General features: G+C 42.6%; 2 protein-coding genes across 4 annotated transcripts; one reads left to right on the top strand and one right to left on the bottom strand.

The window, feature by feature from the left end:
- Window positions 1-10,393: 10,393 nt before the first annotated feature.
- Window positions 10,394-23,268, bottom strand: micos13 (mitochondrial contact site and cristae organizing system subunit 13). The gene is made up of 4 exons (XM_048560119.1): window positions 23,197-23,268; window positions 20,541-20,697; window positions 15,870-15,921; window positions 10,394-10,594 (listed from the first exon to the last, which is right to left on the bottom strand). Exons 1-4 carry the CDS (start codon window positions 23,223-23,225, stop codon window positions 10,488-10,490), a joined length of 345 nt encoding a protein of 114 aa, XP_048416076.1. The 5' UTR covers window positions 23,226-23,268; the 3' UTR covers window positions 10,394-10,487.
- Window positions 23,269-25,439: 2,171 nt separating this feature from the next.
- On the top strand, window positions 25,440-42,274 carry hsd11b1la (hydroxysteroid (11-beta) dehydrogenase 1-like a). 3 transcript variants are annotated; one of them, XM_048560015.1, is made up of 8 exons: window positions 25,440-25,589; window positions 26,008-26,063; window positions 30,346-30,474; window positions 32,419-32,530; window positions 33,128-33,219; window positions 35,902-35,995; window positions 40,425-40,590; window positions 41,397-42,274. In XM_048560015.1, the coding sequence occupies exons 1-8, from the start codon at window positions 25,502-25,504 to the stop codon at window positions 41,596-41,598; spliced, it is 939 nt and encodes a 312-aa protein (XP_048415972.1). In that variant the 5' UTR covers window positions 25,440-25,501; the 3' UTR covers window positions 41,599-42,274. The 3 variants fall into 3 exon arrangements, with proteins under 3 accessions (XP_048415972.1, XP_059494482.1, XP_048415974.1); XM_059638499.1 differs by lacking the exon at window positions 26,008-26,063 and having other exon boundaries at window positions 30,344-30,474; XM_048560017.1 differs by lacking the exons at window positions 25,440-25,589; window positions 26,008-26,063 and adding an exon at window positions 26,566-26,633.
- The last annotated feature ends 24,643 nt before the right edge of the window (window positions 42,275-66,917 follow it).

Genomic DNA, 66,917 nt, shown 5'->3' with positions numbered 1-66,917 from the left:
AACCTAAGAACTATATCTAACTCCTTGTAAAAACATTGTGTTTTGGCCTTAACTACTTTGTGGCAGAGAATTCTGTAGGCTCACTGGTCTCTGGGCGAAGAAATTTCTCCTCATCTCAGTCCTAAGTGGCCTACGCCCATAACCTTATACTGTGATCTGTCACCAGGAGTGTCATTCCTTCATTTATCTTATCTATTGTTCAAATTTCATAGGTTTGTATGGGATTACACCTCTTACCCCACCCCACCACCCCCCCATGTTTCCTGAACACTAGTGAATAAAGTCCTAACTGATCCAGTTTCTCTTCACACATCTGTCCTGCCATCCCAATTTGGATAATAATCTGCTTTTCTGTTTTTGCTACCAGTTTGGATAACCTTGTGTTTCTCCACAGAATTCATCTACCATGTATTTGCCCACCCACTGAACTTGTGCCAATCACACTAAAGCATCTCTGCATCCTCCTTTTCAATTCACCCTCCCATCCAGTATTATGTCACTTGCACAGTTGGTGATATCACTATCACATCGCTCATCTAAATCGTTAATACATATTGTGAATCGCTGCTGTCCAACCATTGATCTCCCCAGTATCTCACTAGCCACTGACTGCCTATTGTTTATTCTGGCAATTGGTTCTGCTTTAAGACTAGAATGAAGACCTTTTTCACTCAAAGGATGGTGAATCTGGAATTCTCTTCTGTGGAGACTCAGTCATGGAATATACTAAAGATTGAGATCTACAAAGTTCCACATATTAGCATGAAGTTCTACAGGGATAGTATTGAAAAATGGGGTTGAAGTAGAAAGACATGATCTCATTGAATAGCAGAACAGGCATGAAGGGCCTCCTACTGTTCTATTTTTAGTGGTCGCGTGTACTTCCTGGCTGAAACTAGCACTGAAATGTTTTTTTTATTGTGCAAGATTCTTTTGAAAAGTACAATTACTAGTGATTTAGCATTATTTTAAAGGAACTTCACTTGACAATAATCTGCTTGAAGGAAAGCTGTGAATGGATAAAGAAAAGTTGGTTAGAAATGTTGAGACCAAGACATAACTTGATACTTCTGAAGGAGCTAGCTCACCCTTGAGTTCTAAGCCTTTCCCTGTCTCCAATCTCTGTAGCTAAGCTCGTCTAGTCCTTGAACCTACAGTGATCTCTGTTTCTGATCAAAGTGTGTCTGTTATTTCCTTCACCCCCATCATTAGACCCTAAACACTGCAGGTCTTTCTACCTTTTATAAGACCATGATGCATAAGAAAGGTCGGCTGCTCTGATTCCTCAACTCCACTTCCCTGCCTTTTTTCCACATCCCTTAATACTGATTAAAGATTTGTCCATCCCTGCTTTGAATGTGCTTAATGATCCAGCCTTATCGGCCATCGGTGGTTAAAGAATTCCACAAATTCACAACCTTCTGAGAGAAGAAATTCTTCTTTATCTCTGTCTTGTATGTGTGGCGCCTTAGCCTCAGTCTATGTCCTCTGGGATTATAGGATCTGCCACAGGGAGAACCAACCTGTCTGCATTTACCTTGTCAAGTCCTCTAAGCCTCTTGTGTGTTTCAAAAAGGTTGTCACCCATTCTTCTATATTCCAGTGAGTACAGGCCCCATGTCCTCCACCACTTTTCATAAGACAGTCTCTCGGTTCTGGTATCAGCCTAGTGAGCCTTCTTCAGACTGCCTCTAATGTCCTAATTATTTCCTTATAAAAGGGGCGCAAAACGATTCACAACATTCCAGCTATGGTCTGACTAATGCCTTGTATAATTTTAGCAAAATTCCCTGCTTTTGTTTTCCATTCCCTTTGAAATAACAGCCACGTTCCACTTGCCTTCCCTATTACCTGCTGAGTTTGGGTCCCAGCTTTTTATGTTTCATGGGCCAGGTTTCCTCAATCTCTCTGTTCTGTAGCTACTAGTTCTTTTTCAAAACTTACTTCTTTGACCAGTAACACAGTTTCTATCATGATATCTCATCCTTCAGCTTGATAACAGTTTGTCGTTTTAAAGCTTTTGATGAACCTTGGACATTTTACACTGTTGAGTTTGCGACATGAATGCAGTTTGTTTGTTGGTAGCTAATACTGGAACATACTGTGCTTTCCACTGAATAGCAATCCTGCATGTCACGGTGCTGGAGGGAAGATCCTCATGGGTTCCCACTCCTTGCGTTCTGCTGCTATCAACACTGCACCCTCCCCTCCCAAAACACTCCCAAGTAAAATTAGGAGGAGACAAGGTTTTGATCCCATCTCACAATACCCAGTCAAAGCTTTAAAAGATCAAAACTTCTCACTTCTTCAATTCCTGGTGGAAAGTGGTCGCCTGAGATACCGGAGAACTTCAGAAACTATACTAGAACTGAAAGAAGACAATTAATTATTTCAGAAAGTGTTTTTTTTTACAAATAGAAACAATTCCTGATTGAAAATATGTAAAACTTGTTTCTAAATTCACCCAAGTGCTGTCAAACTTTCCCTGCACCACCTCTTTCACAGATGTTCAACAACAATGACATATAAAGTGCCTTAACGTGATAAGCCAACCCAAAACGCTTCAACATGTCATAATACAGAATATGACATTGAGTGCCTACTCACATCATACGGTCAGAGTCATACAGCACAGAAACAGACCCTTCAGTCCAACCAGTCCATGCCGACCATAATCCCAAACTAAACTAATCCCATCTGTTTGCATTTGACCCATATCCCTCCAAACATTTCTTATTTGTGTACTTATCAAAATGTCTTTCAAATGTAGTATCTGCATCCGCATCCATTATTTCCTCTGGAAGTTCATTCCACACACGAACCATTCCCTATGTTAAAAAATTGCCCCTCATGTCTTTCTCCTTTCACCTTAAAAATATGCCTCCTAGTCTTGAAATCCCCCACCCTAGGGAAAGGATGATTGCTATTCACCTTATCCATACACCTCATGATTTTATAAACCTTTAAGGTCACCGCACAACCTCGTAAGCTCTAGAGGAAAAAATCCCAGCTTATCCAGCCTGTTTTTATAACTCAAACCCTCCATTCCCGGCAACATCCTTGTAAATATCTTCTGAACCCTCTCCAGTTTAATAATACCCTTCCTATAGTACAGAGACCAGAACTGGACACAATGCACTAGCAGAGGTCTCACCAATGCACTGTACAACCTCAATGTAATGTCCCAACTCCTATACGCGAAGAACCCAGCAATGAAGAGAAGCATGCTAAATGCCTTCTTAATTAACCACCATATCTATATGTGATGCTAACTTCAAAGAATTATATGCCTGAACCCTTGTTCTCTCTGTTCTACAACACTGTCTGAGGCCCTATTTTAAATTCTGTAAGTCTTGTTTTGCCAAAATGCAATACCTCACATTTATCCAAATTAAATTCCATTTGCCACTCTTCAGCCCATCGACATAAAAATTAATCTAAAAATTCTGTAGCCCTCTTTTCTCTCTCTCTGCCATTTCGTTTTTATCAACTGTGTTGCATTTCAATGTATTGGAAAGATTTATAGCATTAAAGCTGCTATATGAATGTAAGTTTAATTGTTGATCAATGCCCTTGAGCATCAGGAGAAAATCAAGATTCTAGAAATCTGAATTAAGAACAGAAAATGCTGTGTTATCAGTGGTGCTGGGAATGAGATGGGTCAAGTATGCAAAAATACATGCAGAAGAATAATCACTGCTTCCTAACAGTGGAGAAATGCTAGGAACTAGCACAAAGTAGCACCTCTAAATTGGAATGAAGCTATTTTTGACTAGAGTAAGAAAGGATTAATCCAGGGTAAAGGAGAATCAAATTTTGATAGGAAAAGCTAATAGAATATTGGGTGATTTTGAAAGAAAAGGCATTCCTGATACACTCCAAGTGACACCTCAACAGTACAACATTTCATCAGTGGAACAACAGAACCTTCTGCCCATGTGGAACTTGAAATGATGACCTTCAGGCTCAAAGGTGGGAGCATTAGGCCATTCAGCCATATCTGACACATTCACTGAATTAAAGACTACTTTTGGAAAAATAATTTTCACACAAATCTCCCAGTTGTTTAGAGGGTCCTGAATCAATAAAATGGATTTTTCTCTCACAATCTTAACCAAAATCACAAATCCATAGATGTGTCTGTAACATCAAAGCAACCACCAAGGAAGTTCAATAAAACCTGCCTCTATTTATGTGAGATGGACATACTGAACTCAGTGATTACACCACGTTTATGACCAGCTAAAAATGCTCAATTTACCATCAGCTATTTCAGTCAAGGCTTCAAAAATATTGAGTCATGGTGATGATTTGCTACTTTAAATATTGATAATAAAATCACAGTCCACTCTCCAATTAATTCAATCTTTGCATTACTGCAATAGTAAACAGTACCTTGTGATCCACAAAACTATTACTGTCCTTTTTTAAAAAAACTTGAATGCGATGTAGGCAATGCCGGCTGAGACTGCATCTATTGCCTGTCCCAAGATAACCTTGAGATGGTGATGCTGTTGTGCTTTATTAAGATCATAAGACCATACAAATAGGAGTGGGAGTAGGCCATTCAACCCCTCAAGCCTGCTCCACTGTTCAGTAGAACCATGGTTGATCCAACATTCCTTACATCCACTTTCCTGCCCTTTCCCCATAACCTTTGCTTCCCTGACTGATCAAGAATCCATTTATCTCAGCATTAAATACACACAAGGACTCTGCTCCCACAGCCATCTGTGGCGAGGAGTTCCAAACACCCACAACTCTTGGAATAAAGACCAATGTTCGACTTGCCATCCCAATTATGTGCTGAATTTGGGTGCTAGGTTTCTGTGATTCATGGATTCATCCCAAATCCCTCTGTTCTGTACCAATAATTACTAGCACTTTAAAACCTACTTCTGACCAATCAAGTGGTCACCTATCATACTATCTATCTCCTTCTTTGGCTTAGTAACAATTTGCCTGTAAGTTCCTATGAAGGTCCTTGGACATTTTATTATACTGAGGATAATATATGAATGCAGGTTGTTAGTTGGTAACTAATACCAGAACATTGTGCAACATCTTGAACTGCTGCAGTCCATCTGATGTAGGTAGACTGTCAGTGCTGTTAGGGAAGGGATTGCCACAATTTTGACCCAGTGGCTGTGAAGAAACAACAATATATTTCCAAGTTAGGAGGGTGAGGACTTGGAAGGGATTGTGGTGTTCAGTGCTTGCTTTAATTTGCCCTTATACTTGCACATCTCTGAGGTCTATGCATGGCAAGGAAGGTATGTGTTGACATTCCACCTGGTACAAGCAGGACTTCCTAGCGATCACACAGCTTAGAGGGAGCATTACTGGTGTTCCTGGGTACCTGTTACTCCAAGTCAGTGTGCGAGCCCTGTTTGCAGCATTGACTTCCAATATCAAACTGAAGAGGTCCAAAGCAGAATAAAACCAAATTACCAAGAATGCCGCCAGCTACTCTTTGTCCTTCTCTGTGTTTGAAGTAATGCATTTAGAAGGTTCAGTCGAAGAATCTTTGGTGAATTTCTGCAGTGCATCTTGTGAATAGTACACACTGCTGCTACCGTGTTAGTGTTGGTGTTGGAGAATGCTTGTGGATATGCTGCCAATCAAGTGGCTGTCTTGTCCTGGATGGTGTAAAGCTTCTTGAGTGTTGCTGGCACTGCACCCATCCAGGTGAGTGGGCAGTATTCTATCATAATGCCTTGTACAGCATTGTCAGGCTTTGGGAGTCAGGAGGTGAGTTATTTTCTAGCATATTGCTAACCTCTGATCTGCTCTTGCAGCCACTGCATTTATATGGAAGATCCAGTTCAGTTTCTGGCCCATAGTAACCTCCATAGACTCAGAGAGTCATAGAGCATGGAAACAGACCCTTCAGTCCAACCAGTCCATGCCGAACATAATTGCAAATGAGATCAGTTGCACTTGCCTGCTCCTGCCCCATATCCCTCCAAATCTTTCATATTCCTGTATCTGTCCAAATGTCGTTTAAACCTCTTCTACCAATTCATCAGGAAATTCTTTCCACATGCGAACCACCTTCTGTGTAAAAAAATGGCCTCATGTCTTTTATAAATCTGCCTCTTGTCACCTTAAAGATATGTTCCCCATCCTCAGGAAAAGACGACTACCACAAAATCTATACCTCTCATTATTTTATAAACTTCTTTCAGGTCACCTCTCAACGTCCTATGCTCCAGTGAAAGAAGTCCCAACCTATCCAGCCTTTCCTTAAAATTCAAACCTTCCACATCCAGCAGCATCCTGGTAAATCTCTTCTGAACCTCTCCAACTTTAAAAAGCCCAACTCCCTCTTTAGTTACTCTCTTTCTTGATAATATCCTCCAAAATAACGGGGCAACCAGAACTGGACAATGTTCCAGGAGAGGCCTCATCATTGTCCTGTACAACCTCAACATAATGTCCCAACTCCTACACTCAAAGAACTGAGCAACGAAGCTAAGTGTGCCAAATACCTTTTTAACCACCCTGTCTATATGTGATGCAAACTTTAAAGAATGATGTACCTGCACCCATAGGTCCCTCCGTTCTACACTATCCAAGGCGCTACCATTAATTGTTGCAGCAAAATGCAATCCCTTACATTTATCCAGATTGAACTCCATCGGCCATTTTTCAGCCCATTGATGCATTTGATCAAGATCCCTTTGTAATCTTAGAAAACCTTCTTCACTGTCTATGATACCACCAATTTTGGTGTTGTCCACAAACTTACTAGCCCTGCTTTCTGTATTTTCACCCAAATCATCCATATAAATGACAAACAAAAGAGGACCCAGAACCGATCTCTGTGGAACACTGCTAGTCATAAGTCTCCAGTCCAAAAAGCAACCCTCTACCGTCTCCTGCTGTTAAGCCAAATTTTTTTTATCCAATTGGCAAGCTTACCCCAAATCTTGTGACCTAACTTCACTAATTAGTCTACCATACAGAACCGTGTCAGAGGCTTTACTGAAATCCAAATAAACAATGTCTACTGCTTTGCCAAAATCAAACTTTTTGGTAACGTCCTCAAAAAAGGTCAATCAAGTTTGTGAGACATCATTTTCCTTGCACAAAACCATGCTGACTATCCCTAATCAATTTCTGCCTCTCTAAATGTCCATAAATTCTACCTTTTATAATCACCTCCAACAATTTACCCACAACAAATGTCAGTCTCAACAGGCCTATAGTTCCCTGGTCTCTCCTTACAACCTTTCTTAAACAAAGGTACATTAGCCGCCCTCCAGTCATCAGGCACCTCATCTATAGTTACAGATGACACAAATATTTTTGCTTGGGGGTCACATGATTTTGTTCCTTACTTCCCACAACATTCTGGGATACATTAGATCAGGTCCCAGAAATGTATTCACCTCTTTATCCTTTAAGACCTCCAGAAACTCCTCTTCGAAAATGTGAACTATTTTTGAAACATCAAAGTTTATTACTCTGCATTCTTAAGAGTCCATTACTTTCTCCACAGGTAAAAACTGATGCAAAATATTCATTTGGTATCCCTCCCAGCTCCTAGAGTTCAACAGAAAGATGGCCTCCTTGATCTTTAAAAAGGCCCAACCCTCTCTCTAGTTGCTCTCTTGCTCTCTGTGTTTGTAAAATTTCTTTGGATTATGCTTAACTTTACCTGCCAATGTTATCTCATATCCCCTCTTTACCTTCCTGATATCTATCTTAAAAATGCCCCTACACTCTTTATATTGACTAAGAGATTCGATTGAACCAAAATATCTAAAAAAAATTATTTTATTCTAGACCGAAACCTCAATATTTTTATTCATTCACTGTTCCTTAATCTTACCAGTCTTACCTTTCACTCTAGGGGGATTCAGTGATGGTAATGACATTGAACATAAAAGATTGGATGGTTAAATTCATTCCTGTATGAGATTGTCATGACCGAGCTCAAACATTACTTGCCACACATCGTCCCATACCTGGATATTACTTGCCACTTATCATCCCATTCCTGGATATTGTCCAGGTCTTGATCAATTTGGCCCTGGACTGCTTCAGTATTTGAGAGGTGAACGGTGCTGAACGTGGTGCAATCATCAGTGAATATCCCTACATCTGACCTTACAGAAGTGGGAAGATCATTAATGAAGTAGCTGCGGATGGTTGGCCCTACGATATAGCACGGAGGAACTTCTGGAAAGATGCCCTGGAGATGAAATGACTGACCTCGATCAACTATGAGCAATTTCCTGTGCCAGTTATGACCCCAACCAGCAAAGAGTTATTCCCCGATTCCCACTGACTCCGGTTTTGCTGAGGCAGTTTGATTTCACAGTAGGTCAAATGCAGCCTTGACGTTAAGAACAGTCATTCACATTTCACTTCTGAAATTCATCTATCTTGTCGATGTTTAAATTAAAGGTGTAAGAAAAATCAATTTAATGAATAAGCAGCAAGGTGGATTGGTGAGGATATTGCAGTGAATATTTCTCATGCATTTTAGCGAAACATTTCACAAGGTCCCAAATGGCAGACTGCTGAGAAAAATTAAAGCCCTTGGGATACAGGGGAATGTGGTGAGTTTGATCCAAAATTGATTTAGAGACAGGCCTACGGGACAGGAAAAGGCTCTTCAGCCCATCAAGTCGAAAACAAGCACCTAACTTTTCTAATTCTATTTTTAGCATTTGGCCCATAGCCTTGTATCTCATGGCTTTGTAACTGCACATCTAAATACTTCTTAGATACTGTGGATTTCTGCCTCTACCACCTTTGCCGGTAAATTTCCAGATTTCCATCACCCTCTGAATGAAAACATTTTTTCCTCAAAATCCCCTTCTAAATCTTTTGCCTCTACCTTAAAGCTATGTCCCCAGTCAAAAGATCCTCCTTATGTATACTTTGGAATTTTATACATACCCATCATGTCCCTGCTCCACCCTCATCCATCCCCTCTGCTCCAGCAAAATCCGGTCTATCCGATCTTGCTTTGTAACTAAAACTGTCCAATCTCGGCAACAAGAACAAACGATAATGGTCAACAGATATTTTCCAGTGGTGTTTACTAGGCAGTATTGGATTCTCGCTGCTTGTGGCATATTTTAATGATTTCAACTTAAATGTGAGAGGCAATGATAACGAAATTTGCAAACAACTGAAAAATATTAATGGTTTGGTCAAGAGGGTGAAAAAGTGGCAAATGGAATCAAGCCCTAGAAGCGCAAGGTTATGCATTCAGGGATGGCAAACAAAACAAGGGAACAAACAGCGAGGCATTGAGAGGGGCAGAGGCAATAAGCGATTTTGGAGCACGTATTCACAGGTCCGCAACTGTGGCAGGACACTGAAATAAGGTGGTACATACATATGAACTGTTTTCCATCACTGGCGGAGGTATTGAATACAAAAAGCAAGGATGTAATGCGGGAACTATACAACGATTAGGCCACAGCTGGAGTTTCATTGAAAGTTCTGGTCACCACATTATAGAAAAAAATGCCATTGCTTCAGAGCATGCAGACAAGATTAAAAGAATCCTGCCAGGATTTGAAAATTGCAGGTTTGCAAAAAGATTTGGATAGGTTAGGGTTGTTTTCCTTTGAGCTGAGTGAGTGAAATAATGCAGGACTTGGACGGAGTGGACAGGAAAGACCTTTTTCTCACAGCGTAGCAGTCAATTACTAGGGACACACAGTGTTAAGATGCATTAGAGGAGACGGAAGGGAAATCATTTTCACCAAAGGGCAGTGGGAGTCTGGAATTCACTGCCCAGTTTGGTGGTGGAGATGGAAACCCTCAACTCATTTAAAAGGTAACTGGATCCACACGTGAAATCCTAGAACCTGCAAGGCTACAGACCAGATACCAGTACATAGGATCAGAATGGGCAGCTAGTTCATTCAGCTGGGCAGACGGGATAGGTTGAATAACCTTTCTATGCTGTGGACACAATAGCTGAGTGGGTAAATGGTATGCTTGTAATAAAATACATTTCAGAAGTACTAGTAAGTACATTCAAACTGAGAAAAACCACCACTGTAGGAACTTTAATCATTTACACTTAATTGAAAAGGTCTTGTGTTTGGTAAAACGTGACTTCTTCCCAATAACCCTCCGTTCTATCTGGGAAAGATCCTGGGTCACTTATTCAAACTCCAGCTATGTATCTCACCCTCTCCAGCAGTACAGTTAGGAGCTTTGTCTTTAATATTTTACAGTGAAGAATAAAGTGGTATTAGTGATCCTACCTAGACAGACCAGGGTCTTTTGCTTTTTCTCCAAATTAGCAATCTGAAAGTAGACTGCAGAAATCACACAGACAAGAAAATACACATTAAATAGCTTTCATTAGCTTCTGAGAGTATTAAATAGTGACTCCCTTCCCTAACAGCATGACATGTAAATTCAAATACATTTTATTACCATCATGTAATTATTTACATTTTGTTACAGTTTGTCGTCATGAACAAAAACTATTGTAATGATGGAGATGTTTACTCTGTTTTGTTGGTGAGACTTTTGATGTACTGCCAGCCTTTCTGAGTGTATTCGTTACATTTTGTAGGTGCAGCAGACAAGAAGCCTGCAGTAGCTTCAACACCTGCGAAACAATTTAAACAAAAGCTGGTTAATCTGGAGATTCTGCTCGGTACAGTACCTTCCTACAGGTACAGGCACAGGCAAACTTACTAGAGGTATTCTGCATGGTACAAGTTTTTGCCAGCTGACTGTAACATGGCCACAACTATTCCATTACTTAACCCAGTTGCCCAGTCTACATGGAGTAGCAGAGCTCAATGTTGGGAAGTCCCAGTATCTCTAGCCAAAACATCAACCAATCACTGACACTGACAAATGAGCTGTGCATTTCTAGCATCTTTCTGCTGTTATTTGTTATTGTCTTTATAAATTATCCAAAGAGCTCATCCAATCTTCAGAACACTCCTCTCCACTTCTGAGACATTTTTCCACCCAATGGCTAAACAGTCCAATGTGGCAAGACACAAATCATTCTGAATTCTATCTAAAAGTCAGAGACTTATTCTCCAGTCACACCTAGTCATAGAGCACAAGCAATCAATCTATATCACGTACCTGTTCTTACTCTTCATCTGGAGTTGACTACTCCAACCATGTAAAGCTGGCATTTCCCTAGCATTTGTTATACAATTCATTTTTCATGACATTACGTTTGTTGTTCATTAGAACATGAGGTAGACTTGAATAGGGAATACTTTATTGTAGGACTCTCTGCTCGACAGTCAGTCTAAGACTGAGTCCATAGCTCCTGTGCCAGGTCACCTGACCCAGTCTCTTAAAAGAGGCAGTACACACCCAACTACAGGCATAACACCATGCATCTTTTATTTCAACATTCCCCTTAGCTATATATCCAATCATTACTATTATACAGGCATTGTAACTTATATGTACATTGCCAGGAATATTTAGAAAAACAAATGGACAAGGAAAACCACACTTATGTAGTCTACACTGACATAATCAGTCTCTCAGTAGGTCAGTGATTCCTAGAAGACCATCCTCTTGTCTCAGGAACATTTTCTAGTTTAGTCCCCTAGACTTTCAGAAGCTCCTGTTGTTTCACAGATACCTCCCTCTCTGACTGGCTGTTGTTGCCTTCTTTGATGCTGCCATTATCTCTCCCTGGGTGTTGTGGCCAACCACGGCTCAGAGACACATGATTGCATCGGCACTACTTGTCCCATATGGATTAGCTTGGTGTTCTGAAGTAATTCCCGCTGTTGGTAAGGTGAAGTGACCAGCTGATCCGCACTCTCCTCCAGGCCAATGCATCCCTAGGCTGCATTGTAAATGATAACAGTCCTGTTTGAATTACTACCACCACAGCGATCTATTTTTCTCACACTATAATTCTGGGCCAACACAGTCTCGCCTCTTTGGAATTGTCTCAACCTTGAGGTTCCCACTCTTCTAACCATCTGTCCTTCTTGATTTCACTGTACCACCTCTCAGGTCTTTTCTGGCCCCTGTAAATCAAACATAGAACATAGAACATTACAGCACAGTACAGGCCCTTCAGCCCTCGATGTTGTGCCGACCTGTCATACCGATCTCAAGTCCATCTAACCTACACTATTCCATGTACGTCCACATGCTTGTCCAATGATGACTTAAATGTACCTAAACTTGGTGAATCTACTACTGTTGCAGGCAAAGCATTCCATTCCCTTACTACTCTGAGTAAAGAAACTACCTCTGACATCTGTCCTATATCTTTCACCCCTCGTGCTCGCCGTCACCATCCTAGGAAAAAGGCTCTCCCTATCCACCCTATCTAACCCTCTGATTATTTTATATGTTTCAATTAAGTCACCTCTCAACCTTCTTCTCTCTAAGGAAAACAGCCTCAAGTCCCTCAGCCTTTCCTCGTAAGACCTTCCCTCCATACCAGGCAACATCCTAGTAAATCTCCTCTGCACCCTTTCCAAAGCTTCCACATCCTCCTTATAATGCGGTGACCAGAACTGTACATAATACTCCAAGTGCAGCCGCACCAGAGTTTTGTACAGCTTCACCATAACCTCTTGGTTCCGGAACTCGATCCCTCTATTAATAAAAGCTAAAACACTGTATGCCTTCTTAATAGCCCCGTCAACCTGGGTGGCAACTTTCAAGGATCTGTGTACATGGACACCGAGATCTCTCTGCTCATCTACACTGCTAAGAATCTTACCATTAGCCCTGCACTTTGCCTTCTGGTTACTCCTACCAAAGTGCATCACCTCACACTTGTCTGCATTAAACTCCATTTGCCGCCTCTCAGCCCAGCTCTGCAGCTTATCTATGTCTCTCTGCAACCTACAGCATCCTTCGTCACTATCCACAACTCCACCGACCTTAGTGTCGTCTGCAAATTTACTAACCCATCCTTCTACACCCTCATCCAGGTCATTTATAAAAATGACAAACAGCAGTGGACCCAACACCGACCCTTGTGGTACACCGCTAGTAACTGGTCTCCAGGATGAACATTTCCCATCAACTACCACCCTCTGTCTTCTTTCAGCAAGCCAATTTCCGACCCAAACTGCTATATGTCCCACAATCCCATTCCTCCGCATTTTGTACAATAGCCTATTGTGGGGAACCTTATCGAACGTCTTGCTGAAATCCATATACACCACATCAACCGGTTTACTCTCATCTACCTGTTTGGTCACCTTCTCAAAGAACTCAATAAGGTTTGTGAGGCACGACCTTCCCTTCACAAAACCGCGCTGACTATCCCTAATCAATTTATTCTTTTCTAGATGATTATAAATCCTATCCCTTATAACCTTTTCCAACACTTTACCAACAACTGAGGTAAGGCTCACTGGTCTATAATTACCAGGGTTGTCTCTACTCCCCTTCTTGAACAAGGGAACCACATTTGCTATTCTCCAGTCATCTGGCACTATTCCTGTGGACAATGACGAGTTAAAGATCAATGCCAAAGGCTCAGCAATCTCCTCCCTGGCTTCCCAGAGGGTCTGAGGATAAATCCCATCCGGCTCAGGGGACTCATCTATCTTCACCCTCTGTAGGATTTCTAATAGCTCTTCCTTGTGAACCTCAATCCCTCCTAGTCTAGTAGCCTGTATCTCAGTATTCTCCTCAACAACATTGTCGTTTTCTATGGTTCTGAGCTGGCAGTTAAGGACACTGGTAAGCATTGTGTCATTGCATATGGCATGTTCCTGTACATGCTGAGTAACTTGTTGAGTCGCCATCCTAGCGAATCTTCCCCTTGTGAGACCTTTATGGCCTGCTTCCAGGTTTGTGAAAATCTCTTTGCCTGGCTGACGATCACAGGGTGACATGGAGCCAATCTCATGTCTGACTGTGATTTTCCAGGCGCACTTGTTCCAGCACTTTTCTTCTTGGGAAAGAACGCTCATTCTCCACATTAAACATCTACCTGATACAAACAACTTTCACCTCCTGGACAGGTAGCGGTGTAATTCTGGATGGTTTTTATGACAAACCCTTCCCCTCAGGACCAAGACAACCACTAGGCTCAAGACTGAGTCATTACAGGTAGTGGTCCACACTTGCCACTCTGACACTGGTACCTGGTTATTCCTGGGAAAATGTACATAATTTTCAGGTTCCAGTCAGAAACAACCTTATTTCCCGGTAAAGGTAGCACTGGCAAAGCATCTGCCTTGTCAGAGCTTCTCCAACTGTATGTATCTGATTTCCTACGAGTAGACTGACAGAGCCAGTGCCCATCTCTGCGGGCATGCTGCTGCCAGCAATGGTTAGCAGTCTGTGGTCTGTCAGTAGCATAAAGTACCATTCTCCCCTAGATTCGATCGCAGCCCGAGTGCCCTCACAACCACTTCTCTTGACGTTAGCTCTACAATCGTGCGCAGTTTCAAAGTCTAGGCAACATCCTTCCTCTCAACAAAAAAAAGAAAAACTGGTTTGAGGGCTGCATCCCAACCTCATCACTGGTTATTACGTTTGTGGTTCACCAGAACCATAAGTAGAACATGAGATGTACGAAGGGTAAACCTGAACAGGGAATTTTTTTTGTACGACTCTCAACTCCATAATCAGTCTTAGACTGCTGTCCCTCACACTCACACACACATGGAACAGTCAAATTCTGCTCTAAACAGCGGCCTCGTCTCTGCATCAGTAGTCACTGTTGCTTTGTCAATGCTACCACTACTGGGAAATAAAGTTGTTTCTTTAACACTCAGTTTGTGTAGTCCTGTTTCATTGATTTAACTTCCCTGCCTTGCCATTCCCCCAATTTAGCCACTTATGCATCTACCATTTTCAGGATCACGCTGCTGGCAAACGTGCCTTCCTCAGTCTAGGTTCCTAGCACTCTCTGTGGGGCCCCGCTATCCAACCTCTTTATAAAGCTCAGTATCAAATTACTGACTGATGTACTCCCATGTAACACCATGGGGATGCTCTTCTGTTTAAGATGCAAGTTGTGGCAAATAGCACAGATGCATGTAAGTAGGTGCAAGGTAAACACATGGGAACAAGCATTCAAGAAAAATGCTGACAGAATGAGATGAAGTAGAGCTGAAGGAGGCTCTTTTGGTGTGAACTCAACTCTAAATGATTCCTAACTTCACTGGACATGATCTAGAAATTGGCTGCCTTGACTTCTGATGACTTTTTGACGATACAGAAAATCTGAAAATGTGCAAAAATATATTCAAGTCTTGTTGCATTGTCCAAAATTATCCTAATATCACAGTGTTAATTGCAAGTTTAAAAGTGAATGTTCCTTTGTGATTTAAGTCAGTGCAACAAAATGTCAAATAGCAGACCGCGAAGCTCTGGCTCCAATGCACAACATTTAAAATTCTTGTCTTTAGCCCTAGTTATTAGAATGTACAGGAGAACAATTACCATCCTTCATAAAATTACTGTGTTTATAACTAAAGAGGAATATAAAGAATTGCTGCTACTGTTGAAGATCCAGTAATTCCTGCAAAAAAGCTGAAGGATCTGGGGTCCCAGTGCCGCTTCACAACCTAGTCACCTTCAATCATTGCAAATCCAGGCTCACACCAGTTTAGCGTCTGTTTGAAGTGACTTTTCAAAGGCGGGCATGAAGCTAGGCAACATTTTATTGAAGTTTATCTTTGGACATTTCACTTATTCATCTTATTTACCAGATCATAGGGCTATTCTCTCATTAAAGAGAGATGACTGGTGGAGGTTTAAATGGGTAGGCACTATACCTCAGGACAGGGAGAGAGGCTGAGAAGGGGTGATCGTTACAGAAACCTCAGCCACTGTAGGAACTGAATCCACAGTGGCATCACTCTGCATTGCAAATCTGCCATCCAGCTGATTTAGCTAACCGATCTATTATTTACCTGTATTCCAGTACTCATTAACGGGGACGTTCAGCTTGGGAGCCTCTGGTAGCTGTGAAGAGAATATAAATAGTCAGACATTATAGGTCAGGCTACAGCTGTTCCATTCATACACACATTCAACAATTCATGGATCACTGCTCAACATATATGCATAGGCATCATCGCCTTGGTTCAAATTACATAGAAAACATACAGTCTCACATTTACACAGGACACACATATACAACCATTCTTATCTTGAACACTTGAAAATATCTATGTTTGAGGGCATCAATGGCATAGTGGAATGCAAGAGGACTAATAACTCAAGCTAACATTCTGGGCAAACTGAGATAACAAGGTGTGGAGCTGGATGACACAGCAGGACAAGCAGCATCAGAGGAGCAGGAAGGCTGATGTTTTGGGCCTTGACACAGCTTCAGAAACATTCTGGGGACATGGGTTCAAATCCAACCACAGCAAGGAAATTTAGTTCAAAGAATTTAAATTCAATTAATAAATCTGGAATTAAAGCTATGCTGCTCCACATCAACAGTCATAAAATCCTCACCTATCCACTTATGCTTTTGGAAATAGCCCAGTAAGCCACTCAGTTCAAGGGCAATTAGGGATGATCGACTAATACTGGTCTCATCAGTGAGGAACACATCCCATCACAGTATTAAACAAAAAACTGTTATCAAGAAGGTATTAACAACTAGTTGGCTTGTTAAGTAATTTCAGATAGAAACACTACACTAATTAGACTGGAATTTAAGGATGACAGGTTTCCTTTCCTTTTATAGAACCCCAACACAACTTTGGCTTTGGACTGAGGAGATTTGATCAGAAAAGTTGTTTTCTTAAAAAAAGTTATTATAGTGGTTAAGAAATACTGGGCACAGGAACATTGGACTAGTGTGGACAAATACAGACAGACTTTGACCATTGCCCTCTTGTTCCTTTGATGAAGGTAACAGATTCATGCACACTGGAAAGTCTCAAATTCAGTCACAATTCAATTCAAAGAATTATTTATCACAGTCAGGAAAGCAGTCAAATACTCCAACCAAATCTCCTCAATCTAAAGGCATGGTTAACTTGAGGACTTCAATTTACAAAAGGAAGCGTAACCTGTTGTCTTATCCAGTTTGTCCACCACGTCACTCCAGTCACACTTTAACAGGGCAGAGACTGAACTGCTGTTTGAAATGCCAATAAAACATACAAGCAGGAGCCCATTCCGGCAATCGAGCCTGGTCCACTATTCAACAAGATTCATGACTGGTCTGATAATCTTCAACTCCGCTCTCCTGCCTTTTCTACATAACCATCAATTCCCTTAATGATCAAGAATCTATCTTTCTCAGCCTAGAACATACTCAATGACCCAGAACTCTGCAGTAAAGAATTCTGCAGGTTCTCTACCCTCAGTAGTAATCCCACCTCATCATGGTCCTAAACGGTCAACCCGAGATTATTCTCTCTGGTGCAAGAGTCTCCCACAAAAGGATACAACCTTTCCACGCCTACCACATCAAATCCCCACGAATCTTGTATGTTTCAATAAGGTCACTTCCGACTCTGACCTCCAATAAATACAGGCCTGACCAACTCAAACTTTCCTCATAAGACAGCCTCTCCATACTGAACCCTCTTTGCACTGTGTACAAAGCCAGTACATCCTTACTTAGACTGGAGACTAAAACGGTTCACAGCATTCTAGGTAAGGGGATGACTAATGTCTCATATAGTTTTAGCAAGACTTCCCTATTATTATACTCCATTCCTTCTAAAATTAAGGGCCAACATTCGAATTTGCTTTCCTATTACCAATGAACTTGTATATGCTAGCTTTTTATCATTCATGTACATGAATCCATAAGGCTGTGTTGCAGCTTTCTCCACTTGATTGAATTTTAAAAATAACATTTTATAATCAATATTTTCATCTATTCATCCTGCTGAAAAGTGCATAACCTCACACTTTCCCTGAATCATATTCCATATGCCAAGCTCTTGCCCACTCACTTAACCTGTCCATATGCCTCAGTCATTCTTAAAACATGCTCTTCCATCTATTTTTATGTCATCTGCAAACTTGGCTATAGTACTTTCACTTCCACCTTCCGGTCATCAATATATGTTGTAAATAACTGTGATCCTCAGCACTGATCCACATTGTGGAAGTGCTAATGTTGGACTAGTGTGGACAAAGTCAGAAATCACCCAATATCAGTTGAAAGTTTACCTGACAAAGCAGTAGCACCATGAAAGCTTGTGATTTCAAATAAGCCTGCTGGACTGTAACCTGGTGTCATGTGACTTCTGCCAGATCCACTAATTACAGGCTGCCATTTTCAGTAGAATTACACTTATCCCCAATTATGTCTTCTATTAGTTAGCCAATCCTCTGTTCAATATACTATCCCCAAGATCATAAGCTTTTATCTTATTAAAGTTATTGAATGAGTTTTGAAAAACCAAACATATTACACCTAAAGATTTGCCTTTATCAATCCTGCTTGTTACCTTCTCAAGGAATGCTAGTTTTTTTTATATTCACTCATGGCATGTGCAAGTCACTGGCTGATGCAGCAGTTACTGGCCATCCCGAACTGCCCTCGCAGGTGGTAGTGAGCTGCCTTTATGAACCACTGCAATCGATATAGTGTAGGTACACCCATAATGGCATTAGGAAGGGAGTTTCCAGATTTTGACCCAGTGACACTGAAAGTCTGGCTGTATGTTTCTAAGACAGAATGGGGAGTTGTTTAGAAAAGAACTTGCTGGTAGTGTTCCCGTCTGTTTGCTGCCTTTGTATTTGTAGATGTAGTGGTCACGGGTTTGGAAGGTACAGTCGAAGGCGCCTTGGTGAATTTCTACAGAGCATCTTATAAAATGGTACACATTGCTGCTACTAAGTGTCAGTAGTGGAAGGAGTCAATGTTTGACAGTGTGGTGCCAATCACATGGGCTACTTTATCCTGATGGTGTGAAGCCTCTCAAGTATTGCTGGACCTGTCACTCATCCAGGAAATTTTGAGGAATTTAATCACACTCCTGATTTCTGCCTTGTAAATGGAGGAGACTGCAGCATCAGGAGGAGAGTTATTTGCTGCATCAGGAGGAGAGTTATTTGCTATAGCCTCTGACCTACTCTTGTAACCTCTGTATTTATGTAGCTTGTCTTATTCAGTTTCTGGTCAATGGTAACCCCACAATATTGATAGTAAAGTTTCAGCGATGGCAATGTCACTGATCAGATTGTTTGTCACTGGAGATGATCATTGCCTGGCACTTGTGTGGCATGTAAATCACTTCACACTTATCAGTCCAAAGCTGGATATTGTCTAGGTCTTGCTACATTTACATATGGACTGCTTCAGTATCTCAGTCATCATGAATGTGCTGGGCACTGTCCAGTCATTAACCAATATTTCCATTTTTGACCTTCTGATGAGGAATAGAAGATGAAACAGCTGAATATAGCTGGAATTAGGACACTACCCTGAGAAATTCCTGCAGATGTCCTGGAGTGAAGGTTATTGACGTCCAACAACCACAAACATCTTCTTTTGCGCTCAGTATGATTCTTATAAGCGGAAACTCTAGTCCCAATTTCCAGTGATGCCAGTTCTGCTTGAAGTTCTTGCTCCCAATCAGTCAAGGGCAGGCTTATTATTATACTCCATTCCTTCTAAAATTAAGGGCCAACATTCGAATTTGCTTTCCTATTACCAATGAACTTGTATATGCTAGCTTTTTATCATTCATGTACATGAATCCATAAGGCTGTGTTGCAGCTTTCTCCACTTGATTGAATTTTAAAAATAACATTTTATAATCAATATTTTCATCTATTCATCCTGCTGAAAAGTGCATAACCTCACACTTTCCCTGAATCATATTCCATATGCCAAGCTCTTGCCCACTCACTTAACCTGTCCATATGCCTCAGTCAAGCCTCGATGTCAAGGGCAGGCACAGTTACCTCACCTTTGTCCACCTTTGAAGTAAGGCTGTAATGAAGCCAGGAGCTCAGTGGCCCTGGCTGAACCTAAACTCTGCATCAGTGAGCAGGTTATTGCTAAGCAAGCACTGTTTCACAGCACTGTTGATGACATCTTCCATCACAATACTGATAACTGAAAGTAGACTGCATGGGCAGTAATTGATTAGGTAGGCTTGTCCTGTTTTATGTACTGCACATAACTGGGCAATTTTCTCCATGATAGGGTTGCTCCAGGTCTGCTCTCCAACAGTTGGCATTGAACCAGAGCTGATCCCCCTGGCTTGATGTTAATGGTGATAAATTTGAGCAGAAAGATTTCCCCTTTGTGAAGTCAAGCTGACTCGGCTTAATTATATAATGTATTTTTAAATGTTTTGCTATTACATCCTTTAGAATGGATTAACATTTTCCAACTAGCCATTTTCTAACAAGCCAGCTAGTTGCATCAGTCTCTTCTTGGGTGCAATTTTTCTCATATTCTTTCACTCACGCACACACACATATCCAACTACAGAGTCCCTGTACAATACTTTTGAACTCACGCCAGAAGTAAAGCTTCTTGGGCAACGGAACGGACGGCTTCTGGTAACAATGGCAACCCAGTTCAATCAAAACAGGAGCAGGAGAGAGGAGACAAAGAATAAACAAATATTTTCTCAGATTATATACTGTACCTCCACACCAAAATACTTGGCCCAGTGATCCATAGCAACCGGGAGCTCATCTGCCGTAGTCTTCAGTATCTCCAAACTGCGCTCCCCATTTCCAAATAAGTCCTGGTCATAAATAATGTACACAGTGCCTCCAATTATCCCAAACTTTGTGAAGAACCTTGAAACAAAACCATTAGGAAAAACAAAATAGGAACATGAATTCAACCTCACTAAAAAATGAGGACAATAATCAGTCTGGGCTCAAATAGATAAACAGTATGATTCCTCTGCTTTTAGATTTCAGACAACTGTTCTGCCTCAAACAACAACAAAACAATGAGTTTAACATCATTTGAGGTAACTTTCTTCTCCCAAACAGCATGTCTTTAAAGTAGATTGATCAGTCACTTAGCTTAAAATAGGTGACTGCATGTTGTCATTTCTTCTGGATAGCCATAAGACATGTGTGCAGAGGTCAGCTATTCGGTCCATCATGTCTGCTCCACCATTCAACGACATCATGGCTGATCTGAAAATCCTTAAGTCCACTTTCCTGCAATTTTTCCGTAATCCTTGATTTCTTTACTGATTAAAAATCTCTCACAACCTTGAAAAGACTTAATAATCCAGCCCTCTATGGTAAAGAATTCCACAGAAATTTCTCATCTGATTCAAACGTGCAAACCCTTATACTACAAATATGCCTCTGGTCCTATACTGTCCCCGTGAGAAGAAACCCACATTTCTGCATCAACCCTGTTCAGTCCAGAGAGAATCATGTCTGTTTCAATAAAATGACTTCTAATTCTTCTGTAATCAAGTGACCACAGACCCAATCTACTCAACCTCTTCTCAGAAGACAGTCCCTCCATGCCTGTTATCAGTGTCATGAACCTTATCTGGACTGCCTCCCAAGACAATATATCTTTCCTGAAATGAGGCCCAAAATTGTAATAGTATTCTAGCTATGGTCTGACTGTGTCTTATATAGTAAAATACTCCAATCAGAATGTCCCATTTGCCTTTCCTGTTACCTACTGATCTTGGATGCTCTTTGTGATTCAAAGACAAGAACTTGTAAATCTCTATTCTGTACCTTCCTGCAGTCTTTAAATAATATTTAACTCCTCTAACTTTCCTAACAAAGTACACCACTATCACAGGGTGTGATCCTGAAAATCCCGACTCTCAATGTTTTACAAACACAAACAAAAACAGAATTGCTCGAAAAGCTCATGAGATCTGGCAGCATCTGTGGAGGGAAATCAGAGCTAATGTTATGGGTCTGGTGACCCTTCTTCATGATTGGTCTTTAGCCCCACGAGTTTGTGATGACACTGTCACTTTATAAAGGTTATTTTGTCTTGGGTTTTTTTTGAAGAGGGGTTGTAAAGACATAGTTCCTGAAGTGGCGACAGGAGATGGCCTAAGTCAATTGTTTAAGAGGCCTTTAGATTTGTTTAAAAACAGTTGTAACAATGGAAGGGGAGTGGCCAGTTCTCACAAATCAGGCTCTACAGTAGTTTAGCTGTAGCTGTCAGAAGCTGCTCAAGTCCCAGAAGAGTTGGAGCTTCAGTAAATGATTCCTAACTGCGACTTTCTCTGAAACCTCTCAATGTTATTTTGTCCTGCGAGAAAGATTGTTTCTGAATTTACCTTTTTGCCAAGGGATATGTCTTTGGAATATTACTACATGGAACACTTAATTAGTGATATGTACCGTATCTGTTATTTGGTTAAGTTTTCCAATACTTAAGTTATTCCATATTCCTCTTTCTTTTGTTTGTATATTAACTGTAGTGTTTAAATAAATTGTATTTTGCTTAACATTGAGTAATTTTATCAGTTGTGTCACATCTGCAACACGCAGTTCACATCTACCTTTAAAATAAGGAAAAGTTAAGGTCTAGGCTACCTTCTTCAAATATTTTGAGGCGGTCTCCTTTTTATTCATTTACAAGATGAGGGTGTCACTGGCTAGGCCAGCATTTATTACCTATCCCTAACTGCTCTCTGGGCAGTTAAAAGTCACCCACATTGCTGTGGGTGTGGAGTTGCACTGTAGGCCAGGCAGGTAAGGACATTAGTGAACAAGATGGGTTGTTCCTGACAATTGACAATGCATTCACAGTCATCATTAGATTCTTAATTCCAGATACTGTATTGAACTCAAATTCCACTATCTGCCATGGCAGGAATTTGAGCCTAGGTCCCCATAACACTATCTGGGTCTCTGGATTAATAGTCCAGCAAGAATACCACCATTGTCTGCCCAGGTCTGGTCCACAACAAGCTTCCTGAGTACTTTTTCCTCTATTGCTAGTTAATAAATTTATTTCAGCTTCTCCAATTGCCCCTTGAATATCTTGGGATTTAAGAAAGCTTTTAGTGCCTGTGGCGATTTTGGTAAATTTGATGGAACGTTAAGTAAAAGTAGCAATTCTTATCATTCAAGAGCAGTTTTCAGTGTAACTGAGAGTACTGGGTCCATTAGCAGAGATATAAAACATCTGAAATAACAGAGTCCCCTCCCCCACTCCGGGTCGTTTACTCTGTCCTCACCCGCTGCCGCGCCCCCTCCTACCATAACACCTCTCCCCAGTCCCATACTTATTCCAAATTTACCCTCACCCCCGTCCCAAACTTGTTCCACAGTAACAACCCCATCGTCCCGAACCTGACAGCTTTGACAACCCCGGACGCCATGAGCGGTCTGTGCTCCTCCTGTGACCTTTCACCTTCCCGCCCCCGCTACGTCACTCCAGCTGCCGCAGCCACTCGGTTTTTAAAATTATTCCCGAACATCCCCTCCACTTCCCACTTTTTCCCCTCCCTCTCCGCCACTCTTCGGGCCCTCGATGCCCGTACTCCCGGTCCCTTCTCCGTAACCTTCCCTCTCACCCGTCAATCGGGCGGTGGGGGAGGTGTTTTTGACCTTCAGCCCGTTACTGGGCGCAGCCATCTTTGATACTGGCGGCTCCTCTCTGCCAGTCGCTTTGTGGACTAGGTTGGAGGTGCTATAGCAATGCAGGACTCCCATCCTCATCCTTCACCTAATTTATTTATTAATCTCCTGCACAGTTCAACCCAAGTTCCTCCCACACCACCTGCCAGGACCCAATATGAGAATTTTGCGAACGATGCACACTTTGTCAACTGTCTTAAAGCACAGGGGCATTTGGTGCCCAGACCACAGGCGAATTTAATTGACCCCAGAGAAATGGGAAGAGCTGTATTTTGTGGAGAGAACCAGGAGGGACAATATAAAATTACAGGATAAGCTAGGGGTACAAAAACAGAAAGGTGTGAGAAAAAATAATGTTCACAGGATAATTTCAGTGAGTGTGGCAAAGTGATACCCAGATCTTTTCTCACTTTAATCCTAATTTTAGGCTTCAAAGCTGTCGTGATCTCCAATTTAACACGAGAGCTGGGTAGGGGTGATTATTGGTGGATGGGTCGAGAGACCTATGAGAGTCTGAAACTAGAGGGCATAGGTTCAAGGAGAGGAGACAGTTTTAAAGGGGATCTAAGGGGCAACATTTTCACGCAGAGGGTGGTGTATGTATGCAATAAGCTTCCAAAGGAAGTGCTAGAGGCTGGTATGATTACAACATCTAAAAAGATGGGCATATGAATAGGAAAGGTTTAGAGGAATATGGGCCAAATGCTGGCAAATGGGACTTCATTTAGGATATCTGGTCGCAAGGATGAGTTGGATCAAAGGGTCTGTTGCCGTGCTGTACATTTCCATGATTCTATGAGGTGGGATGGGGTTCAGACCTCAAAGCAATTTTCCCTCTAAGCTGCATGCCAAATGTTGTGTGGACGCATTAGCCTCTGGCTCTGGAAGCCACTGACACTCAGGGACGTCAAAGGTCCTGCCACAGAACAGCAAGAAATATTAGATTTGTAGCCTGAGGGGGAGGGGCAGAGCAACACGCTGGCCACTGCTGCTTCTGATCCTGCGACTCCAAATGTTGAGGACGCTTCTTGTAATGACCATCCCCGTCGTGGGCATCAGGTATACTCTACTGCAGTTACTACAATTAGTCATAACTCCTTTCATTTTACCATTACAGCATTTCAGAGATCTGCGGGCATGCTGTCATCCTACTAGATGAGGGAGATCAGGTCATGTATCTGTGCCATGAGGGACATCAGGAGATCATGAGAATATAGGAGGTATGGTTAGGAAGTTTTCAAATGACACCAAAATTGCTGACATAGTGGACTGTGAAGAAGATTATCTAAGAGTACAAAGGGATCTTGATCAGATGGGCCAATGGCCTGAGAAATAGCAGATGGAGTTTAATTGAGATAAATGCGAAGTGTTGCGTTTTAGTAAGGAAACCAGGGCAGGACTTACGTAGTTAATGGTAGAACCCTGGAGAGTTGTTGAACATACTGATCTAGGGTTGCAGGTTCATAGCTCATTGTAAATGACATCACGAGTAAACAAGGTTCGTAAAGGCTTTTGACACGCTTTCCTTAATTGGGCAGAGCATTGAGTATAGGAGTTCGGACCTCATTTTGCAGTTGTACCAGACATTCGTGAGACTACTTTTGGAAGTGGTCTCACCAATGATTGACTAATGCTATTATTGCTGAACTGTTAATCCAGAGACCCAGGTAATGTTCTGGGAATCTGGGTACAGACTCTGTCAGAGCAAATAGTGGAAGTTGAATTTAGTAAAGTTTAGAATTAGAAGCCAGAAGTTAAGGGGTGGTTATAAAATATTGCAGTGACTACAAACCCTGATCCAGTGTCCCTTCATCAACATTCGACCACTTTGTTTCATGGAATAAATAACTTTAATCTTGCAATGCTGCAATTCAATCTAAAGTGAGCAGTAAAACTTTACGCACTTCTCAGAGATAGCCAATAAATACTAGTATTGCCAACAGCACTCACGATAACTAACGTGTCAATAAAACCTCTCATTCACCATGCTTTGCCGTTGGAATTTGGATACTCAGAAATGGCAGGCTTTAAAAGCTTTTTCATTCTCATTTTAACGGTTTCTGCAGGGCTTTTGGCAATATTGTGGAGAGACAATTTTGATTTTGGTAAGGAATTTTAAGGTTTTTGATGCAATTTATTCTGCAATCTTTAGGGTAAATTTGAGCTTTCCCAACTTTAATTGATCCAACATTGCTGAATATGCTGCAGCTGCCTATCTCCTAATCTCTGCAATTCCCTCCCTACACCTCTCCTCCTCTTACTGTGCTTTCCACTTTAGGACTCTTCTTAAAATGTAGCCCCTTGATTGAGCTTTTGGTCATCTGACTTAACATATTCTTGTATTCTCAGTATCAAATCTTATTTCATTACACTCCTGTGAAGCACCCTCAAAGTTTTTATTACCTTAAAAGTGCTGTGTACAAGTTGTTGTTGCTTTATTAGCTGTTTCTGTGTCATGTATTTGAGTGTGAATCATGTATTTGAGTGTGTGTTAAATTCACCTTTTTATTGTATTCCATGAAGAACACAAAAAATACACCCAGCAGGTGCTTTTAAAATCCAGACTCTTGACTAAGAAGGTGAGTGACACAGAGTTTGAGTTAGAGGGGCACAAAGTCCAGAATTTGGTGTGTGTGAGAGAGTGAAATAGAGAGAGAGAGAGACAGTCTTTAAGTGAGATGAGAGAAAGACAGCATCTCTGAGAAAAGAAAGCCTGAATGTATGAGTATGAGAAAGAGAGGCACAGCCTGTAAGCGGGATAGAGACAGTGTGTATGAGAGAGAGAGAGAAGGAGGGAGAGAGCGAAGGGCATGTTGTGTAAGGTTGCAGTTCTCTGAAAGTGTTAGTACTGAGGTGAGACCTAAACACACCCCTCAAGTGAGAGAGTAGATGGGTCTGAGAGAGTGAGGCAGAGAGTGTTTGTCAGTGAGAGAAGAGGTGGAGTGTTATGTGAAGAAGTGAAAGAGAAGGGGCCTGTGTGTGAAAATAACAGGGGAGGTGTGTGAATGAGGCACTGCGAAAACAGGGAGTGTGTGAGAAGGGGAGGGAGAGACTAAATGAGAACCTGGGACTGGGGATGAGCAGTGAACTCAACACGTCCTCTGAAACCTAACTATGCACTAAGCTGCATGAGGAGGAAAATCCAGTCAGTAAGGCCTTTTTCTCTCTCACTTTTGCATGAGTTTTGCCCAGGTCAGTTTGGAGGGTACAACACCAGATGTAATTGCACACTGATGTTTGTTAAAGCTAACACCTAAACTTAGCTCCTCTCATCTTCCCTTTCCCTGGTGATGAGGGGTTGCACTCAAGTTTATTTCTCACTGACACTTAAACAAAACAGCAACAAAAAGTTTTATCTGTTTTCTCTGCTACTTGACATTTTGAGAGGCAATTTTTTTTATTACTAATTGCTCATTTTTTAAGGTTATCAACTGATTTCTTTGGCATTTATTTTGCTCAAACTTGATGTTCACTTTCTTCATCCAAGCCATTTGATATATTGTAAACATAAAAACGTTTCTTCTTAAATCTGTGCACATTATTTCACCATTTACACATATCAGCCCTAGGGCTATCATTATCAAATTTGTGCTCTATGACTAGTTCAACAATCTACCGTTGTCACATCGGGGTGCTATTTTGACACAGTTTAATTGAGAATTCCAAGTGGTTATACAATGTGGGGCTCTGGATACAGATGCTTGATTTTATTTGGGATTAAGTACTTGGATGAATGTTGGGTTTTATGAGGGATTAGTAATCGATGAACGGGCTTTGATCAATGAACCATTTTTTAAAAATTGTTAAGTAATCAGTGGACACTTAGAATTTGATGTTATTCCTTCTCAACCTGAGTCCTGAGATGTGTCTCTGATGGATATGGTGTGAGTTAGCATGGAATGTGAAAGGACAAAAGGTGGTGGTTAGGGCTGTGGGTTGATGCTAGTAGATGCAAAATTGGCATGGGGTCTATAAGGGACCAGGAGAGTATGTTGGTAACCATATGTTGACCCCGGGGGTATAAGGGAATATGGGAGGATTTAAGCTGGCATGCACTGACCTGGATGAGGTATGAGGAGTGATTAGTGAGGAGTGAGAGTTGGAAGGCTGTCCTTTGCTTTCTTGGTCTCTCTTTCAACATGGGATGAAGCTCTAGAGCCAGCCTTTGAGACAATGTGCCTCAGCATCTGGTAGCCCTCTGTCTATCTCCAAACCCTTTTGGGATTGTCAGGCCCTGCTCCCATTAGTAACCCTCGCCCTGTAGGCTGAACCAAAGCTCCACCATCCAGGGCACTCCCTCCCACTTTAGGCTTATGGAGCTGAGGCTTATCCCAACTCTCTGTTCATAACGTAGGGGGTGAGAGGAGTGAACATCATGTCTGAGGGTCAGATGTGTGGCCTTTGGGGTGCTGGGGTGGTGGGTGGGAGGCATTGGAAGTAGCGGCAGGATGACACTGGTCCATTCCAGCCCTGCAAAACAGTTTGGTAATGAATTGGTAACTGATTTTACACTGTATCGGTTTTTAGTTTCCATTCACTTGAGAAGTATTGCCTAGAATTTTGTTTCACAACAAGTGAAACATCAACAGTAGGAAAGCAATCTCAAAAAATGCGGAGTCCACCCTATTATTCTGTGAACTTCACTTGGCAGTGGATCGGTTCTAGTGAAAAATTGGCTGTGGTTTCTACAAGATTGTTTCCTATTGGTGATAATGAACCAATGTCTGCTTTCTGTCCATTGGAATTTGAATTGAAAGCAAAAAAAAACTCAGGGCCTTTCTCAACTCTGATTTTATTCACTTCAATCCTGAAACCCCTAATACTCTTAGCCAACAAAAGTGATTCGACTTGGTTTTTAAAGTTTTCAATTAATGTTCACCCTCAGTAATATTTTGAGTGAGAGTTTGATTTCCACCACTGTTTCCATTGAAAAAGTTCACCAATGAAAAGCCTCACTCTAATTTTAGAAGTTCTTTCCCTGGTTCTAGCTTCCCCACTGATTTAGTGGAAACAGTCCATTTTCATCTCTCCTAAAGTCTTTTGAGTGTTTTTAACAATTTTAACAATTTAACCTCAAAGAAATACAAATTGTATCCACACATTCTATTCTCAATTTATCAATAAAGCTGGACTCTATATTACATTATTTTGATAAATTGAAAATAACAGTGTGAAAACAACTAATTCTTTTTCTCGATAATAAAATGTGAGGCTGGATGAACACAGCAGGCCAAGCAGCATCTCAGGAGCACAAAAGCTGACGTTTCGGGCCTAGACCCTTCATCAGAGGAGCATCTGCAGTTCCCATTATCTCTAATTCTTTTTCTCTGTTCATTTTGTGGGATGTGGGCATTGCTGGCTGGGTCCAGCATTTTTTGCCTATCCCTAGTTGCCCTTGAGAAGGTAGTAGTGAGCTGCCTTCTTGAACTGCTGCAGTCCACCAGTTATAGGTTGACCCGCAATGCCATTAGGGAAGAAATTCCAGAATTTTGACCCAGCGACTATGAAGGGACTAATGAGGCCAATTTCTTGTTAACTCTATTACAAAGCTTTATAAAGAGCTGGTTTCTCTTTAGTTTGTGTGATGAATGTATTTCTTTATTTTTGCTATGACCTTTCCTTCCTGTCAGATGCCAATCCTGTTCCATCTTGTGAATCCAACAACCGCAAGCTTTTTTTGAATCTGTTTTTTTTAAATGTCAGCCTCGTGATTTAACTATACAAAACAGACGATTTCCTCTGCTGAATTCAGTATTTTTCTTTAATATTCTACTATTTATTCAAACTAGGGGCAAGGACAGAAATCACAGACCCTGGGGCTGCTTCAGGCTGTGTAGTTCCCATAATCCTCCAAACTCTAGCAAAGTGTGACCCTGTAAAAGCTGGGCCCCAGTTGTTGGGAATTGATGTATCGCCCACAATGTCCTGTTCTGCTCCAAATACCTAATTTAGGAAAGACTTCAGTTTATATTGTGTACACATCACTGCAGGACGCAAAGCATTGTATAGTCAGTGCAGAAAGACCGACCTTCCTGGCCAAGCTTTTAGTTGTGTGCTCTATTAGCAAGGTGTCAGATTTTATTTCATTATGCTCTTGTGAGGTGGCTTAGGATGTTTGCTATACAAATGCAACTTACTGGTGCAGTGAAGGAAACATGGCAGTCAATTGATGCATAGCATAGCATGCTATAACTGATTGGATGGTGAGAATGTAGAATAGCTACCACAGGGACTGGTAGGTGTGTTTTAACAATCCTGTTCAGATATATTATGATATATGCATGGGGTAGGTGGGATAAAAACCTGGACCTTATGACCAAGATCTGGGAACACTACTACTATACCATAAGAGTCCTTCCACAGGGAGTGATAAGTTGGGATAAATTGTATTGATGGATTAAAGCAGAGGCAAGAGAAGAACACATGAGAGAAGGGTGTATGCTCATAGAGGTAGAGGAGGAGAGATCAGAGAGGCTTGAGTGAAGCACAAAAACAGATATGAACCTGTTCGGGTAAAAGGCCTGTTTAAGTGCTGTGTGTTTTAAGTGAGTCTGTGTAAATCAGTGGAGTGAGGGAGGAATTTGCAAGACGGCAGAAAACAGTCAATTATCAGTGGAGTTTGTGCACAGGATGTCAAAAGTACATTTGGATCTATTTAGGCCATTCCTTGTTATCTTCACTTTCTAATCACTACAATTACAACACAGATTGTGCTCACACTTGTACTACTGACTTTATACTCTAATCCAAAGTTATGGCAGCAAACATGCAACCTTGTCATTTGCTCGAATAAAGTCTTTAATAAAAATAGTCCTATGTGATTTGTGACATTCTCATAATTTTGTTTATTTTTGAACAGAGTTACTCACTGGTTCCCGTGTCCTACTGACTGGTGCAAGTAGAGGAATAGGGGAACAGATGGCATATCATTATGCCAGATTTGGTGCTGAACTTGTAATAACTGCACGCAATGAAACTCGTCTAAAACAAGTAAGGAAAGTTGCAGGGTTGAAGCCAAAGAAAATAGAACTGAAAAGAGATGTCATGCTAAGTTTCCAATTCACTATAGGAGCAGGCTATTGAGTCCATCTTAGATCATGGTTGATCGTCCACTTTGACACCATTTTTCTGCAACTGTATCTCTTAATGTCATTAGTATCAAGAAATCTGTCGATTTTAGTCTTGAATGTGCTTAATAATTGAATTTCCACAGATCTCTGGGATAGTGAGATTAAAGTATATGTGATCGTTCCTTTTCTGTCCTGAAGCATGCTCTTTAGTCCTGGTATATATTCTGATTTGATTTGATTTTGTTTGATTTATTGCAGTCACATGTACCTAAGTACAGTGAAAAGCTTTGTTTTGTGAGCAGCACGGGCAGATCATAGCAAACAGGGACATACAGATCATTGGGCACTTCGACAGAGTGAGGCATACAGGTTACAGCTACACAGGAGGTGTACAAAGCAAGATCAACAATTATTTGAAGTTAGAGAGGTCCATTGAACAGTCTAATAATATCAGGGAAGCAGCTGTTCTTGAATCTTTTGGTGTATGTGTTCAAGCTTTTGTATCTTCTGCCTGATGGAATAAATCTCACATCTTTTACTGTCAATGTCATATTGTCGGTGACATATCAGCAATGTGTCTATTAACCTTTGGTGATAAACAACCTCTTGCTATTTAAGAAATACTTTGTCTTTCTGTTTTCTATCAAAGTGTATAACTTCTCGTACATCCATATTGTATTCTATCTGCCATGTTCTTGCTTATTACTTAGCCTGTCCAAGACCCCTTGAAGCCCCAGTGCATCCTCCTCAAATTACATTCCCACCAGGTTTTGTAACATGAGCAAATTTGGAAACATTGCATTTGCTCCCCACATCCAGATAATTGTTGTAGATTGGGGTCACAGCTGTGGTTTCAGCACTGATCCTTGCTGTATCTCACCAGTAACAGCTTCCCACTGAGAATGACCAGTTTATCCCCAGTCTGTTATCTATTAACCAATTCTCAATCCAAAACAATATATTACTCCAACACAATGTGCTTGAATTTTGTTTACCTGCCTCTTGTGTGGGACCTTGGCAAAATATTTCTGAAAACCCACATACTTGGTATCCTCTTGTTCTCCAATATCTGTGCTACAAATAACATGCTCAAAAATCCCATTTTTCAAAGATAATTTCCTTTCTTAAATTGATGCTCCCAATCATATCACTATTTTCTGAGAATCTAATTTTCATACCCTTTATAACTGTTTCTAACATTTTACTCTACTATTAACATCAAGCTAACAGATGTTTAATGCTCTATTTTCAGCCCCTTCTTTGATACTGGGGTTACATTTGCTATTTTCTAATATGAAATACTTTCCAGAATCTGTAGCATCTTTAAAAGTAGCCACCAATGCTTTCACTATCTCTGCAGGCACCTCCTTCAATTCTCTGGATGTAACTTCTGTAACTGGAGAGGGTTCAGAAGAGATTTACCTGGATGTTGCTGGGAACAGAAGGCTTCAGTTATAAGGAAAGGCTGGATAGGCTGGGACTTTTTTCACTGGAACATAACAGGTAGAGAGGCAACCTTATAGAAATGTATAAAATAATGAGGGGTAGAGTTAGAGTTAAAAGTACTTGCCTTTTCCTTAGGATGGGGGATTTCAAGACAAGGGGACACATTTTTAAGGTATGAGGAGAAAACGTCATGAGGGCAAATTACAATGAATAAAATACATTCGGGTAAGTACATGAATAGAAAAGGTTTGGCGGGATATGGGCCAAGCACAGGCAGGTGGGACTAGTTTAGTTTGGGAACATGGTTGGCATGGACTGGTTGGACCGAAGGGTCTGTTTCCATGCTGTATGACCCTGAGCTTCTTATGTTTTGGACATGAACTAACCAGTTCTTCAGTTTATGCTGTTATTTCAAAAGGTTGCGGAGAAATGTCTGGAACTAGGTGCAAAGAAAGTCTATTCCTATCCTGTGGATATGTCACTTCCAATGAACCCAGAGCTGGTGGTGCAGTTTGCGCTGGAGAAGCTGGGTAAATGTTTCACTCTTCAAATCGGAGTTAGGATCTGGGGTTGGGAGTGTTGTTGGGAGTGGGTGAGGGGAAGCAGCCAAGACAAGACCTTATTTTAACTGGCAAGTTGCTACAGTCTGTAATCTGCTGCCAATGGAAGTAGATTCAATACTGACTTTCGAACGGGAAATACTTTGGAGAGGAGAGAATGGTGGGTGGGGAAAAGACAGTCAGCGTTGGGGAGTGATTGGGTATAATTGGATGCCTCTTCCAGAGAACCAGGATGATGGGTTGGTGGCATCCTCTTGTGCTATATGAATGACTATGTATTTCATCTTTTTACACCAGCAGTGAAATATTCAATTAATAACAATGAATATTTTAAAACAGATGTCTACGTATTAACTGTAGGATCTGAAGTGTGCAAACTGTGAATTGCACCAGGGTCGATCAAATATTTGAAGGTAGAATTTATTATCAATTTAAAGTAATGTGGAAGATGTTACAATGCCCCTTGAGTTCAGCAATGGATGAGAAAGCATGTGGAACTGTGTTTTAGAAGTTAAATCAATGGGACAAAAGCGGAATGTTATTTCCTTTGCTTCATATTTCTCTCAGGTTCTTTGGATTATTTAGTCTTGAATCACATTGGGTATGATCCCTTCCAGATGTGGAATGGAAATGCTGAGAATGTCAGTTGGCTGATGCAAGTGAGTTTTTCGTTCAGATGGAAATAACGAATTTTTAAAAAATTTCTTTAAATATGCTTTGGCTGAAGTGCAAAAAGCAACTGGTTGGCTGTTTGCGTCTCTGTTTTAAATTGGCATTGCCTGTTTTTTTTCAGACAGTGATCCCCAGTTCTAGATTCACCCATAAGAGGAAGTATCTTCTCCAACTTTGCCCTGTTTCAATCAAGTTGCCTCGTCCTCTTCTAAAGCTCAGCCTAGACTGACTAACTTTTCCTCATGAGACAACCCACCCATTCCAGGCTTTAGTGTAGTAAACCTCCTCTGACCTGCCTCCAGCACATTTATATCCATCATTAAATAAGGTGACCATCATTGTGCACAGTACTCCAGATGTGGTCACACCAGTGCTCTGTGTAAACAAATCATAATCTTCCTACTTTTGTATTCAATTCCACATGTGATAAATGATAACATTCTATTAACTTCTCACATCTTTGCTGTTCTACAAACTGGCCGTTTACAGTTCACGATGAAGGGCACACAGATACCTCTGCAGCTCAGAGCTGAGTACTCTCACAAATTTTAGATAATATACTTCTACTTTATTCCTCCTGCCACAATGGACCATTACACATGTTTTCTCGTTATACTCCATTTGCCACATCTTTGCCCACTCATTTAACTTATCAATATCCTCGTGTACCCTCCTTATGTTCTCATCACCACTTACTTTTCTGTCTTTGTGTCATCAGTAGATTTGGCAGCCACACCTTCTTACCTTTGTCTAAGTTATACAAATAAATTGTAAACAGCGGAGGTCCTAACACTGACCTGTGTGGCACATCATTCATTGCATCTCATCGACCTGAAAAAAATCTATTTATACTTACTGATGTAACAAGGTGTAGAGCTGGATGAACACAGCAGGCCAAGCAGCATCAGAGGAGCAGGAACGTTGATGTTTCAGGCCTACAACCTTCTGAAGAAGTATCGAGGCCTGAAATGTCAGCTTTCCTGCTCCTCTGATGCTGCTTGGCCTGCTGTGTTCATCCAGCTCTACACCTTGTTATCTCAGATTCTCCAGCATCTGCAGTTCCTACTATCTCCGTAACTATTTACGCCTACCCTCTGCTTTCTGTCAGCTAGCCACTCTTCACTGTTAATATTCTATACCCTGCACCATGAGCCTTTATCTTCTGTAATAACATTTGATGTGGCACCTTATCAAATGACTTCTGGAAATCTAAATACAGTAAATCCACCAGTTCAATTTTTTTAATCACAGCACATATTACCTTCTCAATGAACTCAAATTCAAATAACTGATCTCCCTTTCACAAAACCATGGGGACATTTTCTGATTACCTTGAACTTATCCATGTGCCTCATTATGAATTCTTTAGTAATTACTTCTAACATTTTTCTCCTCGGACAGATTTTAAGCCAACCAACCTATTGTTTCCAGCTTTCTGTCTCCCTCCCCTTTTTGAATAAAGGAGCCATATTATTGTCTTCCAATCTTACGCGACTGCCCTTGAATTAAGGAAGTTTTGAAAAATTCTAACCATTTATAGTGTATTGTTTGGAATGTACATTTCCAGAATAGGACACTGTAAAGCTGCCACAAATCTTCAGGTTTTTATACGCATCATGTTAAGCATTGAGTACCTTACCCAGAGTTAGTTCTTACCAAGTATTGAGAAGTAGTCCTCCTTTCCCCGCGGCCTACACAGGCATTGTCTGTATTTTTCACCCAAGTATTGAGAAGTAGTCCTCCTTTCCCCACGGCCTACACAGGCATTGTCTGTATTTTTCACCCAAGTATTGAGAAGTAGTCCTCCTTTCCCCACGGCCTACACAGGCATTGTCTGTATTTTTCACCCAAGGCCCACATTGTATTTGCTGACTGTATGATCCTTCTCTCGGTCTGTCATGGCCTTGCCTCCCTGTATCTTTCCCTTTCTTGTCCTGCCTCTGTACATCTCGTGGTTTCCGTTTAATTTTACCATTGCTGACAATATTTCTGACTGAAAAGCTAACTCTTAAACTGGTTCAACCAGTTGGGCCCACTGACCACGAGAGAATAAATTTTCGAAAAATGATGGTGTTCATGCGATAAAGGGCTCTTAAAAAATTTCAATGAACTTTTTTTTAATGAAGAAACCCATAGGACAGGAGAATGATGTAAGCATTTTTCCAGCAAAAGCATTAGTTTTGTGGCTGCTCAAATAACTGCACAAGGACTTTTGTCCCATCAACACAGTATACTCCATTTACCACATCTGCACTAGTGCTCAGTACACTGACTATGGCCAGCCAGCTTGGAGTCAGTCCTCAGCCAAGGAGATTCTAATCTCCTGGTTATATTAGTCAGTCAAGGCTTTCCTGATTGGCGCAGTTTAACAACCGCAATCAAGGATCTTGCAGTCAACAAGGTCCACCTGGTTCCAATTACTATCGCTGCTTCATTCCTGATTTTTATTGTTTCAAATTCATAACCTGGTAGAATTTGAATTCATTCCCCCAAAGCGTTAACCTGGCCCACTGGATTACTGGCACACTGTGGCCATACCTCCCAGTTCATGGTTAATGGCACACTATTTTTTGCGGAGTCGTTGTGGACCATGCAGAACCTTATGTTTCCAGCAGTGTATTGAACAAACTTCCCTTTGATCACATTTTTTTTCTTCTTAAATGTTTCAGGTGAACTTCCTGAGTTATGTCCGGCTGACAGCTGCTGCATTCCCCACTTTAATCAAAAACAATGGGTCCATTGTTGTCATCTCTTCTCTTTGTGGTAAGGGTTTGGCTGGAATTCTGTTCCCATTGCTGCCTATTTTACTTTTAAGAATATAGGAACAAGTGTAATCCATTCCGTCCCCTGAGCTTCCCCTGCCATTCAGTAAAATTATGGCTGAGCTGTGGCCTAACTCCATCTGCCTGTCTCGGGCCCTGAGACCTTTGTTTACAGGATGTTGGTGAAGTCACTTTTGTGGTTGTATGTACAGTTCTGGTCACGCTTCTATGGGAAGGATTTAATAAAATTTAAGAGCGTTTACAAGGATGCCACTGGTGCTGGAGGATATGAGTATTTGGAACGGCTGGGACTTTGTTCATTGGAGCGTAGGAGGTTGAGGGGAGACCTCACAGAGGTTTATAAAATTATGAGGGGCTTCGATAAAGTCTTTTCCCCAGGATTGGGAATTTCAAAACTAAAGGGCATATTTTTAAGGGGAGTGGGTCAAGATTTAAAACGGACCTGGGGACAACCTTTTCACAGAGGGTGGTTCGCATGTGGAATGAACTGCCAGAGGAAGTGGTAGATACAGGCACAGGTACAACATTTAAAAGTCATTTGGACAGGTCCATGAATAGAAAAGGACTGGAAGGTTAGGGACCAAACTCAGTCAAATGGGACTAGTTTAGTTTGGGAAACTTGGCTGGCATAGACGAGTTGGACAGAAGGGCCTGTTTCCGTGCTGTATGACTATGACTCTACAATAAAAGTTTGTCTCAGATTCAAATTTAACGATTGAGTTCGCATAGACCACCATTTGAGGAATAGAGTTCCAAGCCTTCACTAAAAACTGAAAGAACTTTAGATTCTGTAAATCAGGAACAAAAACAAAGTTGCTGGAAAAGCCCAGCAGGTCTGGCAGCATCTGTGAAGGAAAAAATAGAGTTAATGTTTCTGGTCTGATGACTCTTCCTCTGAACTCAGAACGTTTTTTCCCTCACAGATGCTGCCAGACCTGCTGGGCTTTTCCAGCAACTCTGTTTTTGTTCCAAATCTTCACTACTCTTCCTGCTTATCTTTCTCAAATAGCCTGGCCCTAATTCTTAGACTGATTTTAGAATCTTCAACCTGTGGAAATCATTTTTCTTCATCAACCCTGTATTTCCCTGCTCATTGCCTGGAAACCTCAACTAGAATACCCCTTAACCTTCTAAATTCTAGAGAATAAAGGCCTAGTTTAACTGATCTCTCTGACCTAAACCATGAAGTCCAAGTATCATCCTTGTAAAACTGTGTTGAACTCCCGCCAGGGCCAAAATATCCTTCCTAAACTGTAGTGTTCAGATCTGCTCACAGTGCTCTAAAGGGGTTCTACAGTTAGCCTCACAGGGCTGGCTCCTTCCTCACCTGAAGTGATTTCGTTCTTACAGCGGCCTACACCATTGGGCTCTAGTCATTCAAAATGGTGGCCCACAGCAATGCCGCAGAAGACATGAGGGATGGGTAACAAATACTCATCTAGCCTAGGTAAAAAAATAAATGATTATTATTAGGTGCTGGATGAGGTCAGAAACCTGTGTTTTGTTTTGCTTATTCATGGGATATGGGCTTCATTGGCTAGGCCAACATTTATTGCCCATCCCTAATACCCATAGGGGAGGCAATCACATTGCAGTGAGTCTGGAGTTACATGGAGGCTACACTAGATATAAATAGCAGATTTCCTTCTTAAATTGGACCAATAAACCAGATAGGATTTTGCAACCAGCAATACAGTCATCATTAGTCTAGGGTTTTGTTTTATTTGAATTAAAATTTCACCATCTGCTGCAGTGCAATTTAAACCAATGACCTCAGAACGTTAGCCACGGTTCTGTGTTAGTAGTCCAGTGACTTTACCACTATGTTACTGCCTTCCCCCAGGATGCATTAGCTAATCTGAGGAAAGATGGACAATTACTCTAAAAGCTTCTGGCTTTGTAATAGGGAGGAATCCATTGACAAAGGGGTTCTATCCTTGATAACTGCTGGAAAACGTGTGGAAATGGATATAGGGAAAAAAATCAAGTTCCACCCCTGTACTACCGTAATCCACTGGCCAAACAACGAGCCGGTGTACCATCTGATACAATATGAGAATCTAATACGGGGTCAGGTTTATTGTGAGAAAAGAAAATGGAGAGCTGGCCTTTAAGACTATGAAAAGTTTTTGATAGAATGGAGACAGAGAGAACTTTCCCTATTCTCACAAAGAGTATAACTAGATGGCATAAGTAGTTAGCAAAAAAATCCAATATGAAATTCAAGCAAAGTTTTTTATCTACAGAGTAGTGAAGAAGGCAGAATTTGTCCTCACAGGAGTGATTGAACCTTGTACTATGAGCATATTGAAAGGGAAGCTGGACAAGTAATTGAGGGAGAGATGAATCAATGCATACACTGATAGATTCAGATTAGGTAAGATGAGAGGGGGCTCAAATAGAGCATAAACACCAGCAAGGACTAGTTGTGTTGAATGGTCTATTTCATCGAATACCTGTAATGTGGAAGCAGGCCATTCAGCCCATCAAGTCCACACCAACCCACTGAAGAGCGTCCCATCCACACCCAGCCCCCAACCCCATCGCAGAAACTCCACATTCCCCATGGCTAACCCACCTATCATGCCCATCCCTGGACACCATGGGCAATTTTCCATGGCCAATCCACCTTAACCTGCACAAGTTTGGATTGTGGGAGGAACCCGGAGGAAACCCATGCAGACACAGGGAGAATGTGCAAACTCCACACAGAGAGTCAGCTGTTACAAACTTGCATAGAAAAGTCATGAATTGGACAGTAGAAATCCAGAACGTGTTTGTAAAAATAGTAAGGGAGAAAGATTGTGTGGTCCCTTTAAGAGGTGAGGTGTTTTTTTTTCTGTGGCTTAGAGATTTTTTAAAATGTATGTCTTTGTGCAGCAGCTGGAAGCAGCCAGTACAGAGAGTATCTAAAATTGAAATATTTAGATTGAAAGACCCAGCAGCATTTTTTTGGCACGACAACAGTTTTCAAATTTAGCCAATCAATTTAAACCAAGCCCTTTCATACTGAAAACCTATCAGATTTAAATCTGATGCTAATGTTGTCAACATCGAATGAATCCAAAGTAAGAAAAATTGCTTTATCATGACAGGTATAAAGAAAGGGGCAGTTGGACAGAGATCCCAGTGTTAATTGCCAATCACCCAGGTTAAGAACGCTCAGCTCACTCTCTCTATCTTGACTCTGTATGTGGAGTCCGCACATTCTCCCCGTGTCTGAATAGGTTTCTTCCAGGTGCTCTAGAGAGAGAGAGAGAAATTGGCTCTCACAGTTATCTATGTATTAGAGAATGTACCATCTAACCTTAAAAGGTACCACAGCATTTCGAGGTAAAAGTCCTCACTGAAGCAAGTACAGAGAAAAACATCCCTGGCAGGAAAACCAGCAGAAGAAAGGTATTTGTGGCATTATGAAAAAGGCAGACAATTCCAGAAGACACAGTCTGTGTGAATTTGGAGAGATTAAGTTTTAATTTTTTTGTTGTCTTATTAATTGGGTTTATATCAGTGGGACTTTTGTATATTTGAACAGCACTCCAGTAGAATTTAAGCCAGTTAGGGAATAGTTAGTAGCCTGGGGGGAATTGTTCAGCTTGTTAGTAATTCAGTTAATTTGTTCATTGTGGACAGCTAGAAGTTTGTTTCCCAGAGTGGGGGAATCAATGACTAGGGGTCACGGTTTCAAGGTGAGAGGGGGAAACGTTTTAAGGGAGATATGTGTGGAAAGTTCTTTACACAGAGGGTGGTGGGTGCCAGGAACGCGTTGCCAGTAGAGGTGGTAGAGGTGGGCATGATAGCGTCATTTAAGATGTATCTAGACATTTACATGAATGGGCAGGGAGCAGAGGGCTAAAGAACCTTGGAAAATAGGCGGCAGGTTTAGATAGAGGATCTGGATCGGCGCAGGCTTGGAGGGCCGAAGGGCCTGTTCCTGTGCTGTAATTTTCTTTGTTCTTTGTTCGCTAGGGTGAAGTAAATGCATTGTTTCTTGCTATTTGTAAAGTGGATCAGGGATTTTCTTTCTTTTAACAGATTATAAGGGGAAAGTTGAGCTTCCTTTGGGTGTAGTTATGAGAAGGGAACCTCTACTCCCGTCATAACAGATTGGGATGTGTGCTTTGGTTTAACTATCAGAGGGATTTGACTATTTCCCCCTCCATAACATAGCCCAGGGTGGAATCGAACCTGCATCCCTGTTGCAGTAGGCAGTGGTGCTAACCACTGAACCACTGTGCCACCTTTTCTCTGCTACCTACCCTATGCAACCTTATACAAGCTAGATTGCCTTGTAAAGTTTACAACGCACAACTTTGCTAGAGAACAGAGGGCAGCTAGAACCATGGTGGCATAGATGACTTGAAAATTAAGAGGCGTAAGCAATTTACTGTTTAATTTCTCTCCAACAGGAAAGCTGGCCATTCCTTATGCAGCATCATATTCAGCTTCAAAATTTGCTCTGGATGGTTTCTTTACCTCCCTGCGTCATGAGCTCGCATTGCAGGGGAGAAACGTGTCAATCACACTGTGCATCCTTGGAATGATTGACACCGATTCAACTATGGAGAAAGTCAAGTAGGTGTGAGCAGGCCCGTGAAGCAAGGCAGTGTAGATTGCATGGCAAATGACCTGTCCCTGCTGGTGTTTAGGCTCATCCCAACCCACGAGCACACAGCGGGTAAGGTTGCCAGGCTGGTTATCCAAGAGCAAGGTTAAGGTGCTGGGGTTGTGTGTTTGAATCTCACCACGGTACCTGGTGGAATCGAACCTGGGTCACTGGAGCAGCACAGCAGCAGTGCTAACCACTGAGTCACCGTGCCAGCCTTTCTCTGTAACCGACCCTGGAATTGGAAGTGATGGGGATGATGCAACCATTATTGTCAAATCCATCTAGTTCACTGATGTTTCATGGGAAATAAAACCCACTCTATCCCAGTCTCGGCTACGGATGTGATTGACTCTGAACTGCCTGCACAAGCTATTCTGTTTGGTCAATTGGGAGACTGTATCAAATGCTGACTTTACCATAATAGATTAAGGACGTGCCTGTTTTGTCCCCTGTTATGTTTATCGCGTTTCTTTTACCATGATCTTAAGATGTTGGAGTAGAAGTGGGCCATTCAGCGCATGGAGTCTGCTCTGCCATTGATCACAATTGTGGCTAATCTGATAATCCTCAAATCCACATTGCTCCCTTTCCCCTATCACTCTTGATTCCCTTACTGATTAAAAATCTGTCTCTCTCAGCCTTCAGTCTGCGTTGTTCCCTTCGAGGTTTGATATTCTTGTAATTCTGTCTTGATGCCTGCAAAAACAAAAATCTTTGTTCATTTATCTAACAAGGCTGTTGATTTATCCTTGATCATTTGCTTCTCCTGTAGAACCATGAACATTAGAATGATGGTTTCGCCAGCTTCTGAATCTGCACTGGCTATCATCAAAGGAGGAGCCGTGAGAGCTCGGGAGATTTATTACCCATGGTGGATCGCTCTGACTGTGAGCGTCCGAGACTGGTTTCCTGAAATGAGGGACAAGGTGATCCGCAGTTCCTTTGCGGGGAAAAGCAAAGAAGATGGAGGCTAACCTCTCGCTGTGGTCTGTCACTGCAGAAACTCAACAAGGGTGAGACAGAACACAGAGACAGACCATTTCACCCAACCAGTTTATGGTGGTATTTACTCTCCATGCCCACAAATAGTACCAGCTAGCTTTTCAACAGTTTAAATTACTTCTCCCATTGTTTGAATCACAAAGGACACAACCATAGGATGTTTTGTTTAAGGTGCAGGGTCGTCATTAGAGCCTGGGATGTCATGACAGAGACTGAAATAGGATCTAAATTAATCCTTAAAGGCACATATCTTTAAAATAAACTATAGAAGAGTGCAGAGACAGATCTAAGAGAATGAGACTAATTATTCCTCTCAAAAACTGGTACGTGTGTGTGGGGCTATTGCTCTGGGTATCAAGTTAACATTATAATTGAATGCTTATGCCTACAGTTTATGGCCATATATTTAGCCATCAGCCTCGACTGGAGAATGGGGTGATTTGCAAGTTGCTTTGCCATGCATGTTCCCTGTCTTCCGTCATGTCACTGTGTACTTCGGTGTTCTTGTGCTGATTGCTGAATCACTGCAGGATGCGACAGAAGGCAAGAGAGCCCCTGAAAGTGACTTGGTTGAAACAGCAGTAGTAATGATGGATTATTGCCGAGGTCAGCAAACAAATGCAGCCAAAGTTGGTCATCATTATTCAAATGGGCTTTTCAGCAAGATTAAAAATGTGATCTCACTATGAAACATCATTGACTTCCGCATCTCTTGTTTCCTGGTTATTATCTTGACTAATTTTCAAAGGCTTTTGGAGACCCTGTGGCCTTTTCTTAGAATATAGAATCACTACAGTGTGGAAGCAAGCCATTCAGCCCACTGACTCCACACTGACCCTCTGAAGAGCACCCCACTCCCAGACCCTATCCCTATGACCCTTCATTTCCTGTGGCCAATTCACCTAACCCATGTATCCCTGGACACCGCAGGGCAGTTTAACATGGCTAGCACATTTATCCTGCGATATCCTTTAGACTGTGGGAAGAAAGCAGAGGACCTGGCAAGAAACCCACACAGACACCAGGAGAACGCACCAGTCGTTTGAGAGTGGAATTGAACCTGGGTCCCTGGGACTGTGAGGCAGCAGGGCTAAATACTGAACCACCCATCATCTTTACTTCCTGTTTCCCTTGTCTAAAGAAGGTCTATTTTAGGTAACATTTAGTGGTTCTATTCAATAGTAAATCACATAAAAACAAAATATATCCTGACAGTCCACCTCATAAAGGTAGTGAGTCATACAAATATATCAATTAGGCTAGCATTGGGCAGTACACCAGGGGCCTCACCTGCCTTAAAGTTGTACAGCATAGTATATGGTATGTAGTACAGTATAGAATATTTTACATCCATCAGACTGGCCACATTGGGCATTAATTTAGAGTCTCAGCCAAAAGATTACATCTTTGTCACTACAGCATTCCTTCAGTACTGACTCAACAGCAAGGAGGCTCTTGAAGTGCGATAGTAGTGTCCTACCTCTGAGCTTGCAGCTCTGAGTTCAAGTCCTATCTGTTTGCCAACATTTCTGAACAGGCTGATAGGAAAATGTGAGTTCTGACAAAGAGTCACTGGGATCAAAACATTAACCCTGCGTTCTCCCCAAGATCTGCTACTTTTCACTCACTAGCAATTTCTGTTTTAGTTTCAGTTCTCTAGCATTCAGCGTTTTTTGTTTTATTTATTTAGTTGGGAAATATCCTGATCCACCAACAGTACAGCATAACCTGAATACTGCCCTCTTGCTGTGCAGTAAAGTTAGGGTTCTTGTTGAAACAGATATCATGAAATTTATAAACAGCATGAACTACAGGGTAGTTCTCCTATAATGCGATAGCTGTGTTCTTGTGTCACCTCACACTATAGAAAATGACATTATAGGGAAATTGCTGTCGAAAATCGCAATACTGTACAGCAAAAAGCTTACGTTACCCAAACAGCGTCTACTATTCAACAATCATGTTACAGCCAAATTCACATTAACAAAGCAGACATTATTGCAGAACCACCTGTATGTACATTCCTAGCATATCGTAGACTTACACATGGTGTGGGTTCTGCACTGATTAATATTATTGTATGTTACGTTCAGGATTGAGTGGCCAACACTTTACACTGACTCCATTGCATTGAGAGTGTGACTGAAGGTGAAGTGGGTACCTTTATACTCTAACGTCACATATTATGATGTCATATAGCTGTCTGAAGGGAACATCACCTGTCTGGTATGCAATAAACATAATACTATTCTCTGACAGTGCAGTCCTCTCTCAGAATAACACTGTTGTGGCTCTTGCTCTGTACTGTATCTCCAACAGTGCAGAACATCTGTAATACTGCCCCTCTAAAAGTGAGGCCCTTCGTCTCTATTGTCCCCTGGAAGCTTAGTGCACTCTCAGATTTGCATCTTTGCAGTGCAGCACCCCCTCAGTGCTGCTGGATATATGCCTTTCCTTTGAGAGAGTTCAATATAGGACTCAATGTATACAATATTGTGTCTCTGCCTGGCAGTTCATCTGTTGAATGTTTGCAAGCTGATCACACACATCAGTTCATTTGCAATAATATTTGCTTCATAACTTATGATCTGTTTTAAATAAAATAACCTATGGAGTTAGCCAACCCCTGATGAACAATTGGTAATTTGATCACTAATATGCCACACTGCAGTGCCAATCTGGATAATGTGGTCACGTATCAGGTGTGCGGCTTGAACCTTAGCAAGGAGCTATTCTCTGAGGATCAGCTGAAACCAGTCAATAAACGCGGAGCCAATGAAGAGATAGTAAGAGCAGTCGCCAAATGTTTAACCAAAGAGGTGCATTGGTAGGATGAAGATTGCACATTCATCACCTTCAGAAAATGAGAGGAGCAAATGGGAAAGGGAATGAGAAAAAGGATCATCTTGCATTGAGAGCTGGTCTCTAAACTGAGCAACAGAGTTTCTTTGTTGCTGGTAATGGTTGTAGAGTTTTCACGTTCCATGTGTGCGACAGATGTGGAGATGTTTTCTCCTCTGTGCCAGGTTGTTGTAGTTATGAATCTCTGCCAATAAGGGGCGATGCTGTTCCTTGTGAAGCATTGATCTGCCAGTGCAAAAATAATCCTGCAGAGCCACCCAGTGACTAGTGGGAGAACTGCGTACAAGTTCTCAAAACCGAAGTTCCACATCACGCACGTTCTTCTCCAGAGTTTGACGAAAAAGGTTTTCTGCCCAAATACAATCAAATGCAACGTCCCTCCAGAATCAGGGGCGAAGGCAAAGCCCAGGGCAGTTGTAATGAAGTGTCATACCCAACTCAAAACTTCAAAGATAATGGGAACTGCAGATGCTGGAGATTCCAAGATAATAAAATGTGAGGCTGGATGAACACAGCAGGCCAAGCAGCATCTCAGGAGCACAAATGTGCTCCTGGGATGCTGCTTGGCCTGCTGTGTTCATCCAGCCTCACATTTTATTATCTCAAAACTTCAACTCTGCTTTCTCCTCTCTGACACTGACAGACCTGCTAATTTCCATCAGTAATGCCTGTTTTTGCCCCATGGCAGCTGTTCCTTGAATCCTAATTTCGTCCAAACAGCATCTCTAAGGACATTGAAATAGTAACAGAAAGTACTGGAGAAATTCAGAATGTCTGGCAGCATCAGTGGAGAAAGAAAAACAGAGTCAATGTTTCAAGTCCAGTATGGCTCTTCTTCAGAAACTGAGACAACTGGTGCACTTAATTTGCTGATTGCTTGTGGGAGCTTGCTGTGCACAGTTTGGCTGTTGCAATAGCCTACAATGTCACAGCAATTAAGCTTCATAGGGACATTTTTATTACTAGTCTCAAATTGACTAAACATCTTAGGCTGTTGAAGAATGGTGAAATGTGCCAGAGCAGGAAAAAGCCACTTCACCCATCATTTCCATGCTGACCCTATGAATTGCCCAATCTAATCCCATTGACCTGTTAGCCCAAACCTCATACCTTTAAAGTGGACCGAGCAGTTGCCCACATTTACCTCTTTTTTGCAGTCAAATAGCCCTCATTCCTGAGCTGAGGCTGTGAGTGTCAGAAAGCTATTTGACTGTGGGGGCGGTGCAGTTAGGCCACCTGTTTTCCCCCTGACAGCCAATTCCAGCAGGGGAAGGCCTACCTCACTCCTCCCTGGATCCCCTCAATCACCCTCAATCCTGTAGCAGCCCAAATAGTTGCGGTCGGATTTCCCAGCACAGACTGTAACATTCAACAGTTGCTGGTTCATTGGATTGCATTGCATTTCCTCACTACTCCATCGGGGATCTCACGCTACCCTAGGAACATAGGAGCAGTAAGAAATCAACATCTGACTGAAGCAATTATAATTTGTGGAGAGGTAACTGGGAGGGTCGATCAGGGAAGTGTATTTGATGTGCAATCTACATGGATTTTTGCAGGACTTTTCACAGATTCTGAGATGGCAGACTGAGCAATAGAATGAATCCTCGTATACAGAGGAATCAAAGGGAAATGACAACTTGGCTCAAGAAACCAAAAGATTAGAGTCAACTTAAAAACCGAATTGTACTGGAGAAATTCAGCAGGTCTGGCAGCATCAGTGGATGGAGAAACAGTATTAATGTTTCAAGGCCAGTGAACTTTATAGCCCTCCGAAGAATGGTCACAGGATTCGCAATGTTAATTCTGCTTTCTCTCTCCACTGATGCTACTAGACCTAGTGATTTTCTCCAGCATTTTCTGTTTTTGTATCAGATTTCCAGCATCAGCAGTTCTTTGTGTTTAATGATAGTCAAGTCTTTCTTATGAATTAAAGATTGTTTTCAGTAGAGTTCCATGGGACCCACTTTGAGGTTTGACGCTGTTCATTGTATCTATATCAATAATTTTGACCGAAATGTAAGAAGTCTAGAAATGATATTGGAAAATTGGCTGTGCAAGAAACAGAGGGAGCTTGGTGTGCAGGTCTGTAGAGCTCTGATGGTAACTGAACACTTGGGCAAAATGGTCATTTGAAGGGACACTTTATTGGCATAGGCCTAGAGTACAAGACTAAGGGAGTTGTATTAATATTAAACACTAGTTAGACTCTAGCTGATTGCAGTGGGAGGGGGCTACACAAGGGAGACATGTGATTGCAGTGGGAGGGGGCTACACAAGGGAGACATGTGATTGCAGTGGGAGGGGGTCTACACAAGGGAGACATGTGATTGCAGTGGGAGGGGGTCTACACAAGGGAGACATCCGATTGCAGTGGGAGGGGGCTACACGGGGGAAATATGTGATCGCAGTGGGGGGGTTACACGGGGTAACCATGTGATCGCAGTGGGGGGGGGTTACACGGGGGAGACGTGATCACAGTGGGGGGCTTACACGGGGGAACCATGTGATCACAGTGGTGGGGGTTACATGGGGGAGACGTGATCGCAGTGGGGGGGGTTACAGAGGGGAACCATATGAATGCAGTGGGGGGGGTTACACGGGGGAACCATGTGATCGCAGTGTGGGGTTACACGGGGGAGACGTGATCGCAGTGGGGGGTTACACGGGGGAACCATGTGATCGCAGTGGGGGGGTTACACGGGGGAGACGTGATCGCAGTGGGGGGGTTACACGGGGGAACCATATGAATGCAGTGGAGGGGGGTTACACAGGGGAACCACGTGATTGCAGTGGGGTGTTACACAGAGGAACCATGTGATTGCAGTGGGGGTTTTACACAGGGGAACCATGTGATTGCAGTGGGGGGTGTTACACAGGGGAGACATGTGATTGCAGTGGGGGGGGGTTACACAGGGGAGCCCTGTGATTGCAGTGGGTGGGTTGCACTGGGGTACATTTATGAGGATGCTACCAGGAATGGCAAACTGTAGCGATGGGGACCGATTAGAATAGGCTGGGGTTATTTATACTGTACCAAAGGAAGCTGAAGGGAAGATAGATGTTTATGAAATAATGTGGGCCCTAGATAATATTACATTCATCACATTTGCCTCATATGTACCCATTACACACAAGTATTGGTGAAGTAATAATATAAGTTGTTTCTTTGAAAATAAGCCTACTTATGGATGATGTTATCAAGGAGCAAAGTGTAATACATCTGTCATGCATCATTACTGCTTGAGCCTGTCCTATAAGCTATAGGACTAATATGTCTCATTTGACAGTGGATCACTAGGGGTGGCACAGTGGTTCAGTGGTTAGAACTGTTGCCTCACAGTGCCAGGGACCCAGGCTCAATTCCACCCTCTGGTGACTGCTTGTTTGGAGTTTGCACATTCTCCCCATGTCTGCATGGGTTTCCTCCGGGTGCTCTGGTTTCCTCCTACAGTCCAAACATGTGCAGGTTAGGTGGATTGGCCACGCTAAACTGCCTGTCATGTTCAGGGGTCTGTAGATTAGGAGGGCTATAGAGGGATGGGTCTGGGTGAGATGCTCCAGGGCTCAGTGTAGACATGTTGGGCCACAGGGCCTGTTTCCAGAGTGTAGGGATTCTATGTTAAGATCAAGACATGGCCCATTAAAGGTACAAACCCTTCCTACCACAGCCGATAGCAACGGTCTTATTTTGTAAGCAGAGTGGAAACTAATGCATAGGTTTTAATTCTGTCGTCCAGAGGGTGATGGGATTCTGAAGCTCATTGCCCAAAAGCAGAGTATGGATAGAAACCCTCATAGCAATAAAAAAAATCGACTTGCATAAGTGCTTGATGGGCTGTAACCCACAGGGCTCTCGATCCAAAGGCTCTAGGCTGATGTGAGACTGAATAGCTCTCTAATCAGCCTCACGGACAGCGTGGGTCAAATGACCTCCATGTGTGCAACAATTTTTTTCCATGTTTCTAAGTAAGAACCTTGGGACCCCTAATCCGTCCCACACAACTGAAGTCTGTCATCCCCAGGACTGTTTGAGTGAGCCTCTTCTGGATTTTGTCCAAGGTGTTGACATTGTTTCCAAAGTGTGGTGTCCCATCCTGGACTCAATATTCCAATGGAAGTGCTATAGTTTCTTTTAAAGTTATCACAGAAACAGGAAAATAGTGATTTGAAAGCAATTAGCAGCTACCATTGAGACCTAAATAGCTGTGTAGGATAACAAAGTGGAGACCTGAACGAACACAGCAGGCCAAGCAGCATCACAGGAGCAGGAAGGCTGACGTTTTGGGTCTCGACTCTTCTTCAGAAATGTGTCTGCTCCTGTGATGCTGCTGGGCCTGCTGTGTTCATCCTGCTCTACACCTTGTTATCTCAGATTGTCCAGCATTGGCAGTTACTACTATCTCTGTAGTTGTGTAGGAGCACTTTTGGCACAGTGGATGACTTCCCTGCCTCTCAGCCTGACATTCCAGGCTCAGGTCAGGGCTGTAAGGTTAAGAATCAAAGTTGTGTGTGTGCACAGATCATTAAAGTTGGCTGGACAGGCAGAGAGAGCAGCAAATAAAGCAAAAAGTGTCCTCAACTTTATTAACAGAGTTCAAGAGCAAGGAGGTGATGTCGAACTTGTATGAGATGCTTATTTGATCTGAACCGGAGTATTGTGTAGACTTCCGACCACTGCAGTCTTGGAAAAATGTGCATGCATTCGAAAGAGTGCTGAAGAGATTTACAAGAACAGATTCAAGAATGAGAAACTTCAGCTAAGAGGGCAGATTGAAGAAATTGAGACTGTTCTCCTTGGGGAGAAGAAGGTGGCGAGGAGTTTTTATAGAAGTTCTCAAAATCACGAGTCGGCTGAATGGAGTTGATAAAGATAAGCTGCTTCTGCTCATAAAAGGAAAAAGAATGAGCGGACAGAGACTTAAAATCATTTACAAAAGAAAGAAGGGTAATGTGAGGTATAAGATGTTTCAGTCGGTGCGTAGTTAGGTTATGGAATGCACTGCCTGCAAATGTAGTTAAAGCACGTCAATTGAAACATTCAAAAAGGTAATGAATAATTGTTTGAGTTATAAATGTGTGCAAGGGTGTGAGGAAGGGTCATCGGACTCGAAACATTAACTCTGATTTCTTCTTCAAGGATGCTCCTGGACCTACTGAGCTTTTCCAGCAACTTCTGTTTTTGCACTGCTAATGACGCTTGTATGAAGAGCTGGTGTACACAGGGTGAGCTGAATGGCCTTCTTTTGTCCCGTAACATGTCTGTGATTGTGATTCCTATCCCAGGATATGATGGTCATGGGAGATGCCTTCGTAACTTGGCCAAAAAGATCAAGTATCCACCTGCAAAATCCTTTAAAACAATGCAACGGAAGCATGATCCCAGTGTGATAGAACCTTGGGGGCTCTACCATCACTGTCCGTCACTCCAGTTTACAACCTGCATGTGATGGTACCTGTTGCCATGGCAAGCCCAGCTTCCCTGTGTGAACTATAACGCACCAAACAGGTAATAATTAAATCATACTTGTAAGATGTGGATTTGTAGCCTTTCAGGCATCTCAACAAGTGACGTTATTTTCCACTCCCAAAACACTGCTTACTATCCCGTAGAGAAATGCCTTGTGGTTTTCCTCATTGTCATTAATCTCTTTTATCACTACGTTATGAAAAGCTGCATGAACTGGTCATAATTACTGCAGACTTCCATCAAAAGTCTGAACAGAAACATTTAATATCCATGAGGATCCAATGTTAGATTCACTGAATAAAATCACTCAAACAATTCAGAAGCACGTTATCATTTCAGACTCAGAAAACCCAGCAATTGCTGCACAATAGCACATCATGCTGTTCAAATGTTGCTGATTAAGCTGGTTTGAAAATACACTTGTAACTTATTATGAAGAAATTTTTGCAGTTTAGCCTAAAATTTAGGTTCAGTGAAATGGGTTGATTTCCCAAACCAGAGAAATGAGCACTACCATCAGAGGCCCTGTTTTCTTATCTAGACACCCTCCTTCTTGGTCACAATGAATTTTACAATTTATAATAAGAATGGAAAATGCTGGTGAAACTCAGTAGGTCTGGAGAGAAAGCAGACTTAATGTTTTGTGTCTGCTTTAACTCTCTTTTCCTAACCGCCTCCTCAGCTGGATAAATTGTTCAGAGATCATTTCTGAACAACCCTACACAGTCTTTCGCTAAAATACCTGCATCCCATTACTTAATTTGTTGGTTAAGCTTTCAAGTTGCCCCGGCACTCCCTTGGTTAGATGACGTGACACTGTCTTTGGAGCGAGGCTGCAACAGCTTGCTCCACAGCGTTGCCTAGTAGCCAAACCCAAAACCTCATCCATGACAGTCGAGCCTGAAATGTTGACGTAACAGTTCATAATTGTGGCTGGTGTTGGAATGTGTGACCAAAAATTGTGGACAGGTTTTGTGGATAGGGAGTACGCATTCTATGTAAGATTCTTAACAAAACGGAGCCCTTACATAAAAGAAAATGATGGGCTAACAAACAGCTCAAATTTCCCAAAGCAGCGCCCTTAATTTCCAGCAAATCTAGCACCACATGTCTTTACCATTTGTCTAGGCCTCTGCCACACAGTTTTCCACACACTAGAAAGTTCGAGACCAATGATTTGGGTGAAAGGAGTTAAAGGAAGAAAGGGAAGAGAGGTGAATAATGTAAGAACCAAAAACAGAAATTGCCCGAAAAGCTCAGCAGATCTGGCAGCATCTGTGAACAGAAATCAGTTTACATGTCAGGTCTGGAGGCCATTCCCCAGTATCCAGCTGCTGCCAGACCTGCTGAAAATCAGAAGCAAAAATAGAAATTACTGGAAAAGCTCAACAGGTCTGGCAGCAGCTGGGTTCTGAGGAATGGCCTCCAGACCTGAAATGTAAACTCTGATTTCTGTTCACAGATGCTGCCAGATCTGCTGAGCTTTTCCAGCAATTTCTGTTTTTGCTTCTGATTTTCAGCAGTTCTTTTGGTTTTTCATCTTGAATAACATAAGGTCTGGTTTAGTGCACACGCAAGCTGCTGAATAGCAGCAGTTTAAATAATCTGATTACTCTTACACCAAATCACCATCAAATTGTGAATATATTTTAGGAGATGTTTTCATTTACTAGACATACTGATTTAGTATTGGATCAGAATGTAAATCTGGCCACACAGAGCAAAGCAAAAGTGATTATCTCAGGGGTTCCTCACTAATTAGTCAGTGTCACAGTTACTGAGAGATGTTGTAAAAAGCACTTTGTACCTGTAGGGGTTAACTGGCATCATATGATGTGATCTAAAAATCAGGATAGAAAAAATTTCAGGAATCTTGTGTTCGAGTTCAAGACCCCACTTACTCCAGAGTGTTTAAGATAACATCTCTCCGAGCAGGCTGATTAGAATATAACAACAAACACATCAGGAACTTGTTAGGGGGATTGGTTGTGCAGTGATAGTGCCCCTACCTCTGACCCAAGAGTCCCAGATTCAAGTCCCACTTGCTCCAGAGTGTGTCATAACAGAATCATACAGGAAACAGACTATTCAGTCCATGCTGAACATAATCCCAAACTAAACCAGTCCCACCTGCCTGCTCCTGGCCCATATCTCTCCAAAACCTTTCCTATTCATGTACTTATCCAAACAGCTTTTAAACATTGTAACTGTACCCACATTCACCACTTCTTCAGGAACTTCATTCCACCAATGAATAACCCTCTGTGTAAAATATTTGCTCCTCAAGTCTTTTTTAAATCTCTCTCCCCTCACCTTAAAAATGACTTTCTCCAGTCTTGAAATTGCACTTGCTGGGGAAAAGAGAACTACTATAATCTCTATCTACACCTCTCATTATTTTAACATCTACTATTAGGGCACCACCCAACCTCCTACGCTCCAGTGAAAAAAGTTCTAGCCTATCCAGCCTTTCTTCATAACTCAGACCTTCCGTACAGGTTGATTTGTATATATCCATAAAAGGCTATGAAGCTCTTGTATGGTAGTGACAGGTCCCAACGTCTGGGATCAACACACACGTGCTGGAAGGTATGTCATAACGTGTTTGAATAGGGTTTATTAAAAATACCTAAGAGACTGTTTCTGGGCAGACATAACCAGTGTGTTGTCTTGCTGCCTGCATAAAAGTAGCTGTAACGTAAACTTTGCCTTCAGTTAAGGCTGCTGTCTCACAAGAGACCATCTCACATGGGAATGAATGTAGCCGTTAAGTAATACGTAATGAGCCGTTACTGTATGTCAAGATTGAGCTTCTTTTGCCAAAGAGCTCAAGTGGCATTTCTCCCACATGGCATCAGTAATTCAGACTAATACCAAGATGAGGATTGGGTGGCAGTGAATTTTGCCCGAGGCATCTCAGGTGGCTTAGTCACACAGCTGCAATGTTACAAGATAGTGCCAGGATTGTTTATGTGAAGATGGACCTTAACCAGACTGGACTGTAAGACCAGGGTGTATGAGCTGCCTAGGCTGTTGGTTTATTGAAGTGCCTCAATTTTTATGAGCCATGTATAAACATACACTGGGTGGACTTAGCCCCTTGATTGCAGGCAGCACTAAGTAATTGATAGTAAATGTAGCACTTTACAGACATGTAGAAATGTACACAAACCACCGTCTCACTGGGGCTGTTGACACTTGGACTTATACCATGGGTGATTTTATTTTAGAAGCAATTCTATGCTGTTATCCCCTGCAAGTATACACAACCCTATTGAACACACATATGCATGTAAAAACATGTTACTGTTATAATGAAGGAAAGGCAGCAGCCAAGTTTCTAGCTAGCTATCTCCCAAAAACAGCAATTCAATAAAGTGAAGATAATAACTTTTTGTTGCGATGTTAGCTGGGCATAAGTATCGGGTGCTGGGAGAACACCCTTACTTTTGTCCATGTGCTATCACATGATCTGTTATGTGCACCTAAACGGGCACTCAGTCACAGCATGGCCTTCTGATTGATTCTGATCCTGGTCACCTTGAGGTCTCGTTTGCAGACATCCTTGCACCCCAGACTTGGGAAACTTGTTAGTCTCCTGCCAATAACAAGCTCAATGTACATGCACATATACACACATATACATGAACACACCCACATGCATGATCACAAATGTACACGTGAATGAACACATTAACAAATGCACATGAACACACAGGCACACTAACACACAAATACGCACCTGAACACGCACGCACGCGCACAAACACAGACACACACACACACACACACACACACACACACACACACACACAAATGCACATGAACATGCAACGACACACATGAACACAAACACAGAACACACACATATGGTCCAGTAGAAGCTTTTCGGTGATAAGGCATAGCAGGACTTTTGGCTGATCACTCACTCCTCAGTAGTTTGGAGTTTTTGTGTCCAATTATGGTAACCCAATTCGATCTCGTAAAGACAACAAAGTGTGGAGCTGGATGAACACAGCAGGCCAAGCAGCATCTCAGGAGCACAAAAGCTGACGTTTCAGGCCTAGACCCTTCAGAAAGGTCTAGGCCTGAAACATCAGCTTTTGTGCTCCTAAGATACTACTTGGCCTGCTGTGTTCATCCAGCTCCACACTTTGATATCTTGGGCAAATTGCGTCTGTGTTCTTCAGAGTTTCTAAGAGAAATGTGATCTCATTGAAACTCACAAAACACTTAAAAGATTAGACAGAAAAGATCTTGACTGGGGAATCTAGAACCAGGGACTAAATTTAGAAGTAAAGAGGATGCCACTTGATTCTGAGATGAAATAAATATTTTTGTCCGGAGTATTGCGAATCTTAGTAATTCTTCTACCACAGAGGGCAGTGGAAGTTCAGTTTTTGAGTATGTTTCAGGGTGTTACCAGGACTGGAATTATGAGGAGAGGCTGGGTAAGCTGAGTATTTCTTCTATGGAGCTTAGGAAGTTGAGGGGTGACTTTATAGAGGTTTATAAAATCATGAAGGGCACAGGTAAGGTGAACAGCAAAGATCTTTTTCCCAGGGTCGGGAGATCAAAATTGGAAAGCATATGTTCAAGGTGGGCGGAGAAAAATTTAAAAGGGGTCTGAGGGGTAATATTTTCATGCACAGGGTGGCTCATACGTTGCATGAACTGCCAGAGGAAGTGGTAGATGCAGGTGCAGATACACCATTTGAAAGACATTTGAACAGTTACATGAATAGGAAAGGTTTAGAAAGATATGGGCCAAATACAGGAAAAGTGGAATTGTTTAGTTTAGAAACTTGATTAGTATGGACGAATCAGGCTGGAGAGTCTGTTTCCTTGCTGGACGAGTCTATGACTCTATAGATTGATAGATTTCTGATTACCTGCAATGAACAGGGTTATGGATAAAATAAAGGCATTCCAGTGTTAAATCGGTTATAATTGTATTGTATGGCAGGGAGGGATTAGCAGGCCAAGTGGCCTACTCCTGTTCCTAAGATTCTGTCTGTTTAACTCTGCCTTAAAAGCATTCAAAGATTCTGTTTGAGTCACCTTTTGAGGGAGAATGTTCCAAAGACACACAGGACTCTGAGACGGTGCTGAATTCACTTGTGTGTAAACTGTGGGGAATCTCTGTGGTTCGGAGAGGACTGGGTTTTGGTGTAAAATTCTGCTGGGAATCTGGTGCCTTCTGCTTGTCTTTGTCAGTGCTGGGATTGGCAGGAGTGACCTTTGCTGGCCGTAAGCCTTTGTTTTCGTATCGAGGGTCTGTGATGTGTGCAATGCAAAGGCTCCTTTTCTTCATGGCTCCCCTCCCCTGTAGATCAAAAAGAAAAGAAACTTTCTTCGCTGGGAATCTGGGTTTAACCACCTGCAATAGATTAGTGGTGCTAATGTGGGTCTAATAAAAGGGCCTCGCCACAACCCTCCCCTCGTTCCCTCCCCTCCCCTTTCCCCTTCTTTCGTGAATTTTCATCCTCCCTTGAACTGGTGGCCCTCGCCCTCTGTCTTTCCCCCCCACTCTTTACTGAAGAGGTTTGGTGCCTGCCATTGAAATGTAAAAAGGCTGCAGGAACTGTGTGAAACAAGGGGCCGATGTGTTTCAAGGCTTTGATAAAGTGACAGACAAAGGTTGCTGAGGAGTGCTTTGTAGCACATGCACAAGGGGAAAGCTTCAGACAGCATCCATACGAAAAGACATCCTCCGCTGACATTTAAATTCTGTTTCTTTCCCTCACTTTCTGAGGACGTTCCTTTCCTCTAATGTATGCAATGTCTGACCCTCCCACCCACCACCATTTCCAGACAAACTCTCTTGCAACAGTTTGGCAAAAGAAAAGTTTTGTCAATGGTTTGTTTATTTTTTAAATACACCCACCTTCTTCCAGCTGCCTACAAGCTCTCTAAACTGCCTACATGTTACAAACTGTTGAACTTTTACCTTTATTTTCCACTTAATCCTAGGAAGGATGTAATGTTCACTTTTAACTTTATTTCTTTATTTTTCTACATATACTAAAAAAAAGGTGATGCTTTACTTTTAACTTTGTCTTTTTGCATTCCTGCCCGTACGTAATTTTGTGCCTAGGCACCTTTGTATCTAAGGTTGTGTTGTGTGTGGTGATATTGTAAACTTTTCACTGTACTCCTGTATTTCTGTACTTGTGCACATGTGACAATAAAGCTTAAATCACATCAAATCATATCTAAATCTTGCCAGCTGTCTTGAGATACTTCTCAAAACTTACCTCTTGGACTGAGCTTTGAATCGTCTGCACAAACACTGCTTCAAACATGCAATTCTATGTCAAATTCTGTTTGAACGTTGAAAACATGAGGAGGCTTTTCAGCCCCTGCGAACCTGCTCCATCACTCAATAAAATAATGGCAGCTCTAGTTGCAGCGTACCCCACTGCTACATTCCCACTATCAGTACTCTGACTCCCTTGTTAGTTAAAGATCTAGCTAGCTTTCAGAATATTCAATCTCCGTGTTTTGGGATGTGCTAACCTATTTATTGGCAGTATCCAAATATAAGTTGCTTTTGTACTTGGATCTTGGGAGGAAATTCTATCTGATTTTTCACATCGTATGGGCTGAACTAGAGAAACATGGCCGGGCTCTGTTTGCATCCTCAAACCCAACTCCCAGAGGCTTCCTCTATATTGGGAGACCAAGCGGAGGCTTGGGGGCTGCTTTGTAGAACACCTCCGCTCGGTTCACAATAAACAACTGCACCTCCCAGTCGCGAACCATTTCAACTCCCCCTCCCATTCTCTAGATGACATGTCCATCCTAGGCCTCCTGCAGTGCCACAATGATGCCACCCGAAGGTTGCAGGAACAGCAGCTCATATTCCGCTTGGGAACCCTGTAGCCCAATGGTATCAATGTGGATTTCACAAGCTTCAAAATCTCCCCTCCCCCCACTGTATCCCAAAACCAGCCTAGCTTGTCCCCGCCCCCCTAACCTGTTCTTCCTCTCACCTATCTCCTCCTCCCACTTCAAGCCGCACCTCCATTTCCTACCTAGTAACCTCATCGCGCCCCCTTGACCAGTCTGCCCTACCTGGACTGACCTGTCTCCTCCCTACCTCCCCACCCATACTCTCCTCTCCACCTATCTTCTCCTCTATCCATCTTGGATCCTCATCCCTCTCTCTCCCTATTTATTTCAGAACCCTGTGCCACTCCCCCTTTTCTGAAGAATGGTCTAGGCCCAAAACATCAGCTATTGTGCTCCTGAGGTGCTGCTTGGCCTGCTGTCTTCATCCAGCTCCACACTTTGTTATCCCAGAGGTCCAGTGGATGGAGTGGACGGGAAGGCTGGGCTGTTGGAAACAGCCACTAGTTGGGATTTTCAGGGAACACCCCCAGTAATTGGTCTGGTCATGGGTTCCTTCTTCAATTCAGGGTTCTTGATCCTTTTTCATGTGGTTAAATACGATGCTGGGAGTTTGGGTTCTTTATAGACTGGTTGAGAAGAAGGCAAAGTAAAGAACAACTTTCAGGTCTCGATTTACTTTGAATTTGATTAAAGTTTATTTCACCAAACTGGTACAAGAGATTTTGTAAGCAGTGGGGTGGCGCATGTGAAAGTAACATTATTTACAATTAACACAGATACATAGTGATCATAGGTATACCAGACTCTGATTTATGGCTGCATTAGGGGAAGGAATAACCTACCATGTTCATGCCAATGTGATCGCTGTGTTGCTTCCATGGAGTATCACTTCACAGTCTCTACAATGATCCTTTTACTTTGTTCTAACTCAGCCCATACTGTGGTATTTACGCCCAGTGATGTGCAGTTCCACGGCATCATCGCAAGGTTGTTCCAGGGTCTCAATGCCCTTACACAGCACAGGAACCTGGAAAGACACTGAGAAGCCAACAAGCTCCGGAGTAGCACCCAGTACTCCAAAAGCTAAGTAGCTGAGAAGGTGTTGCAATATGGAAGGTGCCACTTTTCTTCTTAAAAATAACCATGTGAGGCAAGAAAACGCAGCCAAATCACCACCTCTGTGATGGCCAGGTGAGATGGGTGTCATGGGAAGGCCTACAAGCCAGCCTTTGTCTGAACCCCAAATATTGAGCCAAACGCACGTAAATGGCGCCAGTTCAGTTTAGGAAACCTAGTCAGCATGGATGAATTGGGCTGATGGGCCTGTTTCTGTGCAGTATTACTCTAATTGTAGTTACTATATCAAGGTTCATGTGACCATGTCCTGGGGAATGCCCAACAACAAAAATGTCATGTATACAGCACCTTTAATGTAACTTAATGTTAACTCTGTTTGACAGAAGTGATTATCAAAAACTTCTTGTCACTCAAGTCCTATGTAAAGAGTTACCAGAATGGATGTGCACAAGCCTGGTCAAACAAGCTTAAAGGTGTATGGATGGAGAGAGAGAAGGAGAGAAAGAGAGAGATTGAAATAGAAAGCGCGAAAAACTGAAAGCTTTAGGAGTGGAATTTTGTACCTCGGACAAAGGCAACTGTAGGATGTATGACCACAAGTGGTGGAGTGATGGAAATCAGGGATTTGCAAGAGGTGAGAACAAATCTGTCTCCGGGGCTTAGCAGGGCTGGGAAAAATTCTGGGGATGACAGTGTGGGTGATTGGAGAGTTTGGACTATATGTTATCATATGCATGTTGTATTTTGGTGTATATATGTTAACGTGTGAAACATGTACCATGAAGAGTCAGGTTCTTGTGGAACAGACCTCCTGACGCTTGTTTACACAGCTACAATATCGCAGACTTTTACATATAGTCTGGGTCCTGTGCATACTGATATTACTGTACATTATATAGACTTAACTGACTGAAGACATTACACTGACAGCACATTATCGAAGGTGAGGTGCATACCTTTATACATGAGCATCACATGTCATGTAACATTAAAAGTCCAGGCCTATCTAGTCTGAAATCTATGGCATAACACAAAAGGACCGGATTAAGAGTCAGTCTCACTGAGCGAGCACAGATCCAACTGAATACACAGCAATCAGAGCCAAATTTCACAGCGAGGAAACCGAATGATTAATAAACAACATGTTTAATGTAACATTTTGTTGTAACCCACCCTCGGTGGGTGGCATTAGAAATTTGAATGACAAGCGTGTCTTATAACATGTCTGAGGACATCAGTCAATCTGTTTCACTCCATATTACTGCAATATGTACATAATAACCTTCATCTTCATAGGCTAATCCCTCCTTAGGACATCCAGAAGGACCTCACAGCCAAGGAATTATTGCAGGTACTTTCTGTGGGTCATTACAGCAGCCAATGCTGTAATGAAAGAGTCCAGAAATGGTGACTTAATGAATCAATGAGTCTATTTTAGTAAAATTAGTTAAAGAAGGGCTGCTCACCAAGGTGTTGAGAAAATCTCCCTCTTCTGTTGGTGTTTACAATTTCACATTTGGATGGAAGGAAGACAAGACAACAGTTGCCACTTAAGATAATAAAGTGTGGAGCTGGATGAACACAGCAGGCCAAGCAGCATCTCAGGAGGTGCTCCTGAGATGCTGCTTGGCCTGCTGTGTTCATCCAGCTCCACACTTTATTATCTTGGATTCTCCAGCATCTGCTGCTCCCATTATCTCTGATACAACAGTTGCCACTTATACTTGTCATGTGATGGATTCCAAAATGTAATAGTCCTGCAGTGCTCCATTAATGTCAAGTAATGAGTTTCATTCCTGTTATAGCTCCTGGTTACTTTTGGTAAGTATGTCAGAGGTCCAGAGAGGTCAGTCACCCCCAGTGAATCTCAATACGCCACTAAAGCACAAAGGGGATCACAGTAACATCATGACCTCAGCCCTCACTCTCTCTGTATCTTCTTCCACCCCTCCTCCAATTCCCATCTATTGTGTGTCTCTATTTCCCATTGCCCTGATGTTCTCAGGTGGGCTTTCTACTTGCTAAGATGTGATCTGTGGAAATGCCCCTTCTTCATGCCCCCCCAAACAACCTCTTTCTTGCCTCCCTTAAGGCAGCCATTACAAACTACGCTTTGAAGGAATGTTTGGTTACCTGGCCTAATGTCTCCTCGTGTGGACCAGACTCAAAATGTCCCGCAGGTCTGGCCGTTCTGAGGAAGGGTCACCAGACCCGAAACACTAACTCTGTGTTTTCCTTCGCAGATGCTGCCAGACCTGCTGAGCTTTTCCAGCAACTTTGTTTTTGTTCCTGATTTACATCATCCACAGTTCTTTCGGTTTTTTTTCAAAATGTTGTGCAATGCTGTTCTTCTGGTGAACTTTGGAATATTTCTTCACACTAAAGGTAAAATATAAGTACAGACTTTGGACAAAGTTCTTAGCTCCTGTTCCTGTCCCACTGATTCCCAGCACTCAGTATGGTTGTGGTCTGGATTTGAGAATCATGGATCAATCATCATCCCAGGTATTATGGTTAGCCCTGGTTCCCCATACCCATGACCTGATGAAATCTGTACAGCTGAGTGGTCAATGCTGGCGGTGTCTCCTTCTGTACCCCCCTAACCTCACAGAGTGGGCCCATCACCCATTGTGTTTCTGTTTGTTGGGAAATTTAAAACCAGTGGTTACATAGGGATAGAGTGAAAAAGAGGAGTCAAGAGGAAGACCAGACACAACTTCATTGAACAATGAATCAGGCTCAATGGGCCAAATGCCTACTCCTACTTAATTCTTATACGCTCAACATGTGCAGGGGAGACAGTGCTGTGGTGCTAATGTTACTGGGCCCATATTCCAGAAGGTAATTGACTGGGACATGGGTTTGAAACTCTACCATGGCTGCTGGTGAAATTAAAACTAACTTAATAAATAATTCTGGACTTAAAAGCTAGTCTCAGTGACGGTGACCATGTTACCATCATGGATTGTTGTCAAAACTCCATCTGGTTGACTCGTACCTTTTAGGGAAAGAAATCTGCCATCCTTACTCATTCTGGCCGACATGGAAGTTCAGACCCACAGCAATGTGGCTACATCTTAACCACCCTCAGATTTGGCACGCAAACAACTCAGTACAAGGACAATTAGGGAGTGACACTGTCAGCGTCTCTGACATCCCACGAAAGAATTTTTAAAAACCGACAGTAATTCATTGATCCAGGAATAAATTCTGAAGGAACTGTAGAATTGTGGCAAAGAAGATCAGAAGGTCCAAGTTGCTGCCACAAGGAATCATTGAAGTGAATAGCATAGATGTATTAAGGGGAATCAAGATAAGCGCAAGATGGAGAAAGGAAAGTTATATCAATAGGGCTGGGTGGATGAAGCACAATGGAAGAAGGCTCATTGAGATTATAAGCATCAGAATGGACCTTTGAATCTGAAGGCTTAGTTCAGTAAACAGTATAAACAGGGAAATTCTAAATATCGGGGCTGTTGGGTGAGTGTTTTTCTGACACTAGAGCATAAGAAGGGTTGCTGGACTTGAAACCTTAACCCTGTTTTCTCCCCATGGATGCTGCCTGACCTGCTGAGCTTCTCCAGCAATTACAGACCTCCAGTACCTATGGTTCTTTGACCCTTCCTCGGAGGAAGGGTCGCCAGACCTGAAACGTTAACTCCGTTTTCTCCTCCACAGATGCTGCCAGACCTGCTGAGCTTTTCCAGCAACTTTGTTCTTGTTCCTGATTTACAGCATCCACAGTTTTTTTGGTTTTTACCTATGGTTCTTTGTTTTATAATCATGTAATTTGGTCTCAGTGTTCAAATGGCGGCCTTGTGCTTGTTGGATCACCATCATATTTTAAAATTCCCATTCACCCTTCCCGTCTAGTTTAGCAAAATAATCTGTGGCCATGGAAACATTGAATGTGTTTAATTAGATTTTAAAATGAGGAAGGAGGTATTTGTGCAACATTGAGAGGGGACCTTGTTGAGGTTTATAAAAATCATGAGGGGCATAGAAAAGGTGAATAACAAGGAGATTTTGCCTAGTGTGGGGCAGTTCAAAACCGAGGGCATATTTTTAAAGTGAGGGGAGAAATATTTAAAAAGGATTTGAGAGTCAACTTTTTTACGCAGAGAGTGGTCAATGTGTGGAATGAAAAACCTGGTGGATGCAGGTTCAGTTACAATGTTTAAAAGACATTTGGATAAGTACATGAATAAGAAAGGTTTGGAGGGATGCAGACCCAGTGTAGGCAATTGGGACTAGTTTAGTTTGGGAACGTGGTCAGCATGGACTAAAGGGTCTAATTCCATGCTATATGACTCTATGTGAGCCCATATCACTCTTGTGCTATTCCATGCTGGTGAACATTTGCCTTTATTTGAATGGCACCAACATGGAATGTGCCCCGGACGGCCAGCAGTCTGAGAATGGCAACAGATGATAAGTAGTTGATGTGTGACACCTCAGCCACACTGCAACCCTCTGCCTGCTTTTTTAACTGTGGCAAAGACTCAAATGGGCTCCCAATGGGTAATGCTGTCACCTCAGGTTCCAAAGTTCTTGTGGATTTAGTCCCATTCCACAGAGAAAATCTAGGCTGACACTCCAGTGTAATGATGATGGGGGGGGGGGGGGGGGGGGGCACGCTGCACTTTCTAAGGAGCCATCTGTCACATGTGAGGATAAACCAAGGCCCCATCGCCCAACTCTCATGGCTGAAGCAATATTTTGAAGGACAGGACTGGAGTCATCCAAACAAACGAACCAAAGTAAGGAGGTGCAGATGCTGGAAATCTGAAACAAAAATAAATTTCTGGAGAAACTAGGCAGGCCTGACACATCTGCACAGAGAAACAGAATTAACATTTTGAATCCGGTGACCCATCGTCAGAAATGTTCTGAAGAAGGGTAGAACTTATACAGTTAATAGTAGGGAAGTGTTGCCGGACAAAGAGAACGAGGGGAACAGGTGCAGAACTCCTTGAATGTGGAGTCACAGGTAGACGAAGTCTTTTACCAAGGGTGAGAGAGCACAAAACTAGAGGGCATAAGTTTAAGGTGAGAGGGGCAAGATTTAAAAAGAACCCGAAGGGCACCTTTTTCACACAGAGGGTGATGCGTGTATGGAATGAGCTGCCAGAGGACATGGTGGAGATGTGTACAACTATGGCATTTAAAAGACATCCAAACAGGTACATGAATAGGAAGGGTTTAGAGGGGTATGGGCCAAATGCTGCCAAATGAGACTATGTCAGATTAGGATGTCTGAACAGCACAGGCAAGTTGGGCCAAAGGGTTTGTTTCTGTGCTGTATGAATCTATGACTCTATGCGTCTATAAGAGTCATACTGGACTCAAAATTTTAACTCCACTTTTCTATCTCTACAGATGCTGCTAGACCTGCAGAATTTCTCCAGCAATTTCTGTCTTTGATTAAAACAAATGACCTGGTCATTACTTCACTGCTCTCTATGGGTGCACAAATTTGCTGTCATATTTCTTTCATTACTGTAGAAACTGTAATTCAAAATGTATTTTACTGTAAAAGCACCCTATTATTAGAACACCTTTAAATATCAAAAAAAAACTCAAGGTATTTCGCAGCATTGTTGTAAAACAAGTCAGATGATCACCCTCAACAACTTCTCTTTCGACTCCTCCCACTTCCTACAGACTAAGGGGGTGGCCATGGGCACCCGCATGGGCCCCAGCTATGCCTGCCTCTTTGTAGGTTACGTGAAACAGTCCCTCTTCCGCACCTACACAGGCCCCAAACCCCACCTCTTCCTCCGTTACATTGATGACTGTATCGGCGCTGTCTCTTGCTCCCCAGAGGAGCTCGAACAGTTCATCCACTTCACCAACAACTTCCACCCCAACCTTCAGTTCACCTGGGCCATCTCCAGCACATCCCTCACCTTCCTGGATCTCTCAGTCTCCATCTCAGGCAACCAGCTTGTAACTGATGTCCATTTCAAGCCCACCGACTCCCACAGCTACCTAGAATACACCTCCTCCCACCCACCCTCCCGCAAAAATTCCACCCCCTATTCCCAATTCCTCCGCCTCCGCCGCATCTGCTCCCACGATGAGGCATTCCACTCCCGCACATCCCAGATGTCCAAGTTCTTCAAGGACCGCAACTTTCCCCCCACAGTGGCCGAGAACGCCCTTGACCGCGTCTCCCGCATTTCCCGCAACACATCCCTCACACCCCGCCCCCGCCACAACCGCCCTAAGAGGATCCCCCTCGTTCTGACACACCACCCCACCAACCTCCGGATACAATGCATCATCCTCCGACACTTCCGCCATTTACAATCCGACCCCACCACCCAAGACATTTTTCCATCTCCACCCCTGTCTGCTTTCCGGAGAGACCACTCTCTCCGTGACTCCCTTGTTCGCTCCACACTGCCCTCCAACCCCACCACACCCGGCACCTTCCCCTGCAACCGCAGGAAATGCTACACTTGCCCCCACACCTCCTCCCTCACCCCTAACCCAGGCCCCAAGATGACATTCCACATTAAGCAGAGGTTCACCTGTACATCTGCCAATGTGGTATACTGCATCCACTGTACCCGGTGTGGCTTCCTCTACATTGGGGAAACCAAGCGGAGGCTTGGGGACCGCTTAGCAGAACACCTCCGCTCAGTTCGCAACAAACAACTGCACCTCCCAGTCGCAAACCATTTCCACTCCCCCTCCCATTCTTTAGGTGACATGTCCATCATGGGCCTCCTGCAGTGCCACAATGATGCCACCCGAAGGTTGCAGGAACAGCAACTCATATTCCGCCTGGGAACCCTGCAGCCCAATGGTATCAATGTGGACTTCACCAGCTTCAAAATCTCCCCTTCCCCACCGCATCCCTAAACCAGCCCAGTTCGTCCCCTCCCCCCACTGCACCACGCAACCAGCCCAGCTCTTCCCCTCCACCCACTGCATCCCAAAACCAGTCCAACCTGTCTCTGCCTCCCTAACCGGTTCTTCCTCTCACCCATCCCTTCCTCCCACCCCAAGCCGCACCCCCAGCTACCTACTAACCTCATCCCACCTCCTTGACCTGTCCGTCTTCCCTGGACTGACGTATCCCCTCCCTACCTCCCCACCTATACTCTCCTCTGCACCTATCTTCTTTTCTCTCCATCTTCGGTCCACCTCCCCTTCTCTCCCTATTTATTCCAGGACCCTCACCCCATCCCCCTCTCTGATGAAGGGTCTAGGCCTGAAACGTCAGCTTTTGTGCTCCTGAGATGCTGCTTGGCCTGCTGTGTTCATCCAGCCTCACATTTTATTATCTTGGATTCTCCAGCATCTGCAGTTCCCATTATCACATGATCAAAAGCTCCTTTGATCAATGCTGAAGGAGCTTGTAAAAGGAGGAAGGGGATGCAGAGAGGGTTAGGCAGTTGAAGGCATGGGTATCATTTACAAAATGATTAAACTTCTGACACAAGAGATCGAGCTGGAGGAGGGCAGATATTTTTGAGGGTTATGGGGCTGGAAAAGCTGACAAAAATAAGGGCAGCGGGCTGTGAGGTTTGGTGGATGCCGAAGAAGGGGAGGCAAAGGAAGGGATTTGATAACAATGATTAGAGTTTGTAAGTTAGAACATTGCTTGACTGGGAGCCATTGCACGTCTCTGAGCAACGGTGATGGTGAAGAAGACTTGGTACGAGTTATGACATGGAAAAGAACATTTTAGATGATGTACAGCTGCGGTTAAAAATAGAATCTTCAGACCAGCCCATTAAGCATTAATTGTTGAGGGTAAATTGGACATGACAATGAGCAATTGAAATAAATTGGAAAGTATGTGGAAAACCGGCCTCATGCGAAAACGACCTGTGTTAACCGAAGAGTGACCACATTACACTAAACAGTCTGTGAAAATTGTCCTGCTGGCTTGTCATACAAAGCCTCCTGGAGAGGTTTTCCTGTTGAAAAGTACTGAAACTACCACGAAATGTGAGTGATACAGTACGTAATGTTAGATTCAGAATAGTGGGGGCGGCACGGTGGCTCAGTGGTTAGCATCGCTGCCTTACAGCACCAGGGACCTGAGTTCGATTCCACCCTCAGGTGGCTGTCTGTGTGGAGTTTGCACCTTCTCCCCGTGTCTGTGCAGGTTTCCTCCCACAGCCCAAAGATGAGCAGGCTAGGCAGATTAGCCATGCTAAGTCACCCATCGTGTTCAGGGTGTGTGGCTTAGGTGGGTTACAGGGGGATGGGTCTGGGTGGAATGCTCCAAGGGTCAGTGTGGGCTTGTTGGGCCGAAGGACCTGTTTCCACACTGTAGGGATTCTATGGTCTATGATCAGGGACTTTGTCCCATTCAGTGGACACCACCTCAGGCTGGGATTTCTGATTGCAAGAAGGCATTTAGACTTGTAGCCAACTTAATGCTGGTGTCATTTGCTGTTGGACCTCACCTCGGATCAAGATTCATGAATGGTGCCAGGAGCCCTGAGCACTCCAAACTGGCCATCGTAAAGCAAGGTCCCCGATGGGCAAAGACTCATCGTCAATGTACATTCACTGCTTTATATATTTTTTTTTATTACTTAATACACATTTACTGCATAATGTGTGAACTTACTGCTGAACATATTTACTGATTAATATCCACTTCATATGTTCCAACAGTTTAATAAACACATTAATTTGGATCACTTAACCCACTGAATCCACTATCAAACCTTGACCGATGACCTCAGGTTTACAGAGGATGACATGCTGGGACCAGCTAGGCATAGCGCAACAGTTGGTTGCTTGGGACACCCTACGATCGTGAATGGCACTATGTAAAGACAAGCCTTCCCTTCTGCTTTGTTTCCATTTTTAGGTGACGAATCCTTGCATTTGGAGCAGACATTGGTTTTGCTTCTGTTCCTTCCACCACTTCATGGCTTTGTGGTTGTGCTGCACTGCGGCTAATGAAGGTAATTTATGAGGTAGGTGCAGCATTTCAATATTGAGAACTAATCCAAACAGTTGCTTGCCCATTCATTGAATCTGTTAATGCTGATT

Source organism: Stegostoma tigrinum, chromosome 30 (genome assembly GCF_030684315.1).
Source record: "Stegostoma tigrinum isolate sSteTig4 chromosome 30, sSteTig4.hap1, whole genome shotgun sequence".
Classification (NCBI taxonomy): Eukaryota; Metazoa; Chordata; class Chondrichthyes; order Orectolobiformes; family Stegostomatidae; genus Stegostoma; species Stegostoma tigrinum.
This window is presented reverse-complemented; position numbering and strand designations above follow the sequence as displayed.

What these genes read in the sequence shown, in the direction of transcription:
- micos13 (XM_048560119.1), bottom strand. Translation starts at nt 23,225, where the DNA reads ATGGCGTCCGGGGTTGTCAAAGCTGTCAG. An exon ending in GGGGTTGTCAAAGCTGTCAG is followed by an intron (nt 20,698 to 23,196) that starts GTTCGGGACGAT and finishes TTTTGTTTCAAG; the next exon opens with GTTCTTCACAAAGTTTGGGA. An exon ending in CCAAGTATTTTGGTGTGGAG is followed by an intron (nt 15,922 to 20,540) that starts GTACAGTATATA and finishes TTCTCTTCACAG; the next exon opens with CTACCAGAGGCTCCCAAGCT.
- hsd11b1la (XM_048560015.1), top strand. Translation starts at nt 25,502, where the DNA reads ATGGCAGGCTTTAAAAGCTTTTTCATTCTCATTTTAACGGTTTCTGCA. An exon ending in TGTCATCTCTTCTCTTTGTG is followed by an intron (nt 35,996 to 40,424) that starts GTAAGGGTTTGG and finishes TCTCTCCAACAG; the next exon opens with GAAAGCTGGCCATTCCTTAT. An exon ending in TCAACTATGGAGAAAGTCAA is followed by an intron (nt 40,591 to 41,396) that starts GTAGGTGTGAGC and finishes CTTCTCCTGTAG; the next exon opens with AACCATGAACATTAGAATGA.